The sequence below is a fragment of the Pipistrellus kuhlii genome, unplaced genomic scaffold (genome assembly GCF_014108245.1).
Source record: "Pipistrellus kuhlii isolate mPipKuh1 unplaced genomic scaffold, mPipKuh1.p scaffold_m20_p_14, whole genome shotgun sequence".
In the NCBI taxonomy this organism is placed as follows: domain Eukaryota; kingdom Metazoa; phylum Chordata; class Mammalia; order Chiroptera; family Vespertilionidae; genus Pipistrellus; species Pipistrellus kuhlii.
The window spans coordinates 7271971-7344059 of record NW_023425449.1 but is presented as its reverse complement, the minus strand read 5'-3'; the positions used below and the strand labels follow the sequence as shown (position 1 = coordinate 7344059).

The 72089-nt window shown below is 40.9% G+C and overlaps 2 pseudogenes; both read right to left on the bottom strand.

Moving 5' to 3' along the window:
* Positions 1-45955: 45955 nt before the first annotated feature.
* On the bottom strand, positions 45956-46820 carry LOC118718553 (annotated as a pseudogene).
* A 23716-nt stretch (positions 46821-70536) lies between these two features.
* LOC118718515 lies at positions 70537-71106 on the bottom strand (annotated as a pseudogene).
* Positions 71107-72089: the final 983 nt, after the last annotated feature.

Sequence of the window (72089 nt, the reverse complement as noted above, 5' to 3'; positions counted from 1 at the left end):
GTTGCAGGCTCAGTCCCTAGTAGGGGGCGTGCAGGAGGCAGCCAATCAATGGTTCTCTCTCATCATTGATGATTATATCTCTCTCTCTCTCCCTCTCCCTTCTTCTCTGAAGTCAATAAAAATGTATTTTAAAAAAATTCTTCTTGTGATTCTGATAATCAATCAGGCTTGGGAACCACTCTCTTAGATTATATACTCCCCTCCTCTTTTTCCTGCCACCTGCCCATATGAACAGGGCTTGACTAATGCTTCCACTGTTCCTATAATTCAGCGGGTAGCATTCCTGCTTGTCAGGCCAGAAGAAAAAAAAGAATGCCCTTTTGCTTTGGACATGGTGATAGGAAATGAAGCTACAGAGACTGAATCTCAAATTAAATCAGAGACATCAGGGTCACCCTACCTTCTTCTTCAGGTCTTTATTGGGAATGTGATAGAATAATTTATTACTATAAGAGCAAGATGTAACTATAGAGAGCTATAATTTATTACAGGCAAGATGGTTTTGATTTGTGTGTGGTCATTATTCTAGTTCCTGACAATCCCTAATAAGTCTGCCTATGTTGGCTACTAAATTATTATTGGCTAATCAATGTCTAGCAGTTCTGCCTGCTGATGAGGCATCTAGAAGAGGCAAGAGGGCTGCCCAAGGTCTCGGTGCAGAATAAACCTGTAGTTCCAAGGAAGACTTTTCCTCTTCCTTACTGGCATCTCGGCAATAAAACTAGAGCCTGCGTGTTTACATTAAGAAGAAAAATCACTTTTTTTGTTCTCTGTCCATGTGAAAGGTCATAGGCAAGACTAAAATCACTTTACTTGAGAAAAAAAAAAAAAGTAAAACTTGTTGAACTACCTCATAATCATGGTTATCTCTTAATACAGCTCAGACAATATTCCGTGGAGAACTAGATCTATAACAAATTGGCCTTTCAGTGTCAGAGACACTCTAGTAAGAATGGGGCAGTTTATTTAATTGTTTTTCCCCACATTGGGAGAAAATGTGTAGGAAAATGTTTGCAATATTATCATTTATGACATTAATGATAAACTTGAGTTTTTGTTCTTATTTTAGCCTTGTATAAGCTGTAACAAACTTTTATGTTGTAAAGGCAAAATTCCTATAGTCTCCAGATTATAGTCAACAGAATAGAAAAAGTAATTTTAAGCACTCAGCTATGCCCAAGGGGACTTTTTGCCAAGAATATTATTTCAGAGCTTGGGACTAATCAAGTGAAATCCTCTAAGTTATTCTTTCACTACACAGGTATCTTAGGCAATCCGGAAACGCAATCACTCATGACAAGCAATGAATATACAACAGCCTTATAGAGCACTTATTTCATCAGCACAAGAAACTTGGGAATAGTCCATATTCAAATACATTGAAATGAAAATGTTTAGAGCCAAGAGCTATGTAAAGCCATTTCCCTTTGAAAATGGAGGTTCACATTCCTCCGAGCGTAGCTTTCCTCGGCTCCTGTCCCCCATGCTTCCCAGATGTACGAAATTGATAAATATCCAATTACTCTTTCCAGAGGAGACATAGCAACCAGCATTTATGTTGGCTTCACTTATTCTTTTATTTTTACTTCTTAATTTTTTAAATTGAATTTATTGGGGTGAGATTGGTTTACAAAACCATATAGGATTCAAGTGTTCAGCTCAATAAAACATAATCTGCATACAGCATAATGCACCCATCACCCTAAGCAGTCTCTTTCAATCTCCATTTCCCACCTTTGCTCACCTCCACCTAGCTCCCAGCCCCCTTTCTCTCTGGCTATCATCACACTGTTGTCTGTGTCTGTGTCTGTTGTCTGTGTGACGTATATGTGTTGGGTGTTTTTTTGGTTACTTCCTTCACCCTCTTTCATCCAGTTCCCCAAACTCCCCTTCCCTCTGGCAGCTGTCAATCTGTTCCATGTAGCCAAGCCTCTGTTTTTATTTTGTTCATCAGTTTATTTGTTAATTAGATTTCACATATGGAATTTGTCTTTCTGTGATTGGCTTGACTTAGCATAATAATCTCCAGGTCCATTTATGCTATTGCAAAGGGTAAGATTTCCTCCCTTTTTTACGGCCCAGTAGTAGTCCACTGTGTAAATGTACCACAGCTTTTTTATCCACTCATCTACTGATGGGCACTTGGTCTGTTTCTAGATCTTGGCTCTTGTAAAGAACATTTCAATGAACATAGGGGTGTAAATATTCTTTAGAATTAATGTTTCAGGTTCCTTTGGCCATCTTTATGTTCTGTTTGGAAAGTGTCTATTCAGGTGTTTTCCATTTTTTAATTGGGTTGTTTTTCTTGTGCAGAATTATATAAGTTCTGTAAATATTTTGAAATTAACCACTTACCAGATGTATTGTTGGCAAATATGTCTTCCCATTCATTCAGTGGGCTCTCTCTTCTTTTTGTTGATGGATTCTCTTGCCGTGCAAAAACTTTTAAGTGTGACACAGTCCCATTTGTTTACTTTTTCCTTTGTTTCCCTTGCCCAAGAAAATATACTAGTATTGGCAAAAATATTGCTACAGGAGATACCTGCCGAGACCCTCCTCAGATATAGTACTGTTTGTGAAGCTTATTGATCATGCTCTGATGGAAGCTGGCCACTGTGTGTGTTCACTTTGGGCTTCTTGGGAAGGACTTTGGTGCAGGCCAGTGTCAGACAATGTCTGTGACGTTTCCTCCATAACCTATGTACAAGCCACAGTTTGAGGCTTCCTCTGCTGGTCTTTGGTGCACACAGGAAGGACAAAGCTGTTCACCAAGGCTGGCTATTTCCAGCACTGGGCCCGGGGGCCTGGTGAGCAAAAGTCCCAGGGCACCCCGAGATCCACTTCCTCTTGCCAGCTGCCTGCTCCGCTCAGACGCTGAAAAAGTCTCTGGTGGAGTCGAAAGGATGGAGTTAGTGGATTTCTTGTGAGGAGGACATGACAGGCAGTCTTCAGGGAAGTTGTAGTCCCCATCCCAGAGCCACATGACTTAAGTCTGTCCCAATTTTTGCTTTGACCTGGCAGGGTGAAAACACTAGGAATTGGGTGGGTGTGGCTCCAGAGCCCAGAGGTTGGGTCTGTCAGAAGTTAGGAGAGGGTTACTATTGGATCTCCCACCAGAGGAACGCACCAGTCAGATTCACAGGGTAGTGTGAGGAATGTCCCCTTTTTCCCCAGCCCCACCCCTTCCCAACTCAGTCACTGACACCCTGCATCTTCCCAGACCTCTACACTCTGGCCCAGGGCCTAAGTTCCACAGGGTGGGGCAAGAGAGAGTTCAGAGGATGGGCAGATGCCACATGAGGGGCATGCTCTAACCAAGAAAGATGGAATCTGTGATATGGAAGAGTGACTCAGCACAGGGATCTTGGCAGCTGTCCTCCCAGTTCCCTCCCCAGAGCCACAAACTCCAGATTCTCCTCAGGTGACTCTAGTCAGCTCCACCCTCCCTCCTCCTGAGCCCAGGCTGAGTGGCTGAGAATGAAATGTTGTGTGCGGGCTTTTTAAGAGGGCATCCGTGTCTTCAGTGGACTCCATCATCCCTGAAGGACAGAAATCCCACTGCCTTTCGTCGCCTGAAGTTATGCGGATGCTTCCTTCCTGGTGTTCTGGGCTGGAGACCCCAGCTCAGAGTGTAGGCCACACACTTCTCAGGGGGAACCTCCGCAGTTGAGTTGTTTCTCCAGTTGAGTTATCTCTCCAGAACTTCAGCTACCACGGCAGGAGCAGAGCCACCCTTTTTTGTGTCTCTATACTACCTACCAGTCTCCAAGTGGCTTCTTCTGTAAATCCTTAATTATGAGACTCCTCTTCTGCTATCTGCAGTTAGTGATTTAGGATGATTGTTCTTTAATGTAGTTGTAATTCCAGTTTGGTCCTGTGAGGGTATAAGTGTGGCCTCTACCTACTCCACCACCATCTTGAAATTCACCTTGCCTAGTTTTAATTCTACCAATATTTTTTATAATATAAAAATGGTGTTCAATGCAGTTGTTTAATATTGGCCTATTTCACAATTTATGAAGCCAGCACCTCAAGGCTTCAGAGCATCAGAGAAAGTAATATGTTAAAATGTAAAATGTGCTAGCTAGCACTAATAGTGTATCTATCTTTTAGTGTATTACTACTCTGATTCTCACATGTAGAAATACCTTCACAGAAATTTTTTTTTAATCTTTAATGTTGAAAGTATTACATATGTCTCCTCTTTTCTCATATTGACCCCTTCTAGCCCACCCCACTCCCCCAGGCCTTCACCACCCTATTGTCTATGTCCATGGGTTATGCATATATGCATACAAGTTCTTTGGTTGATCTGTTCCCACCCACCCTCCCACCGCAGTCTTCCCTCTGAGATTCAACAGAACAGTCATTCCCATGAAGAGAGCTGGGATTCAGCTGACTGCAAATCCAACATGAACTTAGTATTTTGAGGTTCAGAAAAGGAGTGCAAACCGGGGCTATGCTGACAGTGTCATGTCCACAGTGTATATGTGTGTATGTGTCTGAGACTCGCTTAGTCCTGCTCTTGGCTCTGCAGGCCCTTCCACATCTGGAACATTTATTGCTTCAGTTCTGGGTGCCAATTTTTAAGTGACAAACTGGAGCCCATCCAAAGGAGAGTGACCAGGATAAAGAAAGGGCTCAAAATCATGTCAGGCCAGGGAATGTTGAAGGAACCAGGGCTGTTTAGCCTGGGGGAGAGAAGATTAAGTGAGGGTTGGGGGTGGGGTTGAGAGTTGTTTTCAAATACCATCACGTGATAGGAGAAATAGACTTGCTCAGTGGATTTCAGGAGTGGAGAAAAAGACCAGGGTAGATATTAGAAGAAGGGAGAGGTCAGCCTTCTACCAGGGGGACATTTCCAATAGTAACTGAGGTCTGAAAACCTATAGGTCACATCCGCTGTGGGTGGCAGAAATCGTGTTTGAGCACCTTAGCAACCCCACCCTCACTTCTGGGGAATTGCTTTCCATTCCCTTATGGTTTTTACTGGAACACAATGAAAGTGGCACCTGACCCAATGTAGGCCAAGGAGTCCTTTCCTGGCACTTGGGGACGGAGAGTAAGGAAAAATAGGCTGCCTCTGGCAGATACTCTAGGAAGAAAATCTGAAGTCAAGCATAAAGAAGAGTAGACACTCCCCATGGTTTAAAGGGCTATTTCTAAAAAAGGAGAGTCTAATTTTTCAGGGGCAACCACCGAGAAATGCCAAAGGGTGAGAGAAGCTCTTCACGCTCCTCTGGCTCTTCCTCTCTGATCTGCTCCAGCTTTCTCCTCTCTCCTTCCATGTTCTGTCCTCTTCAATATCTTCTCTCCACAACTTTCTCCCATGTTTCCAAAGGCTGTCCCTTTCCCCCCTCCTCCTTTTTCTTCTCTTCCTCTTCTTATTCCTCCTCTAACCCAGTCTCTTTATTTTTTATGATAAAATATAATATAACTGAAATATTAATTCATTATTAATAACTAAATCCTTTCATTGATACTTAGGAAGCTAATAGCTAGGTACATTTTTTATGATTATGCTTTTTGTTGTTATTGTTAAAGTATAACTTACCTACAGGAACCTTCACTTGGCAAGGATTTCACTGAGACTTACCCCATTGTTCTTCTTGCAAATTCCCTCCCGCCACTAGAGGTCAGGGTTCAGTTAGCACTACAGAAGGCTGAACAAGTGTGAAGGGCCAATTAACACTCAAGATCCGGGGATAGGAGTAGGGGTCGGGCAGAGAACTCTGAGGATGCCAGAGTTGTGTGCTCAGGCTGAGAGTAGGCAATGGAAAGGCTGAGCTACCCAGGCAAACAGGCTGTTGCATTACCACATGGAAATTTGGCCTCAATCATCACGTCTTCTATTATTTACTTATTTACTTTCATATGGCAAGAACATTTTGTCCCATATGTAACTGACATGGGTCTTTATTACTATATTATTATTATTATTATTATTATTATTGCTACTACTGCTACACTTCTACTACCAAAGGTCCAATGCACAAAATTCACACAAGGGGCTTGGCCCTCACAGCCACAGCAGCTTGCCACAGTCCTTGTAGCCCTGGCTTCTTCCGAAAGGTCGATTGGCTGTCCAGTCTAATTAGCATATTATGCTTTTATTATTATAGATTATGATTTGGCAGAAGAATACTTCCAGCTTCAGAACAAATTTAAGCATTCCCACTTAGAAGTTCCCGAAATGTTTGGTTTCCAGAGTTAACAACAATAACAATATTCACTCCGGAGGTTTTGGGGGACTACTTGAGCAGCGGCAATATGTTTTTTTTCCTCACAACTAAAAGTATTTATTAGGTAAGTAAAATATTGCCTGTACTGTGGACTACATATATATTAGGATTTTAAAGCCTTGCTGCTTAACACCCGGCTCTTTCATGCTGCTCAATCCCCCATTCCACCACCCTAATGCATCCTGACCTTGCAGTGCCTACACCAGCGATGCATAATGAGGACTGTCATTTTAATCAGTCGTCTGAGAAATTAAAGCAAGAGGACAAATTTAGAGGTAATTCAGGCCAGCGTTTGTCAAAGAACTGATTAAGCTAGGAAGCGCGTGGTTTCATTAAATCTTCCCCAGAAGGCCTATGCATAAAACAGGTAAAAGTAGATTTCCTCTGGATGAGGTAGGAACACTTGCCCACTGAGTTCCCAAGCCCACCTAATCCATTCCACGGCCACTGAGGATATGCTTCAGAAATCCTGTCCTTCTAGAAACATTGTTTGAAAACCACTGCTCTAGCTCAAACCCCCCATTTTATGAATGAGGGAACTGAAATCTAGTCCTTGCCTAATCAGCATTATTCAACAACAGTGATAACCTAGTGAGAAACACGGCTGCCGGCTAAACATCTTTATTAAAGTTTTAGAGTCTTTTTAAACATTCTGCACACAAGCATCCCAGCATACTAGTACACATGCATTGCTATGTAGTGTGTATGTATAAGGCTAACTAATATGTTAGCTCAGTTTTGCCAGACCCTTGGATTGGTGAAACAACAACCTTTTATTGTTCAGATTTAATGGGTGAAAATCATGTTCTGATAAAATTTGAAATTGCACTAAGGGAGGGGATTTGATCACTTCAAAATAAGAGGGTAGTTTTCTATCTCAAGTGCACGCTAGAACTTGTTGCAACGGAGACCACTGGCTCACATCAGATGTTGGATAGCAAGAGGAAAGTTTCCTACAGAAGATGAGTGTACACATATGAGTAGAGAGAAAGTAACTAGGCTGTTCATTGCTGGTGGAAGACACTGAGCAACTAGCCTAAAAGGGGAACAAAGGAAAAAACTAAGAGTGAAGGATTCAGGGGGAATGGTGAAGTCTTTAATTGCCTACACCCAGTCATGCCAATGATATTCATATGCCAGGGATGGAAGAAAAGCAATGAAAATGTGAGAGCAACTTCCTGCAAAGGTTCGTAACTTCAAATTGTTCTCCAGTCTTCACTGTTTATCTACATGGTCCAGTAACCAATGACTCTAACTTTAAAAAGTCTAATTGCGATGAGCAATGTTACACCCACGTTTAGGAAGGACCAGGGTAATTAATACCAGATAAGGATTAATGAGTAAGAAATTTGTTTTAATTTCTTTAGGTCTTATCCTAATTGTGCTTTGTTTTTAACTAAATCAAAACAAAAATATTAGTAGTTTTGTTTGTTCTTTTAACAAATAGATGTGGTCTGAATTTTTAAAAATATTCTTGGAATCTTGTGACAGAGAAGCAAAAATATTTGCTATTATTTTCCTCTTTACATCTAGGAAAAGCCTGCCTTTTCAGAGTGATAGGCAGTGATAGAGGACTCTGGCAATGTATTATAGAATATCAGTTATTAAGTCTAGAAAGAAATAAATAGTTTCTTGTAAATCTAGACAGTGATCCAAGTCTAGTTCTTCTAGTAACACCTAATTTCCCATTCCTTTCATTGTATGTGAGAAGAAATGGGACAAGATTGGAGAATTTGGATCTTCCTTAAGGTCACTCCTTATTTGTATGAGTATGTGTTGATAGCTTAAGTCTTCTGCAGTGTGTGCTGAGGTATGAGCACAGGATAAGGAATGTAGAGGGCTGGTCACCTAGGAGCCCCCAAATGTGAGGAATCGGGGATCCCAGGTGCCTGGGGACCTGATATTTACTATCAGAAGAAGATGCCTTCCTCAACAGATCAAACTAAAAATCCTTCATCATCAGGCAGTCAGAACAGAGACCCAAAGCTCAACACAATCAAAAGCTCATCTCTATGTCCAGAGCTGACGGTGAAAACAATGCATTTCTCCTTGTCTTCGTTGGAATTTCTGTCCAGAAAATGGCTTGTGATTGGGTGGAGCCCTCTTAGATAGCACATTTGTGATGATGAGACGTTCGTTTTCATTGCTTTAATAATTGAGCATCTGAGTCAAAGCCCTTGTCTGACTTCTGATGCCTCTGTTTGTGGGCGTTCCAAGCCAAACCCCTAGTTTGATTTCCCTCATTGGAGAAGGAGGAAGAACCAACCTGAGATCCTCTTGTACTTATTTTGTGAGTTCCTCGGACATGGTCCTCCCACCAACCTCCCTTCTGACAGAGAGAAATAGAAAGGGAGACATGGGAGAGGGGCCGTGATCAAACAGATAGGGACCACATTCTAGGCTTATAAACTAACCGATTAAGGGCATGACCTGTTGACAAGGACCAGGGCCCCAGGCATGATCAGTGCTGCAGGGAGGTCAGGAACATGACGTTATGCTTTGGGACTCTCAGTGAGCTCAACTGCTGACCTTTGAACCTCGGCTGACCCAGCCAGGAGCACACTGGATGGAAAATAGCAGCTTTCCATTCCACGGACAAGGAACAGAAGAATTTCTGCCTCTCCCCCAGGGTGAAGACTCTAGGACAGCTTGAGAAGAGATCCAGCTCCAGCATGGGTCAGGGTCCGATCCCCTCCAGGAGGAGGAGGAGGCGTGGCTGCCTAGCCCACACTGGGAAAGCAGTCTTTGTAGCAGTCATGCCTCTCACCAGCCTGTGTACAACAGAGCACAGGCTAAACGAAATATACCAAGTTTGCTCCACATGCACATCCACAGCCAGAATGGGAGGCTTATTCCGGAGTCCAGTCAGTTAGATATGCGGCTTGTAGTCAGGGAACATTCTGCCATTCTACAGGTATCTATTGAGCACCTACTATGTATTGGTACTACTCTAGGCACGAACAACGCAGTCATGAGCAAAACAAATGTTTGACCTCATGGAAATTATAATGTGGTGGATTGATCCAATTTGTCAGCATACAATTCAAACTTGTGGGAAGTTCTCAGCGAGCAGAAATCCTCTCAATTTGTATTTGTGCAGGAGGCTTTCTCTGATCAGACATTGAACACCTCTCTTCTCTGCTCACACTAACCTCTTGGGACAGACTTCTGCTTTCCTTTCTTTTCATTTCTTCCCTGCTGGCACTTACTTAGAGGAGATTTCTTATTCAACAATGTCAAGTAGCCCCTCTTCTCCCAAATAGAGTGAAACAAGGGTCTTTTTCTCTCAGATGATCTGGGCCGAGAGCTCTTTTCCCTTTTAACCAGAATACACAACAGCATCTACGTACAAAGGTGAAATCTTACTCTGCACTCATAGCAGGGTACGGACGGAATAGACAGACATCATAAGACTGATTGTATGAACGCCTCGGAGTTAGTCCCTGGTACCAAATTCCAGAAAAATTGGCCTGGAGCTTTAGCCCAGCTGAACCACATGAAGAGTTGGCCAGAGATTTCAAGCTTCTCCAGGGAAACAAAGATACATGAATCTGTTTTAGAGGCTGGGTTGTCTCCCAAACAGTAATCAGATTCCTGTCTTGCATCCCACAATCCCACAGGTGTAAACCACATGAACAAATATGTGCTTAGGGGTGAGGGTGGGAGTGGTGGGGGAGGTGATGACAGTTCTGAATTCATAATGCATCATCTCAGGTGGCAGCTGTGCATCTGTTCCATATTTTGAAACCCTTCTCCCATACCACGAGAGCTATTTCAGCAGATAACATCTAGGATCGACCGGGGGGGGGGGGGGGGGAAGAGTCATATGTTACCCAATGTCCTGAAATGGTTCAAGAAGATGGATAAGGGGAAGGTGTTGGGGTTGAAACTTGTATTTTACCTCCTGACTTTCAAAATGGATGGCAGCTTTGATGGAGTCTTGGAAACTGGACTCAATTAGCAGAAACCAGGCCTCTACGTGGGGGCTCTTGGACAGGCACTTTGGGTCCCTGGATCCCCAAGCTCCCTCCCAAGGATGGGGATTTGAACAGTTGCAGCCTGTGGGGCTCCTACAAAGTACTTCCAGCCCATATGTGGCTAAAAGCGATAATCCCAACACGTTTTACAGGAAGAAAAATTGTGCTGGGAACAGCGAGTCAAGCATTTGCTGAGTTTTAGTAGGAGGTGTGAAAAATATGTAACTCTACTCAAGGTCATTCCCGTTGGCCTCACTGCTAGCCACAGCGTGTATGGAGAGAGGCAGAGGCAGCGCCAAGCTCACATACATCTTTCTGTGGCCCCATTAATCTCTTCTCTTCCTGAGAACCAACTTATTTTGCAAATGGCTTAAAAACCTCCCAGGGTTGCAAAGTAAGGCTGCTGTGAGCACTGAAGGGCCTCAGTGCTAATTGGAAAAAGACATCCTTTCTGTGGGGGCGGGGTTGCGGGGGGGGGGGGGGGACTTGCAGAAAGATGCCTCCTCCCAGCAGACCAATTAGTGAAGGCGCACCTTCGTCCAGATTGACTCAGGCCTGTACCAAAACTTGGGGCTCAGCAGTTGGAGTAAGGGCTGGGTTTCAGGACCCCATGGGTTCCTCCAGCTGGACCCACTGTCCCAAAGCCCCTTCTGTGGATCACAAGACAGGCACTGCCTAGTCTTCGTAGCTGGAATGCCCTGTCTTCTAACCAAGTCCCCTTGCTGATACCCGCATTCCTAATCCTCTGCACTTAACAGAACTGAATGCTAGAATGCCCCCAGAGGTACTGATGACCATCAAGGGGAACTGATGGACAGATAACAGCCCTGACTGCACTTGTACTGTCCTGTTCTGTGAGGTAATGACTGGCTCTTTGAAAACATTCTAGACACTCTCCTCCATGACCCTTCTCCAGTACCATGCGAGCTATTTCTTCCTGAGGGGTGGGCTGCATGCTTAAATTAATAATTTTCCTGATACTGGGGATAATTTTCTGTTGTGTCTTCCTTTGTCATTCGTTTGAGATTGTTTCTGATTTTTGTAAGCCATTTAATCATTTTTTCTTCTTGGCCTTTACATATGCCTCCTGCCTTAAAATCTTGGCCATCAATAATAATGGTAATATTAAACAATAGTAATATAGTAATAATAGTAATAATATAATAATATAGTGATAACGAAAATGACGGAGCAGTTACCATATGCCACGTGCAGATGCTGTTCTGTGTGTTTTTTAACGAATTAACTCATTTTAAATACCACAGGTTGGTATTATTATTATTATCCCTGTTTTAAGATGGAATAACTGAGCCAAGAGAATGTAAGTAACTCACCACAGTCAGCAGTGGAGCCAGGAGTCAAGCCTGAGCTGTCTGGCTGTAGAGCTCATGCTCTTCAACACTACAGTATGTTGTCTCCATCTATCCAGTCACCAAATTTGTCCACCTCTCTACCCATCACTATCTATTCATTTGTTCTACACAGATTTATCAAATACTTATACACCTGGCTCAGGCTAGATGCCAGGAATGCAACCACGAACAGGATACAAACCCTAAATCAAAAGTTTAGAATAGTGGGGTGGGCAAACAAGCATAAAGGCAATTGGGATTTATAGGGTTTTATAGTAGACATGTCCTGAATAATCTACCTTACCAATACTGTCTTATCCCAGGAACTTCTCTTCCCTATGGCTCCTATAAAGGGACAAGCCTAAGTTCCATTTTTATAGCACATGACTACCTGCTGGCCAAAGATGATTAGATCAGAGTGAATACAAGATGGATACAGACTACCACTTAATTCTTTTAGGGAATTTGAACTAAGAAACCCAGTAGAAGTAGGTCCTTAAGAGAAAGACTGGAGCTAGCAAATCACTTTGGCCGGGGAATTGTATAAGCAAAAAGCCTAACTGACCACAGTAGCTTATGGACCATTAAGGACCTGCTTGGCTGCCAGGGAGATAGCCCCGGGGCTAAGGGTAGCAGGAGATAAGTGGTCAGATACAGCCCAAAATATAGAAAATAATTTTCATGAGCTATGAAGAAATAGCAGCCACGTCACCGAGTGGATAACTGATGACTATGGGAACAGGTACTGATAAGGGAGGGCCTTGAGGGCCAAGTGAAGATGTCTACACATGACTCAGAAGGCGGGGGGCCTTCAAACCTTTCTTTTTGCAAAATAAATGTGACAGGGAACCTCAATCCACAAAGCAGATAAAAAGATAGTTACTTTAGTAACTATCAATAAACTGTGTAAACTGTGAACCAAACAGAGGCTAAGATTGGGGTCTCTCGGCCTGGCCTGCAGACATCCTCTGCACCGGTGCATGATTGGGGCTGGGGAGGGACCAAAGGAGGGCTCCAGGGTGTGTCCAGCCTGTCTCTCCCTATCCTGATCGCTGGACCCCAGCAGCAAGCTAACCTACTGGTAGGAGCATCTTCCCCCTGGTGGTCAATGCACATCATAACAACTGGTTGAAAGGTCAAACGAACATTGGGCACTTAGCATATTAGGCTGAGCAAGGGTCCAAGCCACAAATCTTCCTTCCCTTTCCCTACATGGTGGTGGTGCCCACCCACTCCAATCCCCTCCCCCCCCCCGCCCCAGCTGTGTAACTCGGAGTTTTTGCTTCAAGAGTTCTTGATCTAAAGTATACCGGTTAAGAAGAGCATTTTAACAAACACCGGCAAAGTCAACAGTCCTGGGGTGCCAAGACCAGGGACAGGGCAACCTCCAGGGCTCCTGCAATGGCCCAAAGGGGAGAGGCCAGGGCCTGAGCTGGTAGAGGGAAGGGCAGGGAAAGGGCAACGCTGCCAGCTACTTTGAAGGACAGGCTGGCGGCCAAATTTGTTATCTGTATCCAGTTGCTCTCAGAGGTTTGTAGGAACTTCTGGTGTTTATCACTCAGTTGATGGCCTTCTTAACATCTGGATGATGCAGTTTGGCCTTAATCTTAATTTAGTATGATTTGAGCTCTACAGTCTCAAATAATAAACTCTCTAAGTCCAATCTTAGCCTTTGTTTGGTTCACAGTTTACAAAGTTTATTGAAATATTGAATTAAATTAAAGTAATTGTAAATAAGTAATGGGTTAAATCAGAATTATCATAGAATAAGATTAGAATATTGTTAGAAACTGGGAGAGAAACCCCTGCAGGAGCTATTGGGTATAATATTTACTTAAGTAAAGGAATGGTTAAAAAAAATACTACTATATTTCTTCCACCTCATATCTGGCAATATAAATAGACCACGGCCTTTGAAGTTAGACAGACATGGATTCCATGAATTCTAGCTCACTATGGTTGATAGTAGGAATGCTATAGAAATTCTCTCAGCATCAGTTCTTTTAAATAAAGATTATAAAATACACCTTCAGATGGTTCTTAAATTAAAGGAGGTATTGCGGGACAAGCAGTGAGTTAACTGCCTGGCATACAATAGACTCAGGGACATGTGTTTAGTTAAATAAATGAATGCAAGTTATTTTGCCTCCTTATCGGAATAATGTATAATAATTATACATGCTTGACAAGTTTTTTTAAGTATGTTTTTATTGATTTTTAGAGAGAGGAAGGGAGGAGAATAGCCCCTGGAATGCCCCCTTCTGGGGATAGAGCCCACAATTAGGGCCTGTGCCCTGACCGGGAATCGAACTGTGATTTCCTGGTTCAGAGGTCAATGCTCAGTCACTGAACCACCCGACAGGCATATTTTTTGAGAGACCAAATGAGAAAATACATGCAAGAACACTTACCACTCATCATATCATGATACTAAATACAATAAATGATTCAGAATGAATGGCCTGAAGTGTAAGAGAAAGGACAAACCTCAAAATCTGAGCAGTCCTTACGAAGAGCACTTCTACGCCTTTGTATTGTAATAGATTAGAAACGGACAGCAGTGAGAAATTGATGGTATAGTCAATGCATGGGGGCCTGGCCGTTAACAACAAAGATCTGTGGATGGTGGGTCACAGTTTCAACCTCCCGGCAGACAAGCTTCCGAGAAAGTCAGCGCTGATCCTTCCAGGTGCTTGGGCAGCTGACTCAGTAGAAGCAATCTGTCTTGTATCTGGCAGACTTTGAATTGTCTCTCTGTCTGTGTCTGCTTGTCTATTGGGACACACAGACTGTCTGTATAATTTGTTCTCTATTGTAAATATTATTTTAGTGCTGTCTACAAAGGTAAGGTCAAGAGCAATTCAATATAATATTCCACCTTAATATTTCTTCTTTTCTTTAATGAGGCTGTTATCCGTATTTTCTGGCGTATAAGATGACCCCCTAATTTTACAGTTAAAACATAGGTTTAGGCCTACATTCACTGTATAAGACTACCCCCCACTTCAAAGAAAAGACTTACTTTGCCGTCAAGATCTGCAGGTAATTTTTGTGCAATTTTGGTCTTTTGCCCCTGATTTTCAGTTGACTTTTTTTTTCGGTTCAAAAGTCGTCTTATACGCCGGAAAATACGGTAATAATTTTATTTTTCACTCACTTTTAAATTCATTTTTATTGTTGAGAGTCTGACAGACGTCTCCCATTTTGGTGTGGTATGGTTAAAGTTTGACTTGATCCTTCACTGGGTGAAGTGGCCTATAGGAAAAGTTCCATAAAGGATGTGTCTCAGTGAGCTCGGGCTACTATTAGATAGAACCAAATATCATAAACGGGCTGGCTTGTGAGCAACAGAAATTCACTTCTCACAGGAGGCCAGGAAGTCCACAGTGAAGGCAGGAGGAGTTTCAGTATTTGGTGAGAGCCCACTTAGTTCATAGGTGACCATCTATGTTTGCACAGGCAGTAGGCTGCGGGGGGGGGGGGGGGGGGGGCAAGGGAACTCTCTGGATTCTCTTTTATAAGGGCACTAATTAATGCCTTTCATGAAGGCTCCACCCCCACGACCTGATCACCTCTGGAAAGCCCCTTTCAGCTACTATCAGATTAGGTGTTAGCTTTTATCATATAAATTGGGGGAGCGGGGGACACAAATATTCAACCTATAGCAGGAAGACACCAGTGAAATAAAGGTTAAAAAAAAAGATATGGGGGGTGGGTAAAAAATGCAATGTAAGGTCCTGAATGGTTTAAAGTATTTGGAAGTATCAAAGTCAAAATTTACTATACCAATACAGTTATTCATAAATATCTGCAGTTTTGTATTTTGCTTAGTGTATCATATCATTTTCATATCTTACCTAAAACCATTTTTTTAATTCTAGGGAAATTTTTTGGTTTGAACACCACAGAGTTTACAGCTTGCAAATAAGCTACTAATTTGAACGAGGAAAGAAGAAAGGTAAGCCAGTATAAGGGAATGAAAAGCCACAGAGCTGGAGTAGCTTATTATTTATTACTAGAGGCCCAGTGCATGAAATTTGTGCATGGGGGGAGGGGTGTCCCTCAGCCCAACCTACACCCTCTCCAATATGGGGCATCCCTCTCACAATCTGGGACCACTGGCTCCTAACCGCTCATCTGCCTGCCTGCCTGCCTGCCTATCGCCACGTGGCTATTTAAAGTTAAATTCTACAATAATTAGTTAACATGAAATAAAAAATTTCAGCCTGGCCAGTGTGGTTCAGTGTTTTGAGTATTGACCTATGTTGTGCAATTGCTATATTGTAGTATAAGTTACACGTTTGTAAATCACCTAGCAGACTGTCTGCTGCATAGTGGATGATGATGATGATAATGGTGGTGGTGGTGATGGTAGTGGTGGCGACAACCATGGAAGAGAAGGAGGAGGCATTCAAATTCTTTCCTCAAAAAAGCTCTGGTGCGGCTATTACAGCATTTTGGTCACTGTCATGAAAGAAATATGTACAGCCCTAGAAAAACCTTTCTTTTTTTTAAGGACTTTTCTGTTTATTTGAGCCTTAGAATCTTCAGGATACCTTCCCCTTTCAATACATTTCTATCATCCTCATAACAAACATCACCGCTCCATGACATAAATCTCTTCAATGACTCCTTGCTGGTAGGCTACTGCCCTATTTCCCCCTATTTTTCAGGAAGAATCTGAAAACTTAGTAAATAACGTATAAGATTTGAAGATACCACAGCGCAAAAGTTAAAAAAAAAAATTAAAGTTGGAATCAAATCTAATATCAAGAGGGCATCTTCAACGGAAAGAAACCAGTCTTTGGCTGAAATTCCAAAAACCAGTGAGCAGATACTGGGGACAATCTGGGGGAAGGGCAAAACTGCCTCTCTCAATTACTCCTCTGAGTGTCTCTCCTCTCTTTTTCTGACCTCTTACTGATAAGACATTGCTTGGACCTCCCCCACCTTGCTGTGAGAAGGCCAGAGCCACCTCTCCTTTACAGACCAACACACCTGCCATTTGCTCCTTTTCCTTCTGTCGCATTAGCCATTTTGCAACATCTGGATAAGTAACTACAACCCAGCACCTTTTCATGTCCCCCATCTCAGCCTTCCAGTGCCCACAGGGTCAAGGGCGATGTTTAATTCCACAGCCTGCCCTGCTGTCTCTTCAATCAGTGCCGTCATTCCTCCAGTTGGAGGGCCGATGACTAGTCTGGACAGTCGGTCTGCTCTAAGGGAATCCTTGCCTGGGGGATGGATTACTCATAAATCATATCTTTATAACAGCAATAACAGTCCCTGTTGTCCAGCAGGTGCGTTGCTTAGTGGTTTGTGACCTGTCTGGACAGTCAGGCTTTTGCCAAATGCATATTTGTGAAACCCTCGGAGGCACATATCACTGCCCTTTTTTTCTCTCGCTTGCTCAAGCAGCCTTTCTCTGTCTAGCCAAAGGCAGCATGAAGAATTTTCTAATTGCTTGCCAACAATCTCACTGTAGGTCCTCAGTGTTCACACTTGCAGCTATTTCAGTGGGGCCAAAGGACGGGAAGTGGAATCAGAAAGGGACTCACACCTGCTCTGGGCCGAGCACTGTGCTCACTGCCTCAACCATGATCTTTTATTGGATCCTCCCAACAATCTTCTGGGGTGGGCACTGTCTTTAACCCCATTTCATGGAGGAGGAAACTGAGGTTATAAGAAGCTTAATAACAGTATTAGCTATTAGCTATCATGCCCTGATTACAGACACAGTGATAAAATAAGTCATCTCATTTACTCTCTAGAACACATGTGTCAAACACAAGGCCCGCGGGCCAAATCCGTCCCGCCAGGCCTTGCAATGTGGCCCGCACCGCGCTGTCATCACTGCACTCCGCTGCGTTTCCATCACAATGACAGTTTATGACTGTTCAGTAAACCATTCGGCCTGCGATTTAGGCTGGATTTTAGATTTTGGCCCCTTCTCTGATTGAGTTCGACACCCCTACTCTAGAAGAACTGCACTATCCAGTAAGTAATAACTGGTTATGTGTGGCCATTTACGTACATTTGAACAAAATCAAATAAAATCAAATTGAAAATTCAGTTTCCCCATCACAGTAAACACATTTTGAGTGCTTGCTCAATAGCTACATGTGGCTAGTGGCTACTGTCTTAAACTCCGGAGGTGTAGGACATCCCCATCACTGCCCCAGTCTTATTGAGCAACGTTGCCCTAGAGCAGTGGTCAGCATTAGTCAACAGAGCCAAATATCAACAGCACAATGACTGAAATTTTTTTTAAGAGCCAAATTTTTAAAACTTAAACTTATTCTAATACCACTTCTTCAAAATAGACTCACCCAGGCTGTGGTATTTTGTGGAAGAGCCACACTCAAGGGGCCAAAGAGCCGCATGTGGCTTGCGAGCCACAGTTTGCTGACCACGGCCCTAGAGCGATGCTATAGGTAGGTACAGGCACTATGATACCCATACTATGAATGAGAAAACGGACCATTTAGTGCTTATGTGACTTGATGAATACAATAACAGAGCTTGTGCATTAGATCCAGGCCCGAATCCAGTTCCAGGATCCTTGCTTGCTCTTAACTACAGCTCTGTTTTCTACAGTCAGTGACTTATTTAAGGTCAAGTGACTGGTATGTGATGGTGTGAGGCTCCTGGACAGAAGTCGTCTTGAGAATTCCAGAATAGCTGTGGCCTTACAGCAGACTCTTTCCAATAAGCTTATCTTTGCTGCTAGGTATGTGGTCCCCATCTCTGGCATTTCCTTGATCTGGATTCACTTCTGGGATTTCCAGATGCCCCAGGCTATTCGTTTCCACTGAGTATATGCGTGTGGCTCTTTAAGGATCTCTTGCCTTTGCTGGAACCCATCTCCTGCTTTCAGTGTTCTTTCTGTCCTCGTGGAGTTGTGCTTGGCTTCCCCATCTGCCCCTGGCATCTGTCTGGGCTGGAGACTCCCACCAAGTTTTTATCATTCTCTGAATGATCTTGGAAGCTGACTCAATCCTTAGTAGTAGTCTGAGTCTATGGTGGCTTGCCCTGGGGAGCAGGAAGATAATAGAGCAAAATGGGCTTGTCTGCTATTGTGCAAGGTCTTATACGACTCAGGGCCCAAGGCATCCTCTGGGGCCAGAAGAGGGGTGTGGCAGGTGGACAGGTTCCAGCCTGGGCCTCTGCTCCTTTCCCAGGAACCTTTTGACTGACCCAGGACCTCCACTTACTTCAGGGGCTCAGCACTCATCATGATTCAGGAGTTCTTCTGAGATTAAGCTCTTAGAGAGGCATGGAGGCCAGCAGGGTCAACACAGTGTGTTGAGTGCTCCTGACAATGACTTCCTCTCTGTCCCCTGAACCACATTAGCCTGTTTCTGCCTCAGGCACATGCACCTGCTCTCTGCCTCAGGCCTAGAACACATTTGCCCCCAGATCTTTGCACAACCATCCTCTTCCTCCTCTCTGCTCAGATGTCCTTCCTCAGAGTGGCTCCTTTGACCTCCGCCTAACACAGTCCCAACTCTACCATTGCTCTTTTCTTCTTAGCACTGACCACTATCTGAAATGAATTGTATTCACTAATTTATTTACTCATTTACATTGTTATTGTCTATGTCCCCCAGCTAGACTACAAGCTCCATGGGAAAAGTCTCTCTCGGATTTTATAGATATAAAGAGATTTAGATTTTAGGTATCTACATGCACATATTGATACATAAAACCCTCCCTGAACCGCTTTATGATATTACCACAGTAAGACCAACAACTCCAATAGACCGAAGTGCAAGAATTAAAGTCATCATTCTTTAAATGATGCCTTAAAAACCCCTCTTCAGGAAATCGATTGCTTTTCAACAATTATCCCCCAAAATAATGTCTGTAAAGCTAGTGGTATGACACATGCAACACAGTAAAACATTCTGAGTATAAAATAAATCCAGTCAGAAAAAAATTATTTCATTGACAAAACATTATTCTAAGAAAAAAAAAAAAAAAAAGCCAATCAGAAGCAAGCAAGTGCATCCTATATAATTGCATTGACATAAATGCTTTAAATGAACAAATATGATGCACGGTGATAGAAATTGGAAGAGTGGTTACCTTTGAGGGCATTGACTGGCAGAGAATTGAAATCCTATTGGGTAGTAGAAATGTTCTTGATCTAGAGAGTGGATATATATAGATCTATAGATATGTAAAAGAAATTTGTCAACCTATACCAGCGGTCGGCAAACTGCAGCTCGCGAGCCACATGGCGGCTCTCGAGACGGGGTTTGCCACTCTGTTGACTAATGAGTTGCTGACCACTGACCTATACAATTAAGATTCTTGAAATTTACTCTTTGCAAGTTATACCTCAATCAATCAATAAAGCTGGTAGAGTACCCATTTAGCCATAGTGAACTCAGTAGCCTAAAGGGATTTGACATCATGTTTTAAATAAAGATATATTTTTAGGGCAGTGCAGGCTTCACTCTAAAAAAAAAAATCTTGAAAATATAAAGATAGCACCTCAAGTTGTTCCCTTCCTGTTTAGAAGGAAAAGCCTACCTAAGCCTTTGCGTTTACTTGCTCCGTTCCCCTTAGCTCCCCAGCACAATAGTGAATGTCAGCTACCATAAAAAGGTCATTTTCTTCTTTCAGCAACAGTAACACAAGTGGCTACATTTCCTGATTCTGGATTAAGTTCAAGATTTCAAATACAACTGGCCTCGTTTCTGATTAGGGAGTTTGATATTTATCATAGACTTCCCTGTCTTCCATAACCAGTATGAGCGAGATTGCGAAGAGGTAAACTGAAAGGGACCATTCTTTTATCCAGCAGTTAACCCCATCTGGGTAAATAATACGGCGAGGCGCACTTGAGCCATTGCTGTTAGGCTCTGAGTTCAGAACTCAACACGGCTTCAAAGTGGCGTCGATGAAACGATGACAAGATGCTACAGAAACGGCTTTTTATGTGGAATATAATGCACGTCTAGTGTTACATAGTACAGTAATGAGGAGAAGAGGGCTGCAAAGACAGGGGATAGGGTGTCTGGAAGTACTTACCTGCGGGAAACACAATCTCGGTTTAGTTCAGGCCCCTAGGCCTGGAAACAGTCTCTGGTCTAGAAACTTGAATATTCGAAAACATTCTCACCAGCGGTTGTAAGGTTTCCATCACAGGCAAATAAAAACAAAATTCCCTGCCAGTCACCGAGGCAGCCAAGAGCCGAGATGCTTCTGAAAACCTGAGCTTCATTCCCTCCTTTATCAGATAATTTCATTATACAAAGGGGCATATGTCTCCTAAAAGTATCAAACAACACATTAGAACCGTGAAAGCCCGTCAGTCAACAAATCCTTCTGATAAGGATCGATCGCTCCCTGAATAAGAGGAAAACATAGTCCAGGTCAATCTGTCAGCAAACGCATTCAAAAATCTATACTCTGAATTGAAACAAGGACCTCTAATAAACTGAGATTACTTTCCAAGAAAATATTTGGGTATCCCTACAAGCCCAGGCCTCACACCTGACTGCGTTTGGCATCGCCGGGAAGAATAGGCCGAGTGATCCACGGAGGTGTGCTGGCATCTTTGGTTACTCCGGAGGCCGGCCTCACCCCATTTCCACCCGGCTGTATCACTTTTAGTAAATGGCACAGACAGGGAAAGGAGTGGGGGGACCAGCTACAGGCCTGTGCGGCTCCAATTTCCCAAGTGGATTTTCTTTGTGATGTGGGTATTCTGCCGATCCCGTGAAACACCCAGGGTCTGAAATCTGCTTCAGTAGGAGACCGTTTGCAAAGTGTCTCTGGTACAGAAAGGACTTGCACTTGTGCATCTAAACCCTGTCCGTTACAGACGTGTCTAGAGATGTCTGTGAGGAAAATAAAACAGGGAGAAGAGAGATTTGGGTCATCTTTATGACCCAGGATAAACACCGGTCTTTGTCAGTTAGTTGAGGTACCGGCTCAGCCTTCCAGAGAACACAAAGCAGGATAAACAAATACTTGAATCCTTAGTGTGCGTGCTTTGCAGTTTGCAACCATTTCCTCATTTAAGTGATTGAACTTGGAGTCCTGGGTCCATCCTCTTGCTTAAGTGCCTTGGTAAGTGGCCAAGCCTCCACTTGTCCCTGGGTTCTCCTCCCATGAATTTGCTCAATCCTAATATCTGTCAGGAAATAATCTGGAGTCCAGTTTCCTCTTAATAAAGTATGGATATTTGAGATATTAGCTCTGAGGTTCCTTCTAGTCAAGCATTTCATGAGCCTATTATTCTGTTTCACAAGGTTATCATCCATTTTTAAAAAAATAATTTTTATTGATTTTTAGAGAGGAAGGAAGAGAAAGGGAGAAAGAGAAACAACGATGTGAGAGTAAAACATCAATAGGCTGCCTTTTGCCTCTTGCATGCCCCTACCATCATACCTCCCATACACACACACAAAATTGAACCTGCAATCCAGCATGTGCCCTGATCGAGAATCGAACCAGCAACCTTTTGATGCAAAAGATGATACCCAACCAACTGAGCCACACCTGCCAGGGCATATTATCAACTTTTGAAAAGGATAAAGGAGGGAAAAGTCAGGGTTAGGAGGCTGTGTAAGAGGGGGCACTGCACTTGGAGTCCTGGGTCCATCACCAATGCAACATGCTCTGAAGCGAGATATTGATAGTTTCCCGTTGTCAGCCTGTCTCTTCCCGTCTGGATAGGGAGAATTACAGAATTGTCAAGGATTCTTCAAACTCTAATATTTGGCAATTGATCCATTAAACTCTCATTCTGAGGCATAAGCCATATTGCAGACCCTTTGCCAGGTGTGGGGAAATATCTTGTGGGCAAAGAAGTAAAAATTCTAGCAGGCAAGAGCTTCCCGGAGCTCCCTAGTATTCCTGGCAGACAATAGAGGGCACTCTTGGCATGTGTGCACCTGAAGGGTCCCCAGAGACCACGGTATGAGCTACCATGGCTCTCCTTTTTCCAGAACTGAAGTTTTTATGCCGTTTCTCCAAAGCTTCTATCTGTCCCACTTCCCTGTCTCTATCTCACTGAGCCATATTTAAAAGCCTGCATCTGGCCCTGGGTTCTCCTTCCATGAATTTACTAAATTCTGATATTTATAAAGAATGAATTTGGGGTCTAGTTCTCCTGTATTCAAATTTTCATTAAAATATCCCCTTAGGTCTTCTGTCCATCTCTGTCCTCTTTTTCATAGGCCCTAAGTACATTTCCATCTGCTCTCTTACTTTTAGCAGATGACACTGTCTATTATCAAATTAAGAGAGAGATTTAGAACCCACAAAAATGGTATGAATACCAAGGCTTTTCTTGCTGCCATTTTTTTCCTCATAATTTATATTGGGAATAAAATAAGATAGTGTTTTAGGAGACAACAAGCTTTGTAAACTCTCCATAAGCCAAGTGGATTTCTATATAAATGCCACATAAGTCATAGTCATCGTCATCTTCATCATCATCATCATCATTATCATCACCATCTCCACACAGTGAAGGAGTTAAAAGTTACTATAGGTACATTGTTCCCTCTCAAAATCTCAGGTCCTAACTAGGGAGGACTTCTCCGGGTGCCATGACTTGAATGACTGCCTGAAGTGGGGCCGAGATCAATGTGAATTCGTGCTTTGCTACTGATATTTGGTTAGGGGAAAGTTGTTTTCCTTCTCTCTTCTTGGTTTTTACACTTTCAAAGTAAGAATAAAAATACTTGCTTTTGAGTTTTCTGAGGCTATTATGCAATAGCCCATGCAGGACCAAGCACACATAGAAATGTTCAGTAAATGTTATCTTTCCTTCCTTCCACATTCCTAAGCTTGATTTCCTCCGATCTGGATGTTCTAGCAGGACCCTGAGTGTGGGCAAAGAAGGTAGAGAAGAGGTGTGACTCCCAGAGCAAAATCCTGGTGAGTTTTAAAGGTTTAATTCAGATATTTGAGCTTCATCAAAAAATGAACTCCTTGTGGGCAATTACAGGCACCCTGTATGGATGATCATGTGTAGCATAGAATGATGAAACAGCCAGGACAGAGCTGTGGAAGGAAATTGCTCTACAAGCAGCCCTCATGTTCTGCTTCTCTCTCAGCCAGGACAGAGCTGTGGAAGGAAATTGCTCTACTCCGGCTACCAGCCTGGTCCGTTTGCCGGATTAGTCCCGATGAAGGCCAACAGAGATTCAGAGCGTGAACCCTGAAGATAGAGAGAGCAGCATTTCAAACACCCCAGCTTGGCAGGCAAATAGCCTCTACTTAGGGATCTCGCTTGGTCTTTCATCTATTGATGTTGTGCGCATAAAGCAGCAGAAGCAAAGCTAAGGTTTTTTTTAACTGACCAGGTTAAATCTGCTGGCCCTGTGCTTGGATCTGGTGGAAAAGGCAAGAATATGCAGTGGAAAATAACCTGAGAAGATTAAAATATTTGTCAGTGAAGCAACAGGCATGTGGTGTTTTAAGTGCAGATTCTATGCTACACATGATCATCCATACAGGGTGCCTGTAATTGCCCACAGGGAGTTCATTTTTTCTATTGGATCACCCCCAACCCCCTAGTTTCTTCCTTAAATTTTAAAAAATGTGAAAAGTATTGGTAAAAGTATTACAGATGTCCCCCTTCTTCCCCCATTGATCCCCTTTACCCTGCTTCCGACCCCTCCCCAGGTCTTCCCTGCGCTATTGTCTGTGTTCATGGGTTATTCATCTATGCTTATAGGTTCTTTGGTTAATCTCTTCCCACCCATCTTGACTTTTCTTAGAACTAGAATCAATGGTCATTTAAAGGCGAGAATGTATATCATATAACATTGCACTTTTGGCAAATAATTTCAGCTATGTTTCTGTTAAAAAGTGTTCCACTTTAAGAGAAAAAAAAAGTCAACAAACTCAGCACTACTTTTAGCAAAACAGTGTGGCAGATTCAATCAGGGTTAAAATGATGTTAAAACGCAGCAACATTCAAAGGAAGTGTGGCTATAGGCCCCAACCAGGTGCCTTAATATACCAAACAGAAATTCACTGGTACTTTTTTCCCCCTGTTTCTTGTAATTTTTTTTCTTCTGTGATTCCAAGAGGAAATGCTTATAATTATGGGCTCTCCATGTAATGATTATTACATTTTTTTTAATTTCAGAACTAACACTCCTGAAAACACATTCCTCGTGGTAACCTGAGACCGCCCTGCCTCCCCCCCAATCCCATTTGGGCAGGATTCTGATGGATTTCAGCACAACAAAGGGACAATTGCATCTCATTGGAAACCCAGATGAGGTGCTCCATATCTTACCCTAAATTGGGAGTGATAATGGTTGGGTGGCCATTACTTCCAGGGGGGAAATGAAACAAGGACAGCATTGAAGGGTGCCGGTGTACAGTGGCCCTGTTCTGGGATGGAATTGGTTAACTAAGAACCAAAAAGCCATCTCTGGTAGCCTGCACAGGAACCTGCAGTCTGCAAACACTTATTCCCATCAACACTGCTCCGAGGAGGTGCCGAAATGCAGGGTCCGTCATTTCCATCTCGTGTCTGTCCTGTTATGAATTAGCAGAGGGGAACAGGAAATGGATCGACACTGTTCTTAAGTAAGGAGGCCAGGCAGGAGGGGAGGTCCTCCTGCTTTCAATCAAGAGAGAGGGTACAATCTGAGGCGTCATCAGTACATCTCAACCAGGGCGAACCCAGGCTTCTGCGGGGAGCTGGGCTTCTTTATGGATGGAATTACACACTGTGCGAGGGAAAACCATTTCTCCTGGAGAATGCCTGCGAGCTTACAGCCAAAATGTGGGTGGAAGGGAAACGCACGAAGCAAACAGCGTGTTTCCCCACTTGCCCCTGGACCAGGCAGAGAAACCATTATCATCATCTTCCATATTCTTTTTAATATTATTTAATAGCAAAACTTTTTCCAGGTCCCAATCTAGAATACTAAAAAGAGAGAAAGATTTAAAAAAAAAAAAAAAATTAATTGGCCCTCGCCAGTTTGGCTCAATGGTTAGAGCGTTAGCCTGCCAATCAAAGGGTCCTTGGTTCAATTCTGGTCAAGGGCACATGCAGGCCCCTCCGGCCTGGGCTCTGGTCAGAGCTCGTGCAGGAGGCAACCGGCTGATGTGTTTCTCTCACATCGATGTTTCTCTCTGTCTTTCCCTCTCTCTTCCGTTCTCTCTAAAAATCAATAGAAAAAAATATCCTCTGGTGAGGATTCACAACAAAGAAAGTGAAAAGAAAAATACATCATCTTTCATGGAGACTTTAGGATCCAGGAGCTTAGAAGCAGTCCACTCTGTGTCACTGGATTATTCATGTGTGGTGAGCATAGCCAGCCTTGCTTTAATATTATTGACACTGACCTTTGCTTTGACATCTTGGGTATCTACTATGAAGAGTTGGGGACTAATTTGCTTAATTTCAACCTTACTAATTCAATAAAGTTGTCTGTTTATTTTGCTTGCGCAGCAAGCCTTTGAAAACGAGACTTTTCAGTGACTTCCTACTTTAGGCAAGATTTGTACATGGGCACTTGGTCTTAATCAGGACGGGGACGGACTGGTCCTGGGAGGGAAAGGGTGGGAGGTGCTGCCCTAGCAGGGGCAGGAGTAGAAAACTGGGAAACAGGCTGTACCTTCAGAGTCACCTCTTCACAGGGTGACTACCGAATTCCATTTGAAATGCATTCCTAGACCCTTAAAAACGTCCATATGGAAATGCAACTGCAAAAGCAGGAAATGTGGTTTGGGGTTTTGTTGTTACTGTTATTTGACATGTTCTTAAGCTATATCTCAGTTGCTTTCCATTTTACTCAAATCAATGGGAGTTGCCCATATTTCATGTAGCACATTGGATGTGAACTGAGTATTGAAAACTCACTTTTAGCCCTAACCTGTTTGGCTCAGTGGCTAGAGTGTCAGCCTGTGGACTGAAAGGTCCTAGGTTCGATTCCAGTCAAGGGCATGTATCTCAGTTTTGGGCACATCCCCAGTAGAATGTGTGCAGGAGGTAGCTGATCGATGTTTCTCTCATCCATGTTTCTAACTCTTTATCTTTCTCCTTTCCTCTCTGTAAAAAAGCAATAAAATATATTAAAAAAAAAAAAAAAAGAAAACTCACTTTTATTCAGTAGTTTGCTATCTTACCATCAAAGCCCACTGAGATACCAGCCATCTCCTTGCTATAAACCAGGTGTTTTAAAACTATTATTTATTAAACAACTATAGCCATTTAGGGAAAAGACTTTTCTCTCTACAGAGCATAAGAGCAGGTTAATTAGTGCCCAGGATAATATCGACTGGGTCTATCTTCATCAAGATATTCCCCTAGGATTCAGCATAATATTCTCCTGGTGCATAGCAGGAGTCCAGTAAACATCGTGGAATAAGCGATTGGTGCAGACTGCTGACAGGACACTCAACTGACTCTGAGTAAATGCTTCATGTGCTCAGAAAATATCACCAGCACTGTGTCTATACAAAGCCAAACCACATGAAAAATTATTCAAGCCCATTCTTTGGCAATACTTAAGCAAAACTGATGGATTATTCGTTTCCCAACCCGCCCTCAGCCCCAATTTTCAGTGTTTGTCTTTGTGTCCTATAAACACAAGCCCGGGACAGGATTCCCCCTTATTCCCTTACATTTTGTTTGTTTTCTTTTTTCTTTTCTTTTTTATAAAAAAAAGGGGGAATGTTTCTCTTGTAGTCCAAATGAAGGGTGGTCCTTTCCATTTCAAACTAATCATAACAGTATGATTAGAAAAGAATAACCAGGAAAATTTTATTTTACTGGTCAAGAGATCAGTCCAATGTAAAGAGGAATTTTCTTGATTTTGGGACCACAAGGCTGTGGGGGGGAACTATTGGATGAAAGTCATCATCCAGTGGAGAAGGATGAAAGGAATTTAAAGGTGAATTTGAGGACTTTGGAAATTTAATACCGTGATTTGGTATCAGATTTAAATTCTTTCCAAAGCCACTGTGAAATCAAGGTGGGGGCAGGGTGACTTGTGGGAAGTTGAATGTTATTAAAACTATATATAAAAGAATTTACCAGCTCCTTTTCTTCTAATAGGCAACACAATTTTCAAAAAAATTCTCTATATAAGATGTTATTGTATTTTATTGAACTACATGTTCTGGCAAGTTCAAGGATGGCGGTGTCTGATACTGTAGATAAAAGCATGTATAAATGTCTAAGTCATGGGGTTAGACAGATACACTGTACAGCCGTTATGAAAACCTACAGGTCCAGCGCAAGCTGAGGAGAAAACACTAACAAAGCTGAGCATTGACTCAGTTCTTTCACAGAGAAAAGATGAACATGGCAGAACATACAGATCCCTAAAGGCATGGCTCTGTGGTGGCTTTGAGGGGAACATTGTCCCACAGCCTGCAGAGTCCTGTGCTCGTGAGAGCTGTAAAGACATTTCTTTGTCCTCCAAGTGAGGGAATCCAGAGACAGGGAAGGTATAGCAATACCTCTGACGATGTTGCTAATAAAGAATGCTTATTTCTCCATGAGCTAAGCATTAAGGCAATGCTGTGTTTTTTCCCAGCTTGCCCAGTTGGCCACACTGACTTGTTGGTTTAGCGCTGGTAGAGTGGTCTCAATGGGGAGAACCCTCAGGATGGACTACGGTCCTCAAAGATAATCACCCTGTTTTCCTGTGGTCCACACCACCAGGGGACATCTGTCTTAGCTTCAGGGAGTCTCCAGTTGGAAAGACAGTAGGCCTCTATTGGGTTAGAACTGCACAGGCTTCAGAGTCAAACTGGTGTTTGAGTCGTGGCTCTCACACTTACCTTCTCAAAGCCTTCATGCTTTTCTCTTAAAATGGAGGCTGTAATACTAATTTGACTGGCTTACTGCAAAGGACAGATGAGCTAAGTATGGAGAGTTTTTTAGTGTAGAAGCTGGTTTAAATAAGCATGCAATGTATGGCAATCCAGTCTCATCACTTTAAATTCTCAAAAACAGTAGGGAATTTTGACCTTAATAGTTTATTGGATAATACCCCAACCAAAGGAGTATCTAGATTATGATAAACTGCAGATGGGAAAGTTAAAAATGAAAAAAGCTAACGAAAATGTTTTATGTAAGTTGTGTATTTTTTTTTTTTTTTTTTTTTTACTTTTTATTTGGCATTTGCAGTGCATTCTTCTTTGTGTAAAAATTTATTTACTTATTTTTGGGGATTCATATACCTGCTTGAATGCTTTAGTAAGCCCACTGTCTGATTCATTTAATGAGACATTTGTTAGCATATCAGCTAATGCAGCATCTGAAACCTTCACCAGAGGCCCACGTCTATCCAGACCCATAGCCTTTCGGGTCCAGTGCTCAGTACTGGCTACATTGGCCAAAGAGAAGTATTTGCCTCATCATGACATAGTTCTTTCCAAGAGTTACAGCCTAGATATGCTTCTTTCCTATGAAAGAAGCCATTTCACCTCTAGCCCACGTGAGATCATCCTTAACCCTTTATTCACTATGAATTAACTTTGCCTTAAACACCAGGCACTCTACTTTTCAAACAGATTCCTGTAAATCACACCTGCAACACAGTTTTGGGTTTTCCCTTTAGTCTCTGAAGCTTCCAGGCTAGCTGCCCCTCCATGTTCTTTCCTCCATGATGTCTCTTCTCTGTAATGGCACCATCATTCACCTGCTTGCTCAGCCATCACTCTTAACTTCTAATTTCTTACATCCCATATCTAAAACACCACCAGTCTTCTGACTTACATGCATATATGCATTGCCCATGAACACAGTCAATAGGGTGGTGAAGGCGTGAAGTGGCGTCGGAGCCAGGTGGTGGGGGACAAAGGGGTAATGGAGGAGAGATTTGTAATATGCTCAACAATATTTTTAAAAATAAAATGTCATCATCCTTTTCACTTCCATGTTTGACATGTATGTCACATCACATCATTTGTCACCATGTTTAGTATTATTACTCTAACCCAGTGGTCGGCAAACTCATTGGTCAACACAGTAGCAAACCACGGCTCGTGAGCTGCAGTTTGCTGACCACTGCTCTAACCCATGTCACTGTCACCATTTACCTGTTCCACTTACATGGACTCATAACCAGTCCCACAGTTTCCACTCTTGGCCCCTATAATCTACTCTCTACAGTTCAATAGGTGGTCCTTTTTCAGACAAAATCAGATCATAACACTTCGCTGATCAAATAAGTCTATTTGTTTCCCCCAGCTCACTCAAAATAAAATCCAACTGGCTTACTTTGTTCCACACACTCCGCATCAACGGGTTCCTGTTTTTTTTCTCTAGCACATTCCCTATCTTTGTCCCCCACACCCACCCACTCACGTTGCTGTTCCACCCAGGACCCCTTGCTGTCGGTGGACATCCCAAATATTTCCCACCTCAGGGCCTTTATACTTGTTCTTTCCATTGCCTGGAATGCTCTTCCCCAGATATCTGCCTGGCTCAGCCTTTCATTTAATCTAAGACAGGTCTTTATTCCCTCATTAGAGGTGACATGCTTTCCCATTTCCTTATTCTGCTGAGCTTTCTCTCACGGCACTTATCATATGGGACACACTGCATTGTTACTTACAGACCATACATTATCTCCTCTTTGAGTAGAAGGCTCATGAGAATGGGCATTTGGATACTAAAACACCTTAGCACAATGCCTGGGGCAGAGTAGCTTTTCACAAATCATTGTTGAGTGCGTAGAGCACATGTGTCAAACACAAGGCCCGCGGGCCAAATCCGTCCCGCCAGGCCTTGCAATGTGGCCCGCACCGCGCTGTCATCACTGCACTCCGCTGCATTTCCATCACAATGACAGTTTATGACTGTTCAGTAAACCATTCGGCCTGCGATTTAGGCTGGATTTTAGATTTTGGCCCCTTCTCTGATTGAGTTCGACACCCCTAGCATAGAGGAATAACTATCCAGAAAACTTTCTGAAGTGGCTAAATGGAAGGTTGGAGGGTTTCAGAGCATCAGAGCCCAGTTCTGACTAGAAAGAGTGAGGCCAGCTCACACATGATGCTGATCTATATATCCGACCTGGACCCTGCTGGTTACAATGGAATCTTTGCTTGGCCAAACCAAGGTTTGGGCCCTTTGCCCCGTTGTGACCCATGATTCCTGTCAAATAACCTCATTTATTAATAGCGAATGAGTTCAGTCTCCCAGACATGGAGACAAGTAGGCTCTTTTAAAAATGAAACCAAGTCCTTGAGGCATAATGATGAGCCCAAGGTCATTCCAGTTAGACAAGAAATTGGGATTAAAATCTAGACTACTTCTCTTCTTCTTTGGGGTGTTGGCTATCAAAAACATTGTGCTTGGAGTTGGTCCAAGTTTCATGGCTGTTTTGTTCAAACAGAAACGAAAGAGAGCCCCTAAGAAATAGACCGATTTGCTCACTTTCCAAAGCTGTGGTCACTGCGTGTGATACAACAGAGGCGTTTAAGCAATCAGAGTATCAGCCATAATATTCAGTTTCTCCAAAACATCTCTGGTTACCGAAAGTCAACTTTGTGGGAAAATGGTGACGATGGTCAAACAAAGAGTTAACACAAGCAAAACAAAAAATCCAGTTTGAAATATTTTTACAACGGTCTTTACACTCGAGAGCGGCGGAGAGAAAACACATTTTAAGTGCTGCTCTTTTCCCATTAGGTTGTCTGCTTTTACAGGTGGCAAGTTTCAGCAAGATCTGAAGGCAAAAGGCTCACGCAGAGATGGTCTGGAGCAGAAAGGCTTGACCTGCCTGACCTCCTGCCCATGCATACAACATAATCACTCACAAAATAGATACTAAAATAATGTCAGCAGCCGCCTGGCCTAAACTAATAAAGCCGAGCACATCGAGAGGGAAGGCAGAAAGCCTGTCCTTAGCTCACCCCCTTGGGCCTCAGCATTACTTCTGCCTGGCCTGAGTGAACGGAGCTCAGAGCAAATGGCTTTTTGCACCCCCTTCTTTTCCTGGTGTCATTCTGACACTCTTTTTTTTTTTTTTTTTTTTTTTTTTTGGTAACAGGGCCTGACTCAGTGAGTTTAAATGCCCTTCTCTTTCTCACTCACCACATGCAATCTTTAATTAAGGTCCTCTGTACATAACACCAATATAACTTGTGGAGAAGTAAAAGAGTCAAGTCACTGAGTTTGGAGCTATAAGAAGAAGGAAAGGGGAAGGTCAGAGAGGGTCACGAATGACAGCAAAAACTACCCCAATTGTTTAGACAGGTTCCTTGTCTTTTTTCAAACCCTTTATTTTATTGATTTATTAAATTTATTTTTAATTTAATTTAATTTTTCCATCACCATTTATCCCCTCTATGCCCTCGTCAAACTCCACCCACACTCCTGCCCCCTTCAGTCACCACACTGTTGTCCATGAGTTCTTTCTCTCTTTTTTCTTCTGGCTCAGTTCTTCCACCCTCCAGCCCCCAACCCAACACCACCAGAGCCATCTGCCTAGACGGGTTCCTTTTCACTGCGCTTTCTCCTCTTGGCTGTAAGCACCAAGCCTTTTCTGGGGAACAAATGTTTCTTCATGAGGTAGATCCGTGTTGTCCAAACCCACCCTTTTGTTCTCATTGCATATCAGCTTCCTGTACTCACTGAATCTGGGTTACCCATGCTAGCAGGGACATTGTTGATCATATTTTATGCATTTTTCATATATTATCTAATATTAATTATAACATTCTAAAAATATATATATTGCTTAAAACTCAAGGATTGTTGCTTTTAAAAGAGTAAACTGTTAGTCTGAATTCTCACAGACTGTTTTGAAAAGGATAATTTGACAATATATAAAAAGAAGTATATATATTATTTTGATCCAACAATTCCAATTTGTGTTATTTTGATATGAAAATGTTCATATAAGTTTAAACAATAATTTGTACATAAATATCCATGGTTTCATTTATAAATGGAAAGATTGAAAATAATCTGTTTTTCAATGAGTTTTTATAAATTTCTAGAGGCATGGTGCACAGATTTGTGCACATTGAAAGGGAATTATCGATAATTAGAAGGTGGCTGATGGGGGGTGGGGAGGACTGGGCAAGACAGGCCAGACACGCCCCAATGGTCCCTCCCTAGCCAGCCACAACTGGGGTGGTGCAAGGGCTTAAAGGGCGTCTGCAGGGTGAGTGGGGTCCCTCTGGCAGGTGAGGTCCCTCGGTCTGGCCTGTGGGGATTGGGCCAAAACTGGCAGTTCAACATCCCATGAGAAGTTGAGGAGTCTCAGAGTCAAGAGGGCACTCTGCAAAGTTGCTGTGGCTTGGCAGCTCCTGCACTGAGCATCTGCCCCCTGGTGGTCAGTGCACATCATTCCTACTGGCTGGTCAGCCAATTGGCTTGTCGGCTGGTCGCTTAGTCTTTTATATATATAGATGGAACATATATAGAAGATGAAATACAAAACAAAAAATCAATTTAAAAAACGAAATGCAGAAAAATTATTTTAGAAAAAAATCCTTAGCATTTAAAAATAATCTATCTCTTCATCACAATTTTAATTTAATGTTATCTAGGCAAAGGTCAAAGTGAAATGCAGAGAGAATAAAATCATATATATATATATAATCATATAATTTATAGTAAGCAAAGTTAACTAAAACCAAGTCAAATCCATCTCAGAAAATATAGAGCATCAACCTCCTTTGGTACAGATAGTCTTAGTAATTGTCTTGTTACCTCCCTGCACTGAATTGGAAGCTCCCTGAAGGCAGGGATTCTATTTTGACCCTTTTGCTGCATTTTTTTTTTTAACCTCCCTGCTAATTACAGAGACTGGCACATTGTGAACATTCGCCTTATTTTTATTTTATTTATTTTTTAAATATATATTTTATTGATTTTTTCACAGAGAGGAAGGGAGAGAGATAGAGAGCTAGAAACGTCGATGAGAGAGAAACACTGACCAGCTGCCTCCTGCACACCCACTACCAGGGATGTGCCCACAACCAACGTACATGCCCCTGACCGGAATCGAACCTGGGACCTTTCAGTCTGCAGACCTACACTCTACCGCTGAGCCAAACCGGTTTTGCCTTATTTTTAAATAAATAAATCATCTTTTGAAATGTAAGAAAGAAATTTAAAAGGAGGAATAGAAGAGATTAGAGCAAAAGATAATGAATAAGGAAAGAGGGAAGGTAAGGGAGGAGGAGTAGGAAGGGAAGAAGGGAGGGAGGCAGGATGAAAGTTGGAAGGAAGGAAGTTAGCAGGGAAGTGAGGAGAAAAGAAGGAAGGAAGGAAATATGAGGAAGAAAGAGATGGGATGAGTCAGAAATTGCCCTTTCTGTCCTCTTTTCATTTCTCTCCCCTATGATGACAGTGGTCAAATGAGAAGTCATGCACACCAGGTCTTTTTTCAGAAACTGACTTCAGAAGCAGCTATGGCAACACTTTCAGAATTTATTAGCTTCTGGAAAAAAAGGATGAGACTTGAAGAGAGAGCCTATAACAACATTTATTCTGGACCTCAGTCCAATCTGAAGCTACACATCTGGGAAGGTAGGAAGTCAAAAGACCCAATTCAGCCTTTCAGTTGTGGCAAAGGGCAGATGGCTTTATAAATAGCACGAAGAAAAAAGACAATAGCTAGTTGAAACTGACACCCTATTTCTCAACAAGTTAAATAAAATACAAAGATAAATCATGCTCAGATTGAATGAGCATGAGCAACAGGTTATTTTATTTTATTTTTTGAAAATGGGAGCATGAAGGTAAAAAAGAAGGGGAAAGGGAAATACTGAATTATATTTCTCTGAGGCTTTTAAGTTTCTGTTCATTTTGATCACTCCTTGAGATCCTTGGCAAATCCATTTTGGAGGGGCACAGAAAAACTATGAAGCATTTTCAAAATAACCATGATTCTCAAATTCACGAGGACTGAGGGAAGACATGCTCTCTCATCAAGCTATCCACACATTCTGGGCAGAAGGAGGGGACGGGAAAAACTCTAGCTGTGTGTGCTTGAGATGGGAAGAGTAGGTAGGATTTGCTCAAGGGATTGGACTGAAACAAAGCAGTAGATTAGGGGTAATTATATTACTGCTTCTTTTAGGATAAAATTCAAACCCCTTCATAATCTGTCTCCTGCCTGCTAACACAATCTGATTTTCTATTTTCTTTACCTTCTCAATGCCCTCCAGGAAGTCATGCTCATTCCTGCCTCCCAATTTTGAAAATGCTGTTCCCTAAGTGTGAAATGCTCTACCTAGCCCTTGCTGGATTGGCTCAGTGGATAGAGTGTTGGCCTATGGCCTGAAAGATCCCAGGTTCGATTCTAGTCAAGGGCACATGCCTGGATTTGAGGCTCGATCCCTAGTAGGGGGTGTGCAGGAGGCAGTCAATCAATGATTCGTTCTCATCATTGATGTTTCTATCTCTCTCTCCCTCTCATTTCTTCTCTGAAATCAATAAAAATATATGTGTTGTTGTTGTTGTTTAAAAAAGAAATGCTCCACCTAGTCTTATCTATATAGTTTATTTCGTGCATGCCCAACTCAGTTTATAAAACACTTTTGTTATGCAACTTCCCAAAACTACTCAAATAGGATTAGATATAGATTTAGTGGCCTCCTCTTCTGAGATGTTCAGACTCTTTGCTAAGGTGTCTACCATAAAGTTTTATCATGTATATTTGCATATATTTTCTTTCCCACCAGATTCTGAGATTCTCAAGAGCAGAAGCAATCTTATTTTATCCCCACTACCTAGGTCATGCCTGGCATAGAGGAGACACTTAAGAGGAAGGAAATGATCCTGAGAAAAACATTCAAGCATGACTGAAGTCTGGCAGAATGACCATGCAAACACTGAGGAAGAAAGTGTAACAATCAAAGAGGTGGTAGGCCTTGGCATGGCCATTTGTCCACTCTAAATATCCTTGGATAGGATCTTAAAAAAAAAGATTACAAATGGAGTAAAGGCATTAACAGGACAGGAGAAGCAGCGAAGTTCAATGGTAAGAAGAAGAGCAGAACATTGATTCAATTCACAGCGTGGCCCTTTGATTTCGAGTGAAATAACACATTGGGTATAATCATTTCTGGGTGTGATCATGGGTAAATAAATGAATCTCTGTGCCCACTTTCTCAATTGTAAACTGTGCCTATTGTAAGAATGAAATACATGAGCAGGAGTAAATACTAACAATAGTTCCTGGCATGGAGATATACAAATTCATAACTCACTGCACTAGTGAAACTTTAAAATCCAAAATGGCCACCACAAGAAGCAGATTCCAGCTGAGGCAAAAATTCAACAACCTCACTCCCAAGCTGTTTTTTGTTTTGTTTTGTTTTATTTTTCTCTCTGCTTGTCCTTGTTGGCATGGCAAGGACTCAAGCTATGGGATGACTAAACATTAAAAGGTGAATTAATGTTTTGGCTTAAAAAAGACACGCTATGCAAAAACGGAACTTTCTGGGGAAAAACAGATAACATGACCTGTCGGTGCTTTGTGTAAACTTAAATAGGTGAGGTAAGTGTAGAATAAATTATGGGCAGGTGCAAGTGCCTAAGAGGTTTGCATAACTGACATGCCTAAGGAACATGGTGGTGGAGCCTTCTCTGTCAATGGGGAAATTGCTCTTGTTTCCCCTGATACATAAACTGAACTCAGGGAAGCAAAGGCTGGCATATTGAATGAGGTTCTGCACTTCTTCAAAACGAATTTGTGTTTACACTTCATTGTGAGATTTTTAATGATTTGAAATGACTCAGAGGAAGTTATGTAATGTTTATGGAGACATGTGTTAAAAAATAAACCAAGAACCACAATTGTAGTATTAGAGGTAACTCCTGAATAAGCCTTCTCATTTATTTATTTACAAAGTGTGTTTTAAATAACCAGGTAATTAGAGGAGTTTCAGTTCTGGTAATGCAGAGTACCTTGTATTGGACTAATCCTCTTGCTGGTGATAACTATAAATTTTAGGGGGGAAAAAGTCTCGTGGAAGGCAACAGACAAGCCCAAAGCAGGCAGACATAAGAGTAGATATGGTCTGTGAGAGACGGGATGCAAATCAGATTAGATTCCTATTTATCCAATTCTTCTCCTGCTGGAACTCTCTAATTTGCATGAGAATAAGGTATAGAGCTCAAAAAGAAAGAATGAGTCTTTTTGGACTCAGAAGTTAGAGATTGGATTTTGGGCTGCCTGCATAGCTGGGAATTAAGGGGATACGCTGAAGTGGAGTTGTCATGGAGAAAGGAGGACGTATCTACATAATATTTTCTCTTAAATTCTTACATGTCTCTGAAATTATAAATGGCTGGACAAGAATCCCAAGAAGAAATCAGTAGAACAAATAGAGGTTAAAGAGCTGAGTGGAGATGTCAGCAGATGAAGTGCTGAAAAGACAGTTTGGAGTTCAAATTCTACCAAGTTAGAAGGAATTGGTAAACACCACAGGCTTAAAACCTCAACAGGGCCAGGCCTCAGGTGTAAAGTTCATAACCTAGAACTAAGGACTATATGTTTTTATGACTAAAGCAGAGCCAAAATAAGCTGCAGCTATTCGGAATCTTTTTTTTTTTTTTTTAATAATTCCAGATGAATTTTTGGAGAGTTTGTTCTAGGTCTGTGAAATATGCATTGGTATTTTAAAGGGGAGTGCATTGAATCTATAGTTTGCTTTGGGTAGTGTGGGCATTTTAATGATGCTGATTCCACCAATCCATGAGCTCAGTTTATTCTTTGTTATTTGTCTTCCTTTATCCCTTTTTTCAGTGTCCTGTAGTTTTCTGAGTACAGGTCTTTTATGTTATTGGTTAAGTTTATTCCTAGGTATCTTAATTTTTTTAGTGCAATGGTAAATGCGATTGGTTTTTTTTAGTCCCTCTTTCTGTAAGTTCACTATTGGTGTATAGAAAGGCCATAGATTTCTTGGCATTAATTCTGTATCCTGTTACCGAATTCATTTATTAAGTCTAATGATCTTTTGGTGGAGTCTTTAGGGTTTTCTATGTACAGTATCATGTCCTATGCAGATAATGACATTTTTACATCTTCTTTTCCAATTTGGATGCCTTTTATTTCTTTTTTTTTTGTACAGCAAAAGAAACCATCAATAAAACAACAAGAAAACCCACTGCATGGGAGAATGTATTTGCCAATGTTATCACTGATAAAGATTTAATCTCCAACATTTACAGGGAACCCATACAACTTAATAAAAGGAAGATAAATAACCCAATCAAAAAATGGGCAACAGACCTAATAGATACTTTTTTAAAGAAGACATAAGGAAGGCCAAGAGACATATGAAAACATGCTCACAGTCACTCATCAACAAATCAACAAACGACAAGTGCTGGCGAGGATGCAGAGGAAAAGAAACCCTTGTGCACTGCTGGTGGGAATGCAGACTGATGCAGCCAATGTGGAGAACAGTATGGTGTTTCCTCAAAAAACTAAACCTGGAACTTCCATTTGACCCAGTGATCCCACTTCTAGAAATATATCCCAAGAAACTAGAAATACCAATCAGAAAGGGTATATGCACCCCTATGTTCACAGAAGCACACTTTACCATAACTAAGATTTGGAAACAGCCTAAGTACCCATCAGTAGATGAGTAAATTAAAAAAAACCTGTGATACATCTATACAATGCAATACCATGCTACGCTAAAAAAGAAGGAATTCTTACCATTTGCAACAGCATAGTTGGAACTGGAGAACATTATGCTCAGTGAAATAAGCCAGTCAGAAAAAGATAAATATCTTTCTCATGATCTCACTCATTTATGGAATATAATGAACAACATAAACTGATGAACAAAAACAGACCCAGAGACAGAGAAACATCTATCAAACCTCAGAGGGAAGGTAGGGGAGGGAAGGGGTTAGGGGGAGAGATCAACCAAAGGACTTGTATGCATACATATAAGCCTGATGGATAGACACCAGGGGGGTGACAGTATGTGTTGGGGGGGAAGGACACATATGTAATACCTTAATCAATAAAGAAAAAAAAACATATATATATAAATAATAATGTTTGACTTCTTATCAGTAATCATAGAGGCCAGAAAACAAAATTCTTAAAATACAGAAAGGAAAAAAGAAACTATCAATCTAGAAAGCTATAACCAGTAAAAACTTCTTTCAAAAATTGAAATAACAACAGTTTCAGACAAAAGGAAGTTGAGAAAATTCATTGCCAGGGCTGTAAGTGGAAGGAAATTATACCAGAAGGAAATTTAAATTTATAGGAAGAAATAAAAAGTACTAGAATAGAAATATGTGAGTATAAAAGACTTCTTTTTTTTAAGTATTTTTAAAAGACAATTGTTTAAAGCAAAAAATAATAACAGTGCATTGTGGGAGTAATAGGACAACTGTGGCACAAAGGAGAAGTGTTCAATAAATTTCATTGTTTTAAAGTTCTTACATTATAAAGTTGCTCCATAATAACTTAAAGCAGATAGTGGCAAGTTAAGGATTCATATTTTAATAACTAGAATAATTACTAGAGAGAAAGAAGAAAAGAGAGAGAGAGAAAAATCACATAGCTATCCCTGAAAAGCTAAGAATGTTAAATAATACTAAAGTGTATTTAATTAATCCAAAAATATATATATAAGAAAAGAAGCAAGAAATAATAACAAGTGAAATAAATAGAATGTAATATCAGGAAGGTGGAAATAATTCATAATTAACAAATAGGAGCATATAATAATGACAAAAGCAACTACTCCACAGCATAACCATCCTAAGTGGGTATATACCTATTATCAAAACTTCAATATACATAATGCAAAAACTGACAAAACATACAACTACAATAAAATACCCATGATCATCATTACAAATTTCAACACTCTTTTCTCAGTTGATAGAAAAAGTAGAAAATATTTAGTGCTAATATGCAAAATTTGCATAAATACTATAAAAAAAATTTACCTATTAGAAAGTTACAACTTACCTTTTAGAAAGTTATACCATGTAAGAATCTTCCAACAAGGCTATTGGTTTCTGTATACCACTCAATAATAAAAGACATATACTTCTTAAGTAAGCATGGGATGCTTATTAAATCATGTCTTTATGGTTAATTAATATTTGACCACAAAAGATAAGAACATACAATGGAGTAAAGATAGTCTTTTCATTAAATAGTGTTGGGAAAATTGGACATGTACATATAAAAAATAGAAAGAAAGAAAGAAAGAAAGAAAGAAAGAAAGAAAGAAAGAAAGAAGGAAGGAAGGAAGGAAGGAAGGAAGGAAGGAAGGAAGGAAGGAAGGAAGGAAGGAAGTAAGGAAGGAAGAATTCGGAAAGAATACAGACAACGAAAAGAAGAAACAACCTCACGAAGAACCCCCAGCAATGACAGCACAATACCAGCGCTGTCGGAGTTATGTAGTGAGTATGGGGCGTGAGGTCTGTGGGGCACCTAACCACAACCTTATACATACAAAGATAAACTCAAAATGGTAAGTTGTGAAACCATAAAATGATACTATGGACTGTCCCCAATTTACAGGAGAGGAAAATGGGGCTTAGAAAAATTAAGTAATTCAGGCAAATTAACAAGGAACAGAAAAGGCCTCTGAGTTGAGTCTTTCTTGCTTTAATGGCCACACCCTAGCCATGACTCCATGTTGCTTCCCCAATGAGCTAAATAAAGGGCCACCTACACACAAAATATCCATTTTTTCGTTTTCATTCTTATCAGATAATTGTACTTACGATTATGTACATCTTGCTCCGTGAAGACACAGCTGATCAGAAGACTTGCCACAATATGCCTTTGGCCTGGAGGAAATACAAATGTTTATATTGTTAACCATCTTGGAATCATCAATCAATACATATTTTCACACAGACTATAATTAATGTCTCCACTTTCTAAAAAAGTTTTTTCATGTTCTTTTTGGGCAGATGATGCATTTTTTTTCCTTTTGACCTCATTGGTATGGCGTTCCTTATTCATAGGGGCTTAATCAAAGGAACAACAACAGCCTGTAATTATTGGAATCAAGCGTCTAGGTCAGTGGTCGGGAAAGTCATTAGTCAACAGAGCGGCAAACCGCGGCTCTCGAGCCACAGTTTGCTGACCACTGATCTGGGATATGTTGCCTTTCACTGAGGAAATCCTGCAGACAGCCCACTGTATCATTATAGGCTGGCATTGGACACTATGTAAGAATCTTCCAACAGAGCTATTGGTTTCTATACATTTCTCATGCATTGGGTATCACAATCCTGAGTACTCGTCTTTCTTCGTACATTTGGGAAGGCTGTCTGATAGTGAAAGCAAAAATGAAGCCTTCACTTCCTCCATAAATATTTGTGCAGTGACCTGTGACTGTTGGCCAGCCTGCCTGCCAACACCCCATTAGAAGTCATCCCTTTTACAATCATCTACTATCATTTGATAACCTCTTGGGCTTAAGAGTACAGATGTAAGATCTCAGAGGTTTCTGATGGGAATACTTCACATCCCAAGTATGTTTTCCCTTCGAAATGACATCACCACAGGAAAACATCTTTCAAATAACTTGGCCATCATTCTCTGAAAGCCTCCTTAGAAACATAAAGAAAGAAGCACTCTGTACGTCAAATAAAATTTTTCAGAATCCAGGATTTAAAACAAGAAAACACCGTTTACTGGTTAAGTGAAGGCCTTTGTGTGGTGAGGTGACAACAGCCAGCAAGGAATGGTGCCATTATGAAGACTGCATTACATGACCTTTCATATCAAATTCTAATGTTGTGGAAGCTCATGGTTTTGCTTAAATGACAGTTTTTATGCTTCATATCAGAGCGTAGAAATGATTTAGCATAAATTATAGGAATAATTTATCACTCCTAAACAGAGCAGTCAAATGGCTGTCTATGGCTGTCATCTCCAAGTTTCCTCCTACAGCTGTTATTTTATAGATAGAATCCTTGAGGGAGCTCCATAGCTCTTTAGTTTAAAGCACTAAATTTCTCCAAAGAATGCCCTGTGCGGGACAAGAAGAAGATTGAAGGATAAGAAAACTAGACTCAGAAGAAAAATGTCCCTTTTGAGGACCTGAAATAGACCACTAGATGTAAGAGTAGATTTCTCAGATTCTATTTCTCAGAACACTGTGTGTGTGTGTGTGTGTGTGTGTGTGTGTGTGTGTGTGTATGCATGCAATGTGAATGGCTGGAAAAATACATTCAATATTTATGGAAGATCTACTATATAACATCTAATGAGCTATGCATCTCCCTTGCAAAGATTATAGTAGTAACAATCCTGTCTAATAAAGAGGAAATATGCTAATTGACCCTCATCCTGTCGCAAAGATAGCGGCATCCACAGCCAATAAGGAGGGAATATGCTAATTGAATGTCATGCCCTCAAAGATGGTGGCACCCACAGCCACAAGATGGTTGCGCCTAGTCCCCTCAGCCCTGCCGGGGTGGCAGGCATGCAGCAAGGCCAGGCCTGCCCTCAGGAGGGCCCAGCCACTCAGCACCTCAACCACCCAGGGCTGGGTCAAGGTGCAGGCAAGCCTTGGGTGGCGGCTGCCCAGCCACCCAGAGCCGGCCCAAGGCTTAGGTAACCAGGACTGGCTAAGGCTTGCACTGTGGCAGTGGCAGTAGCAGAGGTGTGATGGGTATCGCCTTCCCCTGATCGCCGGTAGCTTCCTGACCCTGAGAGCTCTTGAACTATGAAAGGGGGCAGGCCAGGCTGAGAGACCCCTCCTCCAGTGCATGAATTTTCATGCACTGGGCCTCTCGTAAGTAATAACAGATCTCATTCGCTAAGGAATTACTATTTTCCAGGCTCTGCTCTAAGCACTCTCCAGGAAATAACTCATTTGACTCTTACAACAATCCTATGAGGTAGGTACCATCATCTCCACTTCGCTAATGAAGAAACTGAAGCTCAAACAGACAAAGACACCAAAGACAGGCAGCTAATCGGACATGGAGCCAGAATTTAAATCCAGGCAGCCTGACTTTAGAGTCCACTATGTTGTCTAACCTTGTTCAGAGTCCTCAGGGGCTCACAGCCTGTCAAGGAGAGAGAGAAAAGCAGATAATCTTGGAGATCTGCAGAAAGAAAGTAAATGCACAAATGAAGGAGTTATCTATCTTTCAAGTTGGAGTCAGGGAAGACTTAAGAGAGTTGATGTTAAAGCTGATGCATGGAGAATGAGTAGCCTCCCCAGGGGGATGAGCTGAGGGAGAGACTTCCCAATAAAAGGAGCATGGTGAACGCAAATGTGGAGGTGTGCCACGATGTGGAGTGACAGGGTCACTAGAATCAGTCAGTGACCACTGGAATGTAGGGCATATATAAAAGGGAAGCTGGTCTGAGATGAGTTGGATGGGTGGGCAGGAGCCGAAGAGGAAAGGGCCTCAGATCCCATTCTACAGAGGAGATGGGGGGCGGGGAGGAGTCTTTTTCTACATGCCATGAGCCTATGAAGGGCTTTGCTCAGGACATTTGCATGACCCGATTTTTAAAAAAATATATTTTATTGATTTTTTTACAGAGAGGAAGATAGAGGGATAGAGAGTTAGAAACATCGATGAGAGAGAGACATCGATCTGCTGCCCCCTGAACATCTCCCACTGGGATGTGCCCACAACCAAGGTACATGCCCTTGACCGGAATCGAACCAGGGACCTTTCAGTCCAAAGGCCGACACTCTATCCACTGAGCCAAACTGGCTTGGCATGACCCAATTTTTATTTTAGAAAAGTAACCTTAAGGCCCACATGATGTCAGATTTGAGAGAGCCAGGCCTGGTGGCAGGAGAGCAGTTAGACGTTGCCACATTATTCAGGCAAGGGACCTGAGAATCGAAACCCAGTTGTAGTAACAAGAACAAAGAGATCTCTTTGAGAAATGTTTTGTGCCAAGACAGATAGAACTGAGAGGCTGACTGGGCTTGGGTTTGCAGATGAGGGAGAGGGTCAGGTTGCTGTGTGCTCTCAGGCCATGAGCTTGATTAATTGAGTGGATGGTGGTGGTGCTCATTTCTATGACAATGATGAGATGGACAGCCAGGAGTCAGAAGACTTGAGTCCTGCTTTGCAATTCATCTCCTAACTTCCTGCTCCTCGCCCATCCCTCTTTTTTCTGAGCTCCTACATCACCTTGTGATGCCATGATTTGGATTTCCACCTAGTTTTATACTTGTATACACCTGTCTTCAGCAGTAGACTAAGCATTCCTTGGCTGCAGAGCCTGTAACATATTTATCATTCAATAAATATTTGTGGAGTGAAGAACACAATAGATAGTTGAGCATTCAAAGGAAACTCACTTTCCATAAGGCTTCACCCTTGTCCCTGTTCTGCCTTCAAAATCCTCAAATAAAACAGATCCTTCTACCACAAAACATGTTATAGATTTGAAAGCAGGGATTGCACTGTTCTGACTCCAGTCTGTTATTTTTCAGTTTGAAAATCTCCAGTCCCTTCAACCTAATTCCCATATATTTATTATTTCACTTGCCCTCTCTGGACACGTTCCAATCTGTCTCTATCCTCCTTTAAACGTGATACTCTGCTAATCTGACCCATACAGAATGCAATGTGGCCATTACGTTTGAAAAGAGGTGAAAATAAACCACGTCTCAATTAAAGTTAGAATTAATTTTAAGGAAGAAACTTTATTTAGGAAATTAAACTAGCCAGTAGCTTGAGGTACAAAGTGAGACCTTGAAAGAATGGGTTACTGGGAGTCAAGTAAGCAAAAGCATAAACTGTTTTACCTTGGAAACTAATTTATGGTTTGAGGAAGAGTTGGAGATTATTAACTAAAGGATTTAATTTTTTGAAAATGTTCATTGAAATATAATATACATACATTTAAGTGCATGAATCCAAAGTGTGCGAGACAATAAAGTTTTAGGAAATGAACACGCCAAACCAGACATGTGCCCTTGACCGGAATTGAACCTGGAACCCTTCAGTCCACAGGCCAATGCTCTATCCACTGAGCCAAACCAGGTAGAGCCACTTATTCCTCTTAAACCTCTTCTACCCTCCACCTCAACCTCTTTTACTCTGGCAGTTACCATACTATTATCTGTGTCATTTTTTAAAAATATGTATTTTTAAATTTTATGTTTTGAATATTTTTTATTAATTTCAGAGAAGGGAGAGGTATAGAGAGATAGAAAAATCAGTGATGAGAGAGAACCAATCATTGGCTGCCTCTTCCTTCTTTTCTTTCTTCCTTCCTCCCTCCCTCCTTCTTTTCCCTACCCTTCCCCTTCACTTCTCTTTCCTTCCCTTCCCTTCCTTCTTTCAGCTTTTTTTGTCCCCCAACCATGGCCTTCTGTGTAAGTCAAACCTAGGTTCTCAGACTTTATAGTCTTCACCAAGAATCAATAATGCCCCCAAATACAGATGTACTTTCTCAGCTTTTCTCTGAATATTTCCTTTTTTCTCCTCAATTTTACTCCCTTTCATCTTCGATGCTTCTGAAGTGCTCTTTAAAAATATCAGGAGTCAGCAAGCTGAGCTGTCAAGACCAGGTAATAAATACTGTTGGCCTATCATCTTTGTCACAACTATTTAGTTATGCTATTAAAGCACTAAACACTACCAAAAACATAGGCATGGCCAGATTTGGCCTGCAGATTATAGTTTGCCAGTCCCTCAAATATAAAATTATAATTTATTTAATATTTCTGTTTCTTCAAGAAGGTATGTAGTCCATTCTAGCTGGAAGGAGAATCATTCAAGTGAACTTTTACAAATGAGTAATTTGGAGTTCTTGAGTTCTCTTTACTTCCCCAAATCTTCTGTAAACTTTGTGTACATGCAGAGGCTTCGGTGAGTAGGATGTGTTTGTGTGGTGTGTGTGTGCGTGTGTGTGTGTGTGTGTGTGTGTGAGAGAGAGAGAGAGAGAGAGAGAGAGAGAGAGAGAGAGAGAGAGAGAGAGGAGAGAGAGAGAGAGGGAGAAATATGAGTGCAGGGCATAGTTCAAATTAAAGGTTGACAAGTCTGGGTGTTTTGGGAAGTCAACAAATAATACTTCCCTTTTCCCTATGCTAAATGTCAGAAATAATTGAGAGATAGATATAGAGACATAAAAAGGGAGGTAAAAATATCACAAATATCACTTTCATTACTGATAAGCTATTTGTGTTTTGTTTTATTACATTTTGTTTTGGGTCACGTGTTTCATTCTTCTTTTTATGCCTTCTTTTGAATCAATTGAGGGTTCTTCATGATTCCATTATATTTCTCCTACTGGCTTATTACTATCTTTGTGTGTATTTTTTTTTTAGTAGATTTAAGTGGTTTCTTTAGGACAAAGGACAGAGCCTGAATCAATGCCACTGCCTGTTTTTATAAATAAAGTTTTATTGGCATGAGCCACACCCACTTATTTATTTATGTCAATGGCTGAATTTCTTTTCTTTCTTTCTTCCTTTCTTTATTTGAAACAGTTCCATTATTTAGTTGGGTTCTTTGTAAGAAATTTAGAACACCACTTTGTGAGGATAAAGCCCGTTTGTTAGAGCAAACACTGAGCTGAAGTAGCCCTGGAGTTGAGGAATGGCTTTGATTTTGAGCAGTATCTGAGAGTCCACAGCTTTCTGATGAACCTTGAGCTGCTCTATAATCTTGATTTTCTTTCTCAAAGATCTCGCCCTCCCGGGCTTATGCAACTGCTGCTTCTTGAAATAAGCATCAATGAGATGTTTGGGGATTTTCAAAGCACTGATATCTATTTTTGTGGACGTGGTGATGACACATTTCTGGTGTGTCCTACACAAAGGAACTCTATAAAGGGACAGAGGTCCAGTTACAAGTAGCAAGCCATTGCTCAGCTGCTTCAGGAACACTGCCCTCTTGCCTCTGTGTCACTGGTGGGGGTGATCAGAATGGTCCCGGGAGTGAAGCTTTCTCTCATGCGCACTGGAGGTCCAGCTTTCTCCACAGCTTTCAGGTCCAGGGGGATAATGTCTAGGCATTTTGCAAAGGTTAACCACTTGGGTGCCACTATTCTTGTCGCCATCAACTGGTTTTATAACAGGAGCAAGAACTTCCCCCCTTTTTTTTCAATTGTGGATTTAGCTGCTGGTACTTCCTCTTGTGCGTGGCTTATGGGAATACATAACCGACCAGGAATATCTGCCAATTCCTCTGCTCTGTGTAGTTCAGGGTTTCAGCTGTACTGGGGCTTCATCTTCTCAGGTTTCTTGGCCTTGAGATCACCCTTCTTAACTTTGCCCCTAGCACCTGCCATCTTGGCTTCAGGTTTGTCCCACTCAGGATCCAGCTTCTTTGTGTTTTCACTCACCATCTTGCAAGGTAGGAAAGAGCTTAATGGCTACATTTAAACTATATCCACAGAATTGAATCCTTATGACAGAAACCATATGGCTTGCAAAAACAGAAGTATTTCTATCTGGAGACTGATGAAAAATTGTGCCCCTCCCTGCTTCAGAGCTCATAAAATATACTTGCATCCATCACGGTCCCTCATGATTGTGACTTGTCCATGGATCGTTTCATTTCTGTTACTTATTGCTTTATATATTTCGAATCCATGTAATTGGGTATACCATAGATTTAAACGTGTGACTATTTCACTTCATATTGATTCCCTTATCATTATAGGATGTCTCTATTTTATAAAATGTCTTTATTTTATCTTCAACAATTGCTTCTTTCCTCTACTTCCTTATTTTCTGACACAAGTATAATCTACTTACAACTTCATTTGGTTAATTCTTGCATAATATATCTATTCCCATCTTTTTACTCTTAAATGTTCCGCCTTCACATTTAAAGTGCATGTTTTTGTTAACAGCATGTTGTCAAGTTTTGTTTTTAATCAGTCTGACAATCATTATTTTGCTTGCCATATTTATATTTTATGTAATTAGTTATACTAGACCTTGTGTCTACCATCTTGCTATGGATTTTTGTTGTTGCTTTTATTTCTGTTTAGGCCATCTGTTTTATTATTTTAATTTTACTTATTTTAAAAAAATTTATCCTTATTGTTGAAAGCATTACAAATGCCCCCCTTCTTTCCACTTGACCACCTTCACCTCCTACCCTCCCTCTCCCCAGGCCTTCACCACACTATTGCCTGTGTCCACGGGCTGTGCATACAAGATATGCATATAAATTCTCTGGTTATTCTCCCCACCCACCCCCAACTTCCCTATGAGATATGTCAGCCTATTCTATGCTTTCGTGTCTCTGGATCTATTTTGCTCATTAGTTCATTAGAATCCACATATGAATGAGATCATGTAATACTTGTCTTTCTCTGACTGGATTCCCTAATGCTCTCCATGACCCTCAATGCTGCCTCAATGCTTTCCAAAGCTACACAGCTCAATCGTTATCTGAGTCTCTGCCAAGAGCTTCTCCAGAATAAGAGCCTCCATAGGTCCCCACTGGGTGTAGCCAGCAGACCCTCTGCAGAGTCAGAAATGGAGGAGCAGCATTGCTCTCCCCAATAATAGGAGTGCTCAACCCTGGGAAGGGTGTCTGTGTCCTTAGCAGACTCCCTTCTCTACCAGGAACTCTGAATCCCACTGGTTTTCACCATTTGATGCTCTAAGGACTCCTCTTCCCATTTCTGTTGTTTTGGGTTGGGAATTCCTGCAAGAAGTTGAGACCACATACTCCTGGGGGGGGAGAGATTTTGCACCCTTTGGCTTTTCTTCCACTGCAAGTAAGTGTGGGGGCCTGCCCTTTCCACGTTTCCGCCCTTTTTATAAGTCTCTGTGTGGCTTTTCCTGTAAATCATTGGTTCTAACATTTCAACTAAGCTAGCTTCAGTTGGCTATTCAGGGTGATCGCTCTATAATTTAGCTGTAAATCCAGTTTGGCGACTCTGCAGTCCTCTTGGAGGGTCTCTTTCCTATTCCTTTTTAATTACCACAAATCTTAAAATGTTTTTTCCACTTATCACTACTTTAAAATCATATCGGTAATTTTATGAGATTAATTAAAGCTAGTTTTTAGTAAATTAAAAAGTGTGCACAAGTTTCTATCCCATAAGTATTCTAAATGTTTCTAGCTCATAAATTTAAAAATCTTTTAATAACTCAATTTTAATACAGTTGGTTTTCTTCATAGTCATTTTTTTTTAATTTGTTGTATTTAAAAACATTATTTGGCCGAAACCGGTTTGACTCAGTGGATAGAGCGTCGGCCTGGGGACTGAAGGGTCCCGGGTTCGATTCCGGTCAAGGGCATGTACCTTGGTTGCGGGCACATCCCCAGTAGGGAGTGTGCAAGAGGCAACTGATTGATGATTCTCTCTCATCAATGTTCCTGACTCTCTATCCCTCTCTCTTCCTCTCTGTGAAAAATCAATAAAATATATATTTAAAAAAAATAAAAATAAAAATAAAAAATAAAAACATTATTTGGAGGAGTCCCTGGACTTCAGTGGCTACAAAAGTGGATCCATGACACAAAATGAATGCCTGGTCTAAAGAGACTCGGGGTGGGCAGCAGAGGGCCCAGGGCAGCAGACTTCTGCCAGAGGAGGACACTAAGCATGGAGGGGTGAAAACTCAGCACTCTCCTGCCTGTGACCCTTGGCTCAGCCGAGTCAGGGTGCCTCTGACCCGGGCCTGGCAGCTCCGGAGACTTTTTCCTGAGCCTTCTTATAAAACAGCAAGCACATTGCCACATGTGCCTGGAATTTGATTTCCAGGCCAAGTGTCAGCTTTTCCATGCTGAGGCTCCTCCAGGTTTTGGCCCAAGTTCTCCTGCTGTCAAGGCCCAGCCCTTTCAATTCCTCGACCACCTGCCAGAGAGAATGGACTCATAGAATCTGGGCCACCACATCTGAGTCTCACTGTCAGCCGCAGGTGCCACCTGCAGCCTCCGAGTCCCGGACCGGAAGGGGCCTGAGAGGACAACTGGCGCTGACCTGAGCCCATCGGGGCAGCGTGTCCTTCCTTCCCTGTGGGCCAGGAACCTTCAGAACCAGGCCATTTCCTCCTCTCTGACTGAGGACGCATTCTCTTTTCAGAGACCGAGTCTGAGTTCTAATCTTATCTACAAGTACTAGTTTCTCTTGAGGTCTGTCTCTTTCCTTTTTTGTTTTGTTTTGTTCCAAAGGTCAGATCAATAGTTATCTAACAGCACACGAAAAAGGCTTATACAATGAGAAGATAGTGTCACAGATGGGAGCCCTTGTCGTGACTTCCTTAAATAAACAGGCTGCTAATGTTTTTGGACAGTAGTCTGCTATAATTGAGAAGCTGCTGAGACTTTTTTCTGTCTAAGAGAATCTCTCTCCTTCTACAATACTCTGTCTCCAGAAGAAAGTTAAACACCGTTACAACCTTGGCTTGAGGAGACAGTCCCACTACCCCTTGCTAGGGATGACGGCCTGAATGTTGTGCGCGTCGGGGATGAGAAAAGCTGCCTGCTGCAGAAAATTCACTTCCTTCAGCTACACAGCTGGGACCCGAAATTATATATAATGGACAGACAGATAGATATACACTGTGTGGCCAGATGATTATGATCTCTGAACATATAATCATCTGGCCACTCAGTGTATATCCTATATAATAAAAGGTCAATATGCAAATTGTCCCCTCAATCAGGAGTTTGACCAGCAGGCAGGCCTGCCAATTGTCCATATCCCCTGGCCAGCTGGCCAGCTGGCCGGGCCCCACCCATGCACAAATTCATGAACCAGGCCTCTAACATATATATATATATAAGTTGATACAATATAAAGTGGAGTTAATCAAACCTTATACACACACACACACACACACACACACTGAGTGGCCAGATTATTATGTGTTCAGAGATCATAATAATCTGGCCACTCAGTGTATATAATGTATATACATGGAGAAATGTACATAACATTGTTTTAATTAGTAACCCTTTATGTTAACTATCGATCTGACCTTTTTAAATTACAGGTCCATCGATTACATATACTGAGAGAGAAGAATGGAATTATTACATCTAGTACACAGGCTGAGAAATCCACAGCTGGTGAGAAAAAAGAGGAACAAAACAGAACTCTGCAAAAAGTCAGCCACATTTTAGGGCTTGGATGACGAGGAGGAGCTGGTGGAGGTGACCATCTGGGTCTTCAATGGTGTTGGACACAGGCGAGGAAATCATTAAATGTTTACTGAATGAGCTGCTAGAAAGCGGGAGAATAAAACCATTGTTTTGCTTGCCATTTGAATGCCCTTAATCCCAACTAAGCTCCGAATGAGGAGTGCCAGCTCTTAGCTAAAACTCAACAGAATCCCTAAATTCAGTTATTTCAAGGCTTTTCTGATCTTTGTGTAACTAAGGGATTATCCAGTAATAAGTAACTGACTCAACAAGGGCTCTGTATTTTTAACTGTCAGGCCCAAGAAGTACAGTGGAAAGTAAGAAGGGGTAAGAATAAAATTTAAAATTAGGAAGGAGAGGGCATGAAGGAAACGAAATAGCATTTTTTTTCATAATAAATGAAGCATCATTTCTATTGCAGACTGACTTGTAAATTGTAAGGCAGTTAGGACATTATTTTTTTTTTTACTACTTGTTTAGGGTTTATTGCCTCTAAGAATTAATCTCTCTCCATCAGAGATGAACTTGTGTAGTTTCAACATGGCAAGTATAGATCTCTAAAATACTGTGTGGGATATATGCTAGATGAATGAATGGAGAAAAAATATCAAGTTGAGCATAAATTGGTAGAATTTCTGCTGAGACCCTATGTAATATTAGACTTGATGGCTTTTTATTCATCCCAGGTTAAACACAGAATTTAAATACGAAGACTTATCTTCTTATTTTAGTGTTATTAGATTTAAATGAAGTTTCAGGTTTTTCTCTAGAAACTAATCTTCTCTTTGGCTTTTACCTTCCCAATATGTTTTGGCAGAATATGTAAGTTGATACAATATAAAGTGGAGTTAATCAATCCTTATATTTTGGATATGTGCACCAAATGTTTAAGTGCTCACACAATAAGCAAATCCAGATAGATTTTTCACATGCTATAGATATCTCACAACATAGTGTAAAAAATAAAATAATTTTAAATTAACTTATTTACTTTATTTTTTATTTTTTATTGTGATGAAAATACCTTTATTTTCAATTATAGTTCACATTCAATATTATTCTGATTAGTTTCAGGTGCACAAAATAGTGGTTAGACAATCATATACTTTACAGAGTAGTCCTCCTGATATTCCAAATAACCCCCCAGCCCGAACGTAGCTATTATAACATTATATTTTCCCCCACTGACCTCTCCCCAGCCACTCCCACCCCCCAGCACATGCCTTCACCCCCCTAGTGTCTGTGTTCATTGAACTTAATTACATTTTAATGAGTTCACATTCTTACCTAGATGGATTTATCAAAATCATGTGCCCCGCAAAAAAGAAGTGTAGTTTTAGTTCACATGTGTCAAAAATCTACAAAATCAAACCAGATTATCACTTGGACAACTGAATGATTATTTAGTTGGTCTAAGTTGATGGAGCTAAACTTTATACTTTCTAACTCTAAATTCCCTTTTGCTCATTAGGATAACCTCTAGTGAAGATTTAAATAAACAATACAAAGGTGCAGTAGAAATATCCCTTCATTACCAGCTCTTAGATACTTTTTGTTGAGAGCTAGTCAGAAGTGGTACCCCTCAAATTTTGGGGGGCTGCACGCAATTAGAAATTTAGGGTATTAGTTTTCCATGATCTGATCTGAAAATGACATAAATAAATTCTAGCTTCTGTGTTTTGAAGAGAAAAACAGAAGATGTTTGCTGTGGAATATGCACAAAGCCAGAGTTGACCTGTGAGTCAGCCATTTGACAATCATTCCTCATTGGTCCTCTTGGTGGCCCATTTGTAAGTTACTGTTACAGGCATAGAGAAGAAGGAAGGGCCACGTCAATTTTCCTCATCCAATTCTTTCCACTTTGAAAGGCTTTCATACAAATAAAAATTTGAGTTTTTAATTTTGTAATAACTGGAATGCGGAGAAATTCCAGTTATTATTAGATATTTCAAAGAAACTGGATCCAAATGTCCTTAATATCTTTAATGCAGAGGTCTTAGAAAAAAGCAAGCATAATTTTGTCATCTACTAGGCATCTGGCTCAGTTATTCAGGGTACACTTTTGAGTAAAATGTGGAATGTAGTGGGAAATTCTATAAGCTATCTGAGTGCCATAACTTTATTATCTATGAAAAGGCAAGAAAAAGGAAAGAGGAACCATGACTGGGGTTCCACAACACCACTTGCCTTTATGATGCTTGAGTAAGTAATTACAATTTGGGGGAATCTTTTTGGGGGTATTTTTGTAAAATGAAAGTATTGTGCTAGAATAACTTTGAAGTCCATCATATCTAAACCACTATTATTATTTATTTGGTTTTGTTTTAATTTTTTAGCCCCCTTGATGTGTTTGGAAGACTTAAGGACAAAAAAAGACATTTCTATACAGCCTGAACACCTTTACCCTAACTCCTGTGTATAATTTCACATCGTTTGAAAGCCTTTTATAAGGCAGAATGTACTAAACACTGTGTACCCGGACGAGGAATATCTGATGGCTCACATCAGATCCTCCAAGTACTTCATTGACAAGAGCTAAATATAAAAAGGTAATAGTGTTGATGTCATCAAAACAATAGTAACAAAAAACACATGAAGTTTTACAGTCTTTATTAACAAAAATGTTAAAAAGCTACATCTTGGGGCAATTATGCCATGAAAGTGTTTCTTGGGACCTGCATGATGGTGCTTTTTTCTTTTATCTTCAATTTTTCTCCTGTGTTTTCTTTTTGTCTCTTCCTATCAGTTTTTTGTTTTTTTGTTTTTTTTGGGTTTTTTTTGTCTTAGAATGGAAAAACTAGTCCATTGTGATGATGATGACAATGATGATGATGATGATGGTGGTGGTGGTGGTCTTGGAATGGAAAAACTAGTCCACTCTGATGATGATGATGATGACGATGATTTATAGTACTTTTAAATTCATATGTTTCTTACCCTTAATTGAAAGACAGAACAGTCTCTTTTTCTCTTTTATAAAACTGAAATCTCGTTTCTCTTTACCTATGTGACCCTTGACTGCTCCTGTCTATGTTCTCTACAATGGTATTTGGTCACTTCACGTGCATTGCTTTGCCCTACCACAGCTCCTGAACATGTCACCCTTCACTATGGAAACAAATGAGTAGTCATGAAGGTTCTTTCTTGGCTTCAAAGCTGTTCCAAACAATCAGACTGTAGTATCTTGTTTCCCTCAGATTTTAAGGAAAATGAAACAGACTACATTATTGTTACCCTAAGCATCTTGGAGCTTTGAACATGCCGTGATTCTGTTATTTATGCCTGACAAAAGGCTAATACATAACCAATTTCACTGGAAAATTCAGTATTTTAGCAAAACAGATTCATCTAAATGTGGCCTAAGACTACAAAGGATCCGAAAAACCAAGAAACAGCCTCTTTTAGTTGAGAAATACAGATGCCTTTGCTTTTTCATTGGCAAGGGCAATCATTTTTTGCCATCAGACATTTTATTTTCAAGAAACAGCTGTCCAGTGTGGACTTGTCATTTCTGTGACTATGATTAGTAAGAGATATTAGAAACAGCAAAGTGACTCAAAGAAGTGGAACCTACCAAGGCTTAGGAAGCCATAACCCAAAAATTACTTCATGGAAACTAAAATAATAATTTTCACTTGATGAGTGGCTGTCCTTCTATTCTTTTCTGAATAAAAGCCTATTACAATTAGTAACTATTTTTAAACATAGTTATTGATTGCCATGTGCCTTAACTCCTTGCCATTTCTAGAATTTGGAACAAATGTGAAGCAAGCAATGGCCTTCATGGCTTTTAGATCATAATGATAACCCCTTTGTTTAACATAATGAGATAAATGCGGCACAGTTTAATAGAGAAATGTGTATGATTCTGTATGTAAAAAAAAAAAAATCCACTGAATGAGACAGATTAGATCAATATTGATTGTAACTCATCAGTTAGAGATGAAACTATGGTATCTACCTATTTCTTTATTCCTTTAAATGTAAAGAATATATAACCTAAGTTTGAAAATTAAGAGTTCAGCCCAGGTGGCCTGGCTCAGTGGTTGAGCATTAACCTATGAACCAGGAGGTCATAATTTGATTCCTGGTCGGGGCACATGTCTAAGTTGTGGGCTCGGTTCTCAGTGGGGATGGAAGGTGTGCAGGAGGCAGCCAATCAATTATTCTCTCTCATTATTGATGTTTCTATTTCTCCTTCCCCCTTCCTCACTGAAATCAATAAAAATATTTTTTTTTAAAAGAGTTCAATCTTCTGTCATTTGAAAGTCATCACTTTCTGTGTTTTTCTCAGGTAACCAGACAACTTCCTTAGGGCTTTTTGCTCTAAATATATATTTTTTAAATTTTTATTGAATTTATTGAGGTGACATTGGTTAATAAAATTAATAGGCTTAAGTGTATTCTACTATATTATATTATCTGTATATTGTTTATTTATTCACCACCCATTTATTCCCCCTCTACTCTCTTTTACCTCCCCCATCCCCTTGCCTTTGGTAATCACTATACTGTTGTCTTTGTCTATGAGTTGGTTTGGTGTGTTTTTTGTGTGTGTGTGTTTTTTTGTTTGTTTTTTGCTTAATCCCTTCACCTTTTCTACCCATCTACAAACACCCTCCCCTCTAACAGCTGTCAATTTGTTCTCTGTATCTATGAGTTTGTTTCTATTTCATTAGTTTATTCTGTTCATTAGATTCCTCACATACGTGAATTCATAGAGTATTTGTCTTCCTGTGATTGGCTTATTTCACTTAGCATAATATTCTCTAGGTCCATCCTATTGCAAAATGCAATATTTCCTTCTTTTCACAACCAAATTTCCAAAATTTATAAAGAACTTACAAAACTGAACAGCAAAAATAAAGTAAAATAAACAAGCCAATTAAAAATGGACAAAGGACCTGAATAGATATTTCTCCAGAAAGTACATACAGATGGCCAATAGACACATGAAAAGATGCTCAACATCACTGATCAACAGAGAGATGCACATTCAAACCACAATGAGATCACCTCACACCTGTCAACTGGCTACCATGGATAAATCAACAAAACAGCCAGTGCTGGTACGAAGGTAGAGGAAAGAAAACTCGCCTGCACTGCTGGTGGGAATGCAGATTGGTGCAGCCACTGTGGAGAACACCATGGAGCTGCCTTAAAAAAATTAAAAATGGAACTGCCTTATGATCCAGCGATTCTACTTCTGGAAGTATGGCCGAAGAAACTGAAAACGCTAATTCAAAAGAGCTTATGCACCCCTACGTTCACTGCAGCATTATTTACAATAGCCAAGATTTGAAAGCAGCCAAGTGTCCTTCAGTAGATGTGCGGATAAAAAAGCTGCAGTTTGTTTTAACAAAAGGAGAGCTGTGTGGATGACAATAAAGTTTCAGACATCAGAATTCGGGTTATTTTTTACCATTGGTTATATTTTGTTACTCTTCTTTAATCAGTGGTGTGAATATTCAAAAAAAATTAAGGGGCCAATGGTAGCAATAATGAAGAACAAGTTCCAGAAGAATTATCATCCCCAGATGTTTAAAAATCACAATAATGAAGATAACTGAGTTACTATGTTTGTTAAAGTCCTCACAAGTCTTTGATGTCTTACCAAAAGCAGTGCATGTTACCACATCATTACTAATAAAATTTCTTACTTTCATAATTAATGAACCAATTGATTCATATAATTATTGCAAAAGAATGTCTTATAGAAAGTTAAAAAATATAGATACATAATAAAAATAAAACACAAGGCATGTATATGCTTACAGATATTTTTATGAATATCATCTGTATGTGCATATATCTATAATATCTATATGCACATATATATGTGTGTATTAAAATACGCATATATATATGTGTGTGAATTAAAATACTTATTTTTAATTCAACATCAGATAACATTACACAAGCTATATTATAATCTACTTTTTTAATTTACCAATCTCTGCCTTTCCAAAACAGCAAACTTTTACTTTATCTAATTCCTAATCTAGTTTTAAGTTTGCCCAGTTGTGCTAAAATGTCCTCAAGAGGTGAGTGGTTCAGACCAGTTCCAATCCAGGATGACATGTTGCATCTGGTTGTTCTGTCCCTTCCGTCTCTTCTCATCCAGCACCTGACCCCACCCACCGTGTTTTACGACACTAACTTAGAAATGTTTTCCAGCAGCTAAAGGCTTAAAGGATTCAAGTTAAACATTTCTGGCTTGAAGACATCACAGAGGATGCATTGTGTCACAACAGACACACATAGCATCTGGTTGCCTGATAAGAATGTTGACTTTTGTTTTAAGTGGAGGAGGTTTGTGGATAATAAAAATGGTTTTGCACTGGGGGGAAAAAAAATTGATAACAGTAAACCAAAAGGAAAAATGGAAAGATGTGAAAGCTAAATTTAGTGCCTAAGATAGAAGAAAGGGTGGTTGGAAGATTAAGAACCCAAAGCGGGAGGGGCAGCACAAGAAAAGCTCACATTTTTCTGATGCCTCTGTAGCAGCGATGTGTCAGACATCAAACAGCAGAACACTCTCAGATGTATCACTGGGAGAGTGCTCCCCAAAGATGAAATAAGGAGTCTAAGAGGGATTAGGGAGGCAATGGCTGTCTAAGCTTGTCTACACGATTAATAAAAGATCACTGACTTCTTTAAATATAAATTTTCTTTGATAGTAAGAATCTAGGATTGGGTTCAAATGGAAAATACTTGCCATGCAAACTTGGAACAGAGTGGCCTCAGTGATAGAGAAGCCAAAGTAACGTTTCCTCTTTTACATTCACGCATTTGTTCTGCCGGGCAAAAAATTACGTTATTTGAAATACCAGGTAAGTTCAGAGAAGGTTATAAAAGACTAGGAGCCCAGTGCGCAACATTTGTGCACAGGGTGGGGGGATCCCTCAGTCTGGCCTGCGCCCTCTTGCAGTCTGGGATTCCTTGGGGGATGTCCATCTGCCGGCTTAGGCCTGCTCCCCGCACCGCTAAGCCAGAAGCTGGGCTCACTACTCCTTGGTACTGCCCCGGAGGTGGAAAAGGCTCCTGCCACCTCTGCTGTGCTCGGCAGCCATGAGCCCAGCTTCTGGCTGAGCAGAGCTCCCCCTGTGGGAGTGCACTGACCACCAGGGGCAGCTCCTGCGTTGAGTGTCTACCCCTGGTGGTGAGTGTGCATCATAGTGTCTGGTCATTTCACCGTTCAGTCGATTTGCATATTATGGTTTTATTATATAGGATTAAATAGGATGGTTCTATCTTTCCTTTTCCAACCTGCAAGATGCAGTAAAGATGCAGTTTCCGCAGTTCCCCCTGCCGGCCACGAGGGGACTTCTGAGTGTAGGACAATGAGCCACATGTGGTCTGACCAAGTTGGTGTGGCCATCTCCACTCAGACATTTTGTGTATGTGGACCTCACTTACTGACATGGTGAGTAGGAATAGATCCGGGATACAAGAAGAAAGAATGCTGCTGCTTGGTCTAAAAGGAAAAATAAGAGAGAGGAGGAGACCAGAAAAGATAAGCTAGCTGGGGGCTCTCCACTGTCTTGGGAAGAGCACCAAAAGCCTGACACAGCTGCACGGCCCATTAGCCATTTTGAATGTCTCCATAATCCATATGCCAGAGACATCCCCTCTTGATGGAAAAGAGGCCAACACCGGAGGCTCAGCGAGAGATGTCTCATATCAGAGGCCGGGAACAAGAAGTAGAATGCATATCTAATTGGGCTAAACATGAAATTGTCATCGGTGACAAACTATCTACCGATAGGTATCTTCTCCATTGACTTCCTATGATGCTCCTTCAAAGATTTTGGCTTAGCAAGGTTTTACTGGATGATGTAGGAAATAAGCAAGGCAATGGAGACACATGGGGGAGTGGCAGAGATACTGAGAAGATGAGGAACTTAATGTGCAGAGAAAGAAAGTGTGGTGTAATCAAAGGCAAAGAGGGGAAAGGTTGCAAGCAGTTGGGAGAAAGGACAGGTGAGAGGAGATAACACATCATCCTGGATGACAGCAGTGTTATGTAAACATTGAGAATAGTTTAAATGTTCATTATTCTCCTTGGCAGTTTCTTATTCTTAGCAATGTCACCACAATATTTTTTTTTTCAAGAAAGCTATAACTCCATCTCACCAATGAGCACTTTGAGGATCAGAGAGGTTCAGCCACTTGTCCAAATGTATAGACAGCTAATGAATGACGTCTGGGTCAATGACAGCCTCTCTGACCCCAAAGTCTATAGACTTAACCACTTGGTTATATTGTCAGTGAAAACACAAGCATCAAAGCCTAAATGATAACTGTATATCATTGTGCACACACACACACACACAGGTTCGGAAGTTGACCTCTTCCCGCTATTCCCCTAAAAGTTTTATAGCTGTGTGACCTTAAACACGTCACTTCACCTCTCTGGGTTTCAATCTGTTGTTGTTTTTTTCAAAAAATAGACTTAGTGATTGTGAAGTTCTTTCAAGTTTTTACATCTTTTGTATTCTTTTTTTTTTATATATTTTATTGATTTTTTACAGAGAGGAAGTGAGAGGAATAGAGAGCCAGAAACATCGATGAGAGAGAAACATTGACCAGCCGCCTCCTGCACGGAATCGAACATGCCCTTGACTGGAATCGAACCCGGGACCTTTCAGTCCACAGACCGACGCTCTACCACTGAGCCAAACCAGTTTCGGCTCTTTTGTATTCTTGTTAGAGCTAAGCCAAGGAGTTTAAACAGGGAGCTGTTTACATTTCACAGAGAGGTGATAGGGGACCAGATCCCGAACAGAGCTATGACGAACTATCTGAAAGAATTATTCAACCGTTGAGTATAAACATGAAGAGGTATCTGCCATAGTGAGAGAGATGAGAAAGTTATAGAGTTCCTCTCATATTATCTTAAAGGGCCATAATTCATTTAGCTAATGAGTGGAGACAAAGGCAGCTTTTTTCCTTGTAGCACCTGCTGTGTACCTGGATCCTCTCCCCGATTTCCCCAACTCAGACTACAAAAGCTTTGAAGGTGCTGAGGTACTCTGAGTCTCTGAGAAACGTTTCATGCTGAAACTTTGGCCTCTAGCCACCTGGGTGAGAAGAACCAGGCTGGCGGTGGTATAACCTATTGACAGCCAGGATAAGCTTTCAGGCTGAGCGGGGGCCACGGGTAGAGTGAAGAAGAAAGGGAAAGCAGGGGATACAAAGGTAGATTCCTGCGAGCTGAGAACAAATATGTCAAGGCCAGGAGCCAGGTGTATCACTCCACCTGCGGGGAGTGGCAGGGACACAGCATGGCGGGCATCCTCCCAGCTGCGCCTTCTGAGCCAAACTCGACTTGCGTTTCACAGAAACAACCCTGCAAACAGTCCGGGGAAATGAAAAGCCTGAACAAACAGGATTGTTTGTGGCTGTCTGTGTCACTCCGCCTTTGTCCTCACTATAATTAGTTCTTCATGGCCTCTTTATGCCTCTAACTAAACGGACTGGCATATGAGCATCCACAGCCAAGAATGTGGTCCAATAAATTTGAAGAACTGCTTGATCCCCTGCAACACCACCTCATGTTAATGAATATGAGCCTCTGAGACAAAACTTTTCAAAACATTTACAGGAGTTATGCCCGGGGAGGGGGGGGGGGGTGGGTACGAGAAAGCATTCCAACGGAGGAGAAATTTGCCTGAATCTGGTCATTTAATTTTTGGGCTTATTTTTGTAAATGAAATGCAGGTTCCACTATCTGCTGCAAGGAAAGTCAAACTCTTTAAGATAAGGTGCTATTGCAAAAGGAAAGAAGTTTTTAGAATTTTGTTGTTATTATTATTGATTGATGAGAGAGAGAGAGAGAGAGAGAGAGAGAGAGAGAGAGAGAGAGAGAGAGAGAGAGAGAGAGAGAGAGAGAGAGAGAAGACCTATCTTTCCATCCATTGATTGCCTCCTGCATATGCCCCAACGGGAGATCCAACCCCCAACCCTGACACATGCTCAAACTCAGCTACCAAGCCAAGTGGAAAGAGGTTTTTATTCAGGGGCTGCCACCTGGGAGAAGGTGGACTCACTTCTCAAAGACCACGCCCCTCCCCTTCCTGCTCAGGCCCATAGTTCTTACTGGGATAGGGACTGGTCAGTTCATGTCATAGCGAGTGATCGAACTCCCAGTCTCCCCGTCAAACTCCCAAGGGGTCACTTGGCACATTAGCCTTTGAGATAGATGATAGATAGATAGATAGATAGATAGATAGATTTGAATTTATTGATATTTACTGTTTCCATTTTTCCATATACTTGCATCTCTGAGCTTCCTTCTGGATCAAATTTTGTCTTAAAAATAACTTTAGTATTTTTTAAAATGTTGTTCAGTTGAAGACAAATTATCTCTGTATTTACATTTTTAAAATGTGTTTATTTTTTCTTCATTTTTGAATTTTTACATGCATGAAAAATTCATAGCAGTTGTAGCAGTTTACTCAACTTCATTGTTCTATAGTATTTCAATGTAAAGGTATACTAATAATTTATTTACCTAATTCACTAATAAGGAATCGCTAGCTTGTTTCCAGATTGAGTTATTACAAAGGATACTGCTATGAACATCTATGTGTGTGTTTATGCACACATATGTATTTCTGTTGTGCATAAAACAGATGTGTAATAAAAATAAGTCCAGATCTAAGATGGCAGTTGTTTTTTATTGGTATTCCATGGTCTTCCAGATTTCATGTATCATTTGAGAAGTGAGATGTTAGTCTTAGTGTTTCTTTTCTAGTTCTGAATGGAAAGGCTGATTTTAAACAACCTAATCAGTCATTTGCAAGAGTGATCTTTTTAAAGCAAAAATCATATCATACCTCCCTGTGCTTAAAATGCTCAGTGGCTTTCTACAATATTACTTTTAGATATAATCCAAGTCTCTTATCTTGATTGATCAGATCCTGTTCCATCTGTCTGCTGTATAATTCTCTGAACCTTTTCTCACACCACTCTTATTTGCTAGATTTCAGTCACACTAGCCTATCTTCTAAAAACAGCAAACTCATTCTCACCATTGATGATTCATTTTTAACACTCAAGTCCCAGCTCAATGATATCTCATCAGAGAGGCCTTCCCTAAACATCTAAGCTAAGGTAGTTCACCCCATTCATTATTTCTTACATCACCCTATTTGATGTTCTCATAACACTCAACAGTTTTAATCCAGCTTATTCATGTGGGATTTCTTGCTTATTTCTCTCTCCCATACACTACATGTAAGCCCTCTACAATCAGAAGCTTTATCTTTTATTTATTGCTATATCCATCCCCAGCACTGAAAGCAATAAATGAAATATGGTCACTGCTCAATAAATATCACAGAACCATAGAAAGTTGGGGCAAGGATTTACAGATATTTTTTATGAAGCTAATAAAAAGAAATTAAATTTAGAGTGGTCAACCTGGCCGGACCACATCTATGCAAGAATTTGTGCACCAGGCCACTAATACACACACACACACACACACAGAATGGCCAAATTATTATGTATTCAGAGATCATAATAATCTGGCCACTCATTGTAATTCCTCTGTGTGTGGGTGGATATTTCGATTTCTCCCAGACCTTCTTTGTCACCAAGGAGTTTCATTTTTCTCTTAAGTGGCTTAGCCCAGAGAGGAGCTGGAAAGGTGGGAATAACCATTTAAGAAAGGCAGCCAAACCACAGCCACACCTGTTCCTTTGGATTCTTGCCTGTCCTCCTCTATGAGGTTACATAGGTGTTCTGGTTGTGTCCATTCCATTTGTATCATACCCCTTAGGGTCATGCCTTGTAGAACAGCCAAAGTCTGAAACTCTGGTAAACATTTTCTTCTCAGAATGAATATATTGATGGAGGTGGGAGGGTTACACAGAGGGCATGGGGGTGCACAGGGATCCAGGGGTGCTCCATGGTCTCCCAAAGATGTGCATGTACTGTGTCCAGTGTAAGGGGGGTGGGCTGAGGGCTGCAGCATCTGCAGGCTCCCTGAGGGCTGGTCCTGCAGCCACCACCTCCCCACAATCAAGGAGCATCCGGGGGTCTATCCCGTTGGCCAGGATGGGGATAGGAAGGAGGTTGGGGAGGGGAAGGGCTTCTTATACCAGATGCCAAAAGCTGGAAAGATGAATGGACAAAGCTCCAGAGCAATAAAGTTCCTTGACTCTGTCTTGCAATTACTCAAAAGTATTGGTGCATTTGTAAGAAGCTGTGACAAAACTCTTCTGTAGAGGTCTTTGAGAATCTCAAGTTAATGGCCCCATGACTATATTGATCAGAACAATTGAACTCAACCTTGTTATATTTCTATGATCCTAAACCAATTTGTCATTGGATGTTGGACCCTCATTTTCTGCATCATGCTTTCATCATGTTACCACATTAACTGCCAACCCACCCTCGTCTGGAGAAATTGGCACCTGTCACCTCTCTTCACCTTCCTAACTCCAAGCATCTTTTATGTAATTTACAATCTCCAAAGAATTGAACTGCTCAGGAAAATCTGACCCACAAAGAATTTGAGAGGTTATGAAGCTTCCACAATGAAATCTCCCCTCCAAAGAGGTAAGCATTTCACCATTTGGTTCAGATGAGACTTTGAGCTCTTACGCTTCCGAGCCAGCTGGTCATTTATCACACATTCCGTGCGCAGGAAATGTCTGTTGCCATAAACCTCACTAAATAACTATGACAATAAGCTCAAGAATGTGATGGCCAAGGACACAAACAGAGCAGGAGGGTTCCAAAAGTCCTTCCAGGGAAAACCACAATACGATTCTTGGTATTTCATGGTGAAGAACAATTAAGGAAGTAACTGTGACTAATAACACAACAGGAGATGCCTGATCAAATTTTATACAGCATTACTACCTGGTTAATGAAGTTAATGATGATAGTGAAATTCTTGCACACAATATGGATATTTCAGATTAGAAAATTGGAAAAAGGTAGCAACGTATTAGTGTGAAAACGGTAAAGAAAAATCATTAAGAAAGAGTTTGAAGGCAAACTAGAACAGAGACAGTGTGGTTTTAAATATCTTAAAGTAGGGAAAATTTATATCTATGTAATAAACAATAAACACACTTGGTTGCAATTTTTTTTTTGTAATTCCTCCAGCTGAAACTTGCCACATTATAGATTTGAGCAGAGCTTTTAACTTGAAACTTCTATGAAATTGCACACCCATTGGGCCTTGAAAATGGTCAATTACATGCTTTGTTGAATGAATGAATTTGAGTCCTGGCAAAAATAAAAAACTTAGGCAAAGAGTGAGATACACTAGAGAAGCGATGTGACTTATTTATATGGTTTTCATTTTTTACTTCTGTGTGTCTGTTTTTGTTCTGTATTTCATGACTCTCCTACACAAGGTATTAATGAGTAAGAGAAGGAGGGTGATATGATCTTAGGATAACTCCTTGAATTATGGAATCTTACATCTCAAGAAACTTTATGCAATACCTAGCCCTGTGGTTTCAGAACTCCCATTCGCTGATAAGCATTGCCCAAGGTTAAATCCCTAACAAACCCAGGGCAAATGAGAAAAATAAGAATGATATGAACATCCGTGTATGTGTGTGTGTCTGCGCGCGCGCATGCGTGTGCGTGTGTGTGTGTGTGTCCATGTGGTGTGTTTGCCAACTCTTATAAAGAATTGTCCATTTTATTAAAATGCATTTTCTTTTATGAAGTGCTAACTGTAGATATTAAGTGTGTGTGTGTGTTGTGTGTGTATTTGTGTCTTTTTTTAACAAACTGAAATTATGGCAACACTATTGCCTTGCCCCCTATCCTGGCCAAGTTTTCAAAAAGTCATTGGAATGGTACATGTAATTCGAAAATCCTACTTCCCTTGCTCCCAAATCATCCTATCTAACCAAAAGCCTATTGTGTTAATAAATAAATCTAGAGAGACCATTTGGGAAAGAAGCTCCTTTAAAAGTTAGCAGGGAAAAAAAGTATATGAATTCCCTCCATTCCTGCTCCCTTGTCCCACAAAGATTCAAAATCCTTTTCTAAACCTTGAGTCTTCTCCTTTGGAGAAGATGTGGGCACAACAGCCACTCCTTCACATTCCTTGGAATCAGCTGCAGTATTTGTGAGTGGGTAGGAGTCTATGGCCTTTCCTGTTGAATCAGCAAATGGGGCATTCATTGCTACATGGTGCCAGTCTCTTAGGAGGAAGGAAAGCATGACATATCCAGAGCTAGTCCAGAGGTCAGGCTCAGTTGGTATTAAAATTCAATCCTGGCTATACCTGTGGCCCCAGAAGACATTGATGTTACAGACTAAGTCATCTTTTCCATCTTTTTCTTTGCCCATACCTGGCATATTTACCAGAGGATGGTATTCAAGAGTACTCTCTCAGTATAAATGAAATACTATGAATGACCTGGGGCCAAAGAGCAGGGAAAGAAAATAAGAAAATCCTCTACCTTGGTTCAATACCTACCAAGAACCAGTTGACATACATACTTTCACTTAGTAAATACATTTGCAAAGATGGCATATTTCTAAGCACCTAGAGCAGTGGTTGGCAAACTCATTAGTCAACAGAGCCAAATATCAACAGTACAATGATTGAAATTTCTTTTGAGAGCCACATTTTTTAAACTTAAACTTCTAATGCCACTTCTTCAAAATAGACTCGCCCAGGCCGTGGTATTTGGTGGAAGAGCCACACTCAAGGGGCCAAAGAGCCGCATGTGGCTCTCGAACCGCAGTTTGCCAACCACTGACCTGGAGGAATACATTAAAGACAAACCAGCCAAAGTGAATAGGAGGCAATCCATTCACTAGGAGAAGATGATTAATTATTGCCTTTCCTATTCAAAGATGACTTTGTGGGCAAGCCGTTTATAACGAGGTGCAAGTGTGACCAGCCAGAAGTCCTTAGTATATTTTGCTCAATAAAGGTAACTCTTGGTTTTATAAATTCTGACAGTGAGCACCAAAACTTTACAAGGTACTATCTCTGTTTCTGGGACACCAGGCTTCCCAAGGTGCCATTCATTTATTTATATAAATACCTACCATGTCTGACTGTATGGAACCATTTTTACATAACACCTATAAAACCCTCTAGGTCTAATGCCCTGGAAAATTCAGGGGAGGCCCCTGAGGAAACTCTGTAAAGGAGGGAAAACAGAGACCCTGCCCTAACCACACTTCAGGCACTTTCAGAACCCATTGAGCAAGAGAGGGGCACGAGTGTCATGACTGAGTCTAGGGGAGAGGAGTGATCAAAAGACTTCTTCCTTCCTTTGTTTTGATCTTGTATGGAGATATTGCAAAATCTTTGTGTCGGCATTTAGAAGTATTCTCAATATACTCCCCCCACTATTCCCCATCCAGCTTTTATGCTGTTTTGATGTTTTCTTTCATTCTGATTGTTGACTTTATTTAAACAATCCATTTAAGCCAACGCTTGTTTTTAGGCCTTCAGTCATTGTTGGGAGGGATTCAGAATGTTTTTCTTTCTCATAATTCTGAAATTGTCACATGTTAAATCTGGGTTTCAAGGAAGCTGGACCATATCAGATCCAGGTCTAATCTGTCATGCATTGAATTATTCACCAAGATATTTTCTAACTGCAAGAGCATAACGTGCTAGTGTAACCTTACTGCTAGAGAGTTGTGGCTTTGAGACCATCACTCAACTGTGGAACAAACTGCATTCAAACATTAGGCCCTTCCATAGAGACAAAAAGCAGACTAATGGTTGCCAGAGACTGAGTGGATGGGGAAATGGGGAATGACTGCTTAATGGATATGGAAGTCTCCTTTGGGGGTGATGAAAATATTTTGGAACTGGATAGAGGTGATGGGTTCGTAATATTGTGAATGCACTAATTTTTTGTTATGAAAATTTCACCTCAATTAGAAATATGTGTGGTCCTAGAAGACAAAAAAGAGAATGCTCCATTAACAGAGAATACAACGTCATGCACCCTAAATTCTTGGAATGTTCTCAACTGTGGTGTTAACCGTGATCTACTTCCGAGACAAGGAAGAAGGAATTTTGACTTTTCTAAGGCAAAGAAGAGCTGTTACCGCTAGGCATTTATCATCAGGACTTTGTGACTCACTTGAGATGTATGAAAATGTCTTCTAAAGCAGCTTCATGATTTTGGTATGGAATCATGCTGTGAAGGTTACAACAGCCAGTGTTTTTTTGTTTTGTTTTGTTTAAGTCTTTCTGTGAGTCTAGAACTTAAAAAAAAATGTATGGGTAATATGTACAGGACAGAAGTCGGTAGGGTGGGAAAAATACAGCTGTGAGAAAAGAAAAAAAGGGAGAAATGACTGTTTCTTTTAAACACATGTATTAATCACAGTTCAGGTGCATCTCAAGGTTGGAAGCCACAGCTGTGAAGGGGAGGGCAGAGGGAGGACACGATTATTATTTTAAATATATTTATATTAAATCATTACTGAAATTGGGAAACAGACTATGGATTTGCAGCTGGGAGGAGGTCAAAGGGAACCGAGTCCCCGTCCTTTGAAATGGATGTGTTAAATGGGGCTCCAACTAGGTCAAAGGGGACATCCTCTGCAGCTGGAAGTGGGAGGACGGCTGGAGGATGCTGGTTTGTCTGCCTGTCACTTTAAAATATGCTCTTTCCCTCTCAATGCAGGAGCCTGTTGCAAAATAAATAATTATAAAAATGAGGAAAATGAACAACCAGTTTCCTAGTCAGACTACTTTGGTTTCTCAGCCTTAAGAAACTCCACAGAATTTCTAACACAATGTCAGTTTTATACCTCTGGGAAAGAAGTATCAATATTCTTTGGATGCTATACAGAGAATTTCTTTAGAGCAGAAGCTTTTAACTTCCCAAATTAATGTCTGTATCTCAGAACAGAACACAATGTCTGGCACATTTATAGAAGGAAGGAAAGAAGGAAGAAAGGAAGAGAAAGAGGGAGAGAGGGACGGAGGGAGGGAGGAGTTCACACTCCCTGGTTTGCTACAGTCCCTACCACTTTCTATCTCCCAATATTGAGGCGATTTATTAGGGATTGACAAACGCTTTCTGTTAAGAGCCATAATACATATTTTAGGATTTTTAGGTCACATAGTTGTTATAACAAATATTCAATTGCATCATTGTTTTGTGAAAAGGTACTAGATAATACATACATAAATGAGTAATACTGTGTTCTATAATAACAACCCCACTTCATTTACAAAAGCAGGAAACCAACCTCTGCCATGTATCTTTTCACTTGCGCTACTGCTTTGTTCAGAGAAATATTTCTCCCTACTCATGTCCCTGGCGATGGGAAAAAGAGACACATACTGAGAGGACCATGTGTTTCAAGAACTATAGGCAAAATAAAAATAAAAATTGGCCTTCTCTACTCAGTTTCATTACTTCTCTGGCCTCTTGTAGTCTTCTGTACTTGTGTCAGCAAGTCTAACTGATCTGTGCAATACCTTCCAGCTCTTAGAATTTATAGTCTGATGACGGTCGTCAATGTGGCAGAAATCAGAACCACTGGGCACTGTATGCTCCTCGTTTCTCTATCAACTACCGAGCCCTCCCTAAAGGCATGTGTTCTGGGGTTATAACAGATGAATCAGACAAGCCATTTGGAAAGTTGCAAACCAGCACTTCCCTGTGTGCCGAAGTGACAGATGAGGATAAAAATACTCATTTCCCTACTTTGGTTTCCCTCTGCTCTGATCTCGCTTTTTATAAGGGTTTTGAAACACTAAGTGCAAAACAGAGATAAAGATAAAACCTGAAGTCCTTTGGATGTCAGGAATGTTAAAAAGTATTAATACGCAAAGACAAAAATAGATGAATCCCACACTTTAAAGCCAGTTTCCAATCGGAAAGCTCCCTCCAGGCAGGGCTTTGACTCGTTCACATCTTTCTAAGCCAACCTGATAAGCCTTTCTCCTTGTCTCAGATCACAGCGAAATATGTTTTATTGTCTTTTTAACAAAATTATAGTCTTAATAAAAATGAACGCAAAGAAGAAATAAACCAGATTCTCTCGATGACTATTTTCTGGGCTCATTCTGAATGATAATTTCATGTATATAAGCCCTTTACGGGTAAGAACCTCTTTTTTCTCAAATCTCTTGGATACGATAAATAAAAAATATCTATTCCTAGAGTTTTCTCTACAGTAAATAGGATTACAATATTAATAGATTTCCTCAATTGTAACACATATTTTTTCACATTTTAAAAATACTTTTTATTTATTTCAGAGAGGAAAAGAGAGGGCGAGAGAGAGAGAAACATCAATGATGAGAGAGAACCCTGACCAGGAATTGAACCATGACCTCCTGGTTCATGGGTCAATACTCAACCATTGAACCACACTGGCCATGCTTTTTTCACATTTTAATATCTCTTTAAATTAAAGTGACTCATACAATTACTGTGACCTCGTTGACAGTTGTGACATAGTTGCCATATAGGCACATAAACAAGCTTAGTTGTTAAACCTGATGGAATGGCTGAATAATAGCAACTCCTCAACAGTTTAGTTAACAATTTAAGAACTATTTGAAAAAGGAACATGAGCACTCATTGCTTTCTGACCATTTTTCATTGACACCTTATGGTCAAATCAAGAAAGCTACAGCAGCAAATTTTGCAAAGTAAGCATCAATGGATAAAAGAAAATACTAAAGACTGTATCAGAAGAGTATTGTAAGACCTACTGAGTCATTAATGCTTCCAATGATACAATGGATATTTCATAGGGGTTGGGGAGAGAAACATGGATATCAATACTGTGGATTAAAGTTTTATTCAGGACAGGACTTCCTAAATACTGCAAAGGGGTTAGCAAATTCTCCATAAAACAAGGTCTTTTTTCAAAATAGGTACTTAAGAGCTTTGGAAATTAACCCAAAAATAAACAAACATATTAAGATGCATTAATTCACCCTAAACGGTTTGGCTAAGTGGATAGAGCGTCAGACCTCGGACTGGAGAAGGGTCCCAGGTTCGATTCCGGTCAAGGGCATGTACCTGAGTTGCGGCTCGATCCCCAATAGGGGGCATGCAGGAGGCAGCTGATCAATGTTTCTCTCTCATCGATCTTTCTAACTCTCTATCCCTGTCCCTTCCTCTCTGTAAAAAAATCAATAAAATATATATTTTTTAAAAGATACATTAATTCATAACAAGCTATTATACATTTGAATAAGCACAATTGAACATCTGCAGATTTCATGCTCTCTCTTTTTAGGGCAGCAAAACTATTCTGTGTGATAATGCAATTGTGGGTACATGTCACTGTGCATTTTTCAAAACCCATGAAATGTACACCACCAACGTAGTACTGTGATGCAGAATGTGCGTGGTCCAGGAGTGAGGAGCGGGCAAAGTAAATATACTAATTAAAAAAAAAAATTTTTTTAAAGACATTACAAATATATAAAGAACTCTCTAACAATTCCTGACCTTTACTTGTGGTAAATAAAATAATAAAACACATTAAAAAAAAAGAACTCTCACAACGTAAGAAGGAGACAAACAACATAATAATGGGGAAAACATTTGTATAGCTATGTTACCAAAGAAGGTATCTAAGTAGCTATAAAATGCCCAAGCATGCTCAACATCGTTAATCACGAGAAAAATGCAAATGAAAAACATAATAAAATATCGTTGTGTAACCACCAGAATGGCCATAATAAAAAAGACTAATAAAAAGGTATGGAGAAAAATACGGAGAAATTGGAACCCTCATACACTGATACTGAGAATTTAAAATTGTACAGACATCTCAGCAAATGTGGGTAGTTTTCTAAAATTTAAATGTATAATTCCTATATGGCTAAGCAATTTTATTCCTGGGTATATACCCCAGCAAAATAAAAACATATGTTCACAAAAAACCTTGTACACGAATATCCAGAGGAGCGTTGTTAGTCATCCCAAACTGAAAACAATTCAATTTTTTTTTTTAACTCATCAGAGGAAATATTTTATTTAAATTCCTAAAAACAAATTTGAGGTGTTATGTTGGGTTTGAATGAAAGAAAAAAGGCCCAGTTAAAAAATGGGAACAAGGTTTTCATTTGATAGGAGCTGACATAGGTGAATACATTCTAATCAAAGGTCTGTCCCATGTGGCACTTTTCAAGTTTTTAAAAGTGGACCAGGCTGAACCCTTAGCCGCCTTCGCTGCTTTTGCTTTGCTTTTCCCCTTCCCTTTTTCTCACTTCGCCTTCGGCCTTTTTCTTTGCCTCTGGTTCACCCCATGGGGCACTGTCCATGCTGGTCTAGAACTCTGTTTCTCTTAATGCCAGTCTCCATTTTCATGTCGTCTTTGTCATCTTTCACCACACACTGGGTTTTCTCTGCCAAACATCTGGGGACCACCACAGTCGCTATCTCATGAACATCTTTCATGAAAACATCAGTATCTATTGTACTTTTTTAATTTTTTTTTAATCTGCTAAGCTCCTTTGGGGCATTCTTTTTTCTCTTTTCAGCGTGCATCTTCCTTTTCCACTTACTCCGTAAGCTTTAGGCCATATTTCATCTCAACAGTTTCACCACTCACAGCCCACACGCTCAAGACGACCAGAAGCTCCTCACTCCAAATATTTTTAAACAAAATGTCCCATGTGCCTACCATAGAGGACCACTCAGCGGGTGGAAAGAACAAAGCACAGGTAGGTGCCACATCACAGATCAACTTCAAAAACATGGCCCCGAGGGAAAGAAACCAGGCACAGCAAACCTACACACTGCACAATTCTTACCGAAATGAAAATGACGGAAAGGACACCTTCACAGAGATGGAAAGAAGAACTCGGATGGGCTGGGTCTCAGGGAACACAAATATAGCACGCCAGAGGGAAGTCTGGGTGGCGTGAGCGTGTTCTCAAACGGGATTGTGATGATGGCTGCACAGCACTCTACCTTTTCTGAGGTTCGTTGAACCACATACTTCCATGGGGTGGACATCATAGTATGCAAGTGACATTCCAATAAAGCTACGTGCACACAAGAAGCAGGAGACCAAGGATGGAGGTCATTTACTCCTGACTGCAGAGTTAGTTTCTTGAAAGTCAGAACCAGAAATAAGAATTCCCAGCTAATGGACTTTTCCTGTGAAGGAACTAGGGTTTCACCAACCAACTAACTAACTAACTAACTAACTAAGTAAATAAATAAATAAATAAATAAAAATTCAAATGGAGTAACTATTATACTTTAAATATTTTGGAGGGGAAATGTGGGATTCAATGAATACAAACATGAGTAGATAAGCAGACACATTTAGAAACTCAGCACCAGTAAGCTGTAGTCACTTATATTCCAGCCAATTTTCATCACAAAATGTTGATGTTCTGAATTTCTCATTCTCGCTCACGCTTGCAGCACGCAGAGGACCCGTCTCCCAGTTCACATGGTCGGCTCTCCGTCACCGCAGGCCTGGCCTTGCCTGCCTCAGCCTGCTGCTCTGCACACAGCGCTGCCTCAGTGGGCTCATGGGGCTGGCTCCACCTCAT